Source organism: Enhydra lutris, unplaced genomic scaffold (assembly GCF_002288905.1).
Source record: "Enhydra lutris kenyoni isolate GAN:26980312 unplaced genomic scaffold, ASM228890v2 scaffoldscaffold19, whole genome shotgun sequence".
NCBI lineage: Eukaryota > Metazoa > Chordata > Mammalia > Carnivora > Mustelidae > Enhydra > Enhydra lutris.
Genome location: NW_019154103.1, coordinates 9,264,031 through 9,320,124, shown reverse-complemented (window position 1 = coordinate 9,320,124; position 56,094 = coordinate 9,264,031). Strand labels below are relative to the sequence as shown.

The 56,094-nt window shown below is 39.0% G+C and overlaps 1 protein-coding gene across 1 annotated transcript; it reads left to right on the top strand.

The window, feature by feature from the left end:
• Window positions 1-22,988: 22,988 nt before the first annotated feature.
• On the top strand, window positions 22,989-55,526 carry LOC111148410 (hyaluronan and proteoglycan link protein 1). The gene is made up of 4 exons (XM_022504931.1): window positions 22,989-23,110; window positions 44,444-44,815; window positions 52,818-53,120; window positions 55,191-55,526. The coding sequence occupies exons 1-4, from the start codon at window positions 23,011-23,013 to the stop codon at window positions 55,478-55,480; spliced, it is 1,065 nt and encodes a 354-aa protein (XP_022360639.1). The 5' UTR covers window positions 22,989-23,010; the 3' UTR covers window positions 55,481-55,526.
• Window positions 55,527-56,094: the final 568 nt, after the last annotated feature.

Sequence of the window (56,094 nt, the reverse complement as noted above, 5' to 3'; positions counted from 1 at the left end):
ATATATATATATATATATATATATATATATATATATATATCTGCTTATGTCCATCAGCAGATGAATGGATAAAGAAGTTGTGGTGTATATACCATACACCATACCATACACCACAACTTCTTTATCCATTCATCTGCTGATGGACATCTAGGCTCTTTCCATAGTTTGGCTATTGTGGACATTGCTGCTATAAACATTTGGTGTGGGACGCCTGGGTGGCTCAGTTGGTTGGACAACTGCCTTCGGCTCAGATCATGATCCTGGAGTCCCAGGATCGAGTCCCGCATCAGGCTCCCAGCTCCACGGGGAGTCTGCTTCTCTCTCTGACCTTCTCCTCGCTCATGCTCTCTCTCACTCTCTCTCAAATAAATAAATAAAATCTTAAAAAAAATAAAAAAATAAAAACATTTGGTGCATGTGCTCCTTTAGATCACTACCTTTGTATTTTTAGGGTAAATACTCAGTAGTGCAATTGCTGGATAGTAGGGTACCTCTATTTTCAACTTTTTGAGGAACCTCCATACTGTTTTCCAGAGTGGCTGCACCAGCTTGCATTCCCACGAACAATGTAGGAGGGCTCCCCTTTCTCCACATCCTTGCCAACACCTGTCATCTCCTAACTGGTTTATTTTAGCCATTCTGACTGGTGTGAGGTGGTATCTCACTGTGGTTTTGATTTGTATTTCTAAAAATCACTCTTTGAAATACCATACAATTTGGTTTTATTTCAGTAAAAATAAAAGGAGCATTTGTATTTGGCTAAAACATTTGGATAGGAATCCAATAAATATCCTGGTTATTGTAAATAATGCCTCAATATGTGGTGGTATTCATTTTGGGTTAGTATTTTTGTTTTCTTTGGGTAAACACTGACTAGTGGAATTACTGGATTATAGAGTAGTTTTATTTTTAATTTTTGGAGGAGTGTCCATACTGTTTTCCACAGTGGATGCAATAATTTACATTACCACCAACAGCACACAAGTGTTCCCTTTTCTCCACATCCTTATGAAAACTTTTATTTCTGGTCTTTTTGATACTAGCCATTCTGACCAGTATGAGATGGTATCTCATTGTTGTTCTGATTTACATTTTCCTGATGATTAGTGATGTTGAGCATCTGTATGTCTTCTTTGGAAAACGGTCTATTCCAGATCATCTGCCCACTTTTAATCAGGTTATTTGGGGTTTTTTGGTGTTATGCTGTATAAGTTCTTCATCTATTTTGGATATCAGCCCCTCATCAGATATATCATTTGCAAATCTCTCTGCGTATTCAGTAGGTTGCATTTTCATTTTATTGATAGTTTCTTTTGCTTTGCAAAAGCTTTTAACTTTGATGTAGTCCCAATCAATTTTTTTTTCTATTGTTTCCCTTCACTGGGGAGATATACCCATAAATATGTTGCTAAGGGTAATGTCCAAGAGCTTACTGCCCATACTTTCTTTTAGAAATTTTATGTTTTCAGGTCTAACATTTAGGTCATTAATTCATTTTGAATGAATTCATACATATTTTATAAGAAAGTGATCCAGTTTCTTTCCTTCTTTCTTCCTTCTTCCTGCCTTCCTTTCTTCACATGTAGATGTCCAGGTTTCCCTATACATTTAATTGAAAAGACTGTCTTTTCTCCATTATATATTCTTACATCATTTGTTATAAATTAATTAACCATATAAGTTTGGGTTTATTTCTGGACTCTCTATCCTGTTCCATTGATCTATGTATCCATCTCTCCTTTTGCTATTGATTTCTAACTTAATTCTACTATGGTCAGGAGTATATTTTGCATGAGTTGGATCCTTCTACATTTATGGAGAATTATTTTATGGCCTAGAATGTAATATCTTGTAGAATCCTGGTACATGCCTGATATACACTTGAAAGGAATGTATATTCTGCTGTTATTGAAAGAATGTTGTACACTATCAATGAGATCAAGTTGGTTTATAGTTTCCAAGTCTTTTACATGTTTACTGATTTTTCTGACTACTTATTCTACAAATTATTGATAAAGAGATATTCTAATCTCTCCTTACAGTTGTATCAGGTTAAAATCTTCATGTTATTAGGGATATACATTTTTAAGACTATAATGCTTTACTAAAGATTTTATCACTTTATCATTATGAAATGATGCTCTTTTCCTTGCTGATATTTTTTTCTGTAATCTACTTTGTTTGGTTTTCATATAGTCTCCCCACCTTCCTTTTTATTAACATTAGCATGTTATATGGTTTTGTATCTTCTTATTTTTAATGCATTTTTGTCCTTTAAAATGAATATCTTTTAGGAAATACACAGTTAAATCTTTCTTTTAAAGTCAATTGACAATCTCTGCCTTTCAATAGTTTTTCTTGGATCATTTACATTTAACATAAATATCGATATGGTTGGTTCTGAATCTGTCAGCTTGCTAATTTTTCTATTTGCCTCTTCTAGTTTTCATTCCCTCCCCCCTCTTTTCTTTTCCTTTTTGGATTAATTTTAGCATTAAAAATGTTTTCAGTGTGCCTGGTTGACTTAGCCTGTAGAGCATGTGACTCTTCTTTTTTTTTTTTTTTTTTTTAGATTTTATTTATTTATTTGACAGACAGAGAAGCAGGCAGAGAGAGGAGGAAGCAGGCTCCCTGCTGAGCAGAGAGCCCATTGTGGGGCTTGACCCCAGGACCCTGGGATCATGACCTGAGCCGAAGGCAGAGGCTTTAACTCACTGAACTACCCAGGTGCCCCCAGAAACAGCAGTTCTTTTTTTTTTTTTTTTTTAAAGATTTTATTTATTTATTTGACAGAGAGAGATCACAAGTAGACAGAGAGGCAGGCAGAGAGAGAGAGAGAGAGAGAGGGAAGCAGGCTCCCTGCTGAGCAGAGAGCCCGATGCGGGACTCGATCCCAGGACCCTGAGATCATGACCTGAGCCGAAGGCAGCGGCTTAACCCACTGAGCCACCCAGGCGCCCCCAGAAACAGAAGTTCTATATGGTTTTATTTTCATATTTTTGCTCTTCCTCATTTTTGTAGTTTTCTAAAATAATACAAACATATGTAGGAACTTGTAATAAGAAAAATATGTGACTTATTTTCATAAAGGTAACAGGATAGTATTAAAGGATTTATTTGGTAATTAATCATTTTAACATGTTTGAATATATAACAAATAATTATATAGTTTTCAACTTTTTTTACCAACATCTGAATTATATCGGATAGCTTTTCCCTGAGAGGAGAAAATTAAAGGCACACAAATATCATAATTTAAGAAAGAAAAATTGGGGAAAAAAACTATAAAAAAAGACTTGTGGCTCTTTAGATATGTAAAACTCATATGTAAAAACCCTAAAATGCTACAATGGTACTTAAAAAAATAGCATTAACTTGGTTCTAAATATAAATTACCCAACATTTTTCTTATTCTAGGTTTCAATGTGTTCCCTCAATATTTTTTCATAAAGCCTTTTAGTCCTCATTTACAGATGTTTCTCTCATGACCAAACAGCTAATGAGAATTCCATGGCCTAAATACTCTACTTTGAATAACATCTTGCACTTTCCCCCAAACTCAGATTCATCACACTACTAAAAACCTGTTTCTACATCTGTGACTTTGGCTTTTATGATCTCCTTGGGTGGCTCGTTTATTCCTGGCATTTCTAAACCTCAAATTATGAAACAATTTCTCTGAAAAAAGCATCCGAGATTCTTAACTAAGGGTGCTTTGGGGTTTTAAGGGCAAAAAGAAAAGACCAAGGTATTTTCAAAATGATTATCCTTTGCATTATATCCAAATAGATATGAGAGAGGACTAGTGCCAGGAATGTGTCCCATGCAATCTTTCCTCTTAAGTAAGCTGAAGATTGCTTCCTCAATTAGTTCAAACTTCTGGGTGGTCTTTTTAAAAAAAATAGCTCTTTGAAGAAAATAGTGAATTAATAATACTATAAATATAAAATTGTATTAGTTCTTTAACTTTGAAGCAAACAAAGAATGAATTGTAATTTAGTGGGTTTTTTTGTTTATTAATACAGAATTTCCTATCTCTATCTTTTAAAAGGGGAAAATTCTACACAAATCCAATGGAACAAAAAAATACTTTCTTAAAGATGTGTATATATTTGGGCTTAGAATTAGCTGAGTTTAATTGTGTGTGTGTGTTTGTGTAAAGTACTTGTGACAATTCAAGAAAACTTTGTCTTTTTAATTGAGAGAAAGCAGACTAAAATACCTTTCCAAAGATTTCCCTTCACAAACCTTCTACAACTTTCCTTCGTACCAAGCCATTTTTCTCCAAACAACCAGTCTCATTTAGGACAAAATTTACTTTCTTTTACTTTCATCAAAAATATATTCCCATTCCTTAGATCTTTCTTACACATACAGACTTGCTTCCCTTATTTCCATTGGACTTAATTACATTTAGCAGAATTTTGCACTCTTAGAAACCTTAGTCTCCAGTGAAAATAAGTAGTAACCAATTGTGAACTGTTACACCAGAATTCTTTAGACAGCAAATTTATGAACAAGTTAAGCACAAACATTTTTACCAATAGACCCAAATATCCTTAGTTTCTTTGCAATAGGAAGTCAAAAGCCCAAACCTATATCCACTAATCAATGCTTTAGCACTTTATCCTATTTTGGAAAGACCTAGATGTCCAATGAATTTTATCCCATTTATCACCCAAGCAAACTTAACAGTTTCAGTTTACCAAAGACTGAAAGCTTTCTTAACAATTACCCATGAAAACTCCAACACCGATGAGATTAATCATCATTTTAAGTCATCTTTTTGCTAACAAATTGCAAGAGATAACACAAGCTTATCTTTCAACAAAACTAGATAGAATGTTTGATGTTTAAAGCCGGTAACTCCAAAGATATACCCATTTCAATTACCAACAAACTTCATTTAAATACTGAATTATGTTCTACCTGAGACCACTTAAAAGTCAGTCAATTGGGGGTTGCCTGGGTGGCTCAGTCAGTTACGTGTCTGCCTTTGGCTCAGGTCATGATCCGGTCCTGGGGTCCTGGGATCAAGCCCCACAAAGGGCTCCTTGCTCAGCAGGGAGTCTGTTTCTTCTCCCTCTGCCTCTCCCCCAATCATGCTCTCTCTCTTGCTTGCTTTCTCTCAAATAAATAAATAAAATCTTAGGGTAAAAAAAAACAAAACCCAATCAATATGATCATGACCTGAGCCCGAAGCAGCCACTTAACAGACTGAGCCACCAGGCACCCAGGGATAGAGTAAATTTCTAAGGAATTTTGGAAGCAAGTTTTCCAGGAACTTGAGGGGGCCAGCTATAAAAGTTCATTTATTACTATCTAATAAAACCTTAGGCATGAAACCCAGCTGTATATCAGTGGGCCCTATGCCTAGGGGATGATTGCCAACATATACCTTGCGTGGTAGAGATACAAGAAATTTCCAAAGGAATTTTTACATGTTAAAGTAGACTTATGGGATCCTGGGGGTCAGACTAAGGTTCCTTTTTAGCCTTAGCAAAGTATTAAGGGTTTTTTGCCCTTAGCAAATTATCCTAAAGGAATGTCACACTGCCTATTTCAAGGACTTGTCATTGGGCTGTAGATAGTAAGGAAATTTAATGTTTCTGTTTCCCACATCACTTGGTTCACTTTTATATGTAAATAGATGCCTACACACACATTGCTTTCTATATGAAAGTCAATGTATAATAAATCAAAATATTAAGGATATGTAGTAAATAGAGAACTCCTTCCACTTCTGAGAAAATTGTCCATTACTTGGTCTACGTCTGCATATTTGATTCCAATTTCAAGACTGAAATCAGCCAGATATTAACCACCCTCACACCTTGCCAGTTATAGCCTTCCAGAGGCAAAATGCTAAATTAGTTAAAGTTGCTTTGGTCAGCACTCCATTCCTCCAAAGAGTCCTTTTTCCTTTTTACACTTCTTGGCTGGTCGGTGAAAAACAATTGTATTTCAGTTGCAAGGCCATTTATTGCCCGGAAAAAATAACCATTTAGGCAGCTATCCCCTCCAGAGAAACATAGGACAAGCTGACATTATTAGTTATCCTCACGACTCAAATACCCGTAACTGTGGTTGTCGTTACTATACTGGCTGTGTCTACCAAAGAGCTGGACAGTGAAACAGTCACCATTTAGGCTCAGAATGTTCAGTTTGGGTCTTGGCTAACTCCAGTGACTCCAAACCCTCCCTGCCATCCACCCCAAACAGGAAGGATGGTTAAGTTAATTTCATCAGGAAAAAAGAAAATCTACAAACAGGGACAGAATAGTTGGGATGATTGGCTAATGGACTGAGCAAATTTAAATAAAGTAGACCACGTACCCATTGTAGATTTTGCAAATCCTCCAGGCAAGCTCATTCTAAATGGCAGTTTGGACTGTACTAATGCAACGTCTGTACTAAGAATTGTACATAAGCCTGAATAAGTTCCCCACGGTGCTGCTAAGCTTCAACAGCTATTGACCAAATGGACATTGGTTGGCAAATGAATATTGCTGTGACCTTCAGCTTAGTTTTCTTGGTTTATGGCTTTATTGGTGGAATTACTAGTCCCTACTTCTCACTGTAGATAAGTAGAAAGTGATAGAAGTTTTCTGCCTCTATCCATCATTGTCCTGAATGCATCATTTTCCAGTGTTATTGTCTCCCCAGTCTATATGAATGTTTCCATTTAAATAAGCTTTCCTCAAATACTCATTAGCCAAAGTTAAAAGGAAAAAAAAAAGACTCAAAGCTACCTGCATTTGGCAAATACTATCCCAGGAAATTATCCACAATCGTGGGTGCCCACTAAAGAGGTCAACAACCATTTGTTTTTCATTTGCATTTAGTAATTGGAGAGAATTTGCTTTGCCAAATTACGGTAGTATTTTGAAGCAACTTCATTTTACAGTTGAGAGTGAGGGCTGCCTCAAGTGGGGATTCTGCCAGTGATTTCATGCCAGATCCACTGTGGATATGGAAAAGTTTAACTTGTGAAGAGAACCAAATAAAGAATGGCAGGAACTACTCTGTTACACGGGCATAAACATAGCCTGTGCCTCAGAACAGGCAGCCAAGGTGGACAATGTGACTGAGTGGTCACTGGGATGACTTCTTGAGGGAAATGTTTGTCCCATTGCCTAAAACCTTCACTATGGAAGATAAAAATCAAAGGCATTGTTAGAGAAGCAAGAGACCAACAGAAGACGAAAGATGAAACACTGGTTTCAGGGCAGAGGGGGTCAGAAAGGAGCTTTCCCCTGGGTAGGGACAGCACATCTGAAGAGAAAGCCTGGAAGGGTAGATCCATGAGTAGCTAAAATGTCCCAGACATCAGGGTATTCTAATGAGAGAAAGAAGAAAGAATGGAAACAAAAGAAGGAATAGAAGAATACAAGAGCGAAATCTTTTTTCATCCCATTTGACCTATTTTGGGATTTAGAAATTCTTGTCTCTCCAGTATTTGTACCTTAATGAAAACCAATGGGGTAAAACCAGCCTTTTGATGTGTCAGTTGAAGAGCAGGAACTGGAAATGTTCTCATAAATGCATTTCCATAATTTAGATATTGGAACACCAAAGAACACAAAGAAAAAGTTAATCAATTCTCCTGATACTTTCTTTTTTATTCCATTATCCAGATTAATGAATGAGATGTTCTAAAACATTAAAATTGACAGATAAGTTGAAAAATAGTATGAGGGCATTCTTCCAGCCTTCATGCTGGAGATTCGAGGACAGATACCCACTCTGGGCAAGGCAGTTGCATTCTAATGGGGGAGGGGAGGGATGATAATCTAATCACATTACTATGACATCAAATGCAATCCAATGGGATTTAAAGAGGTCATTCCTGTTTTGGATTCCATAATCCTGAGAGATATTTGGAGATAGGGATTGCACTTTACATACTTGCCTCTGAAATATCGTTGAATAAAAGCTTTGAATATGATGCCAGTAAGTGGAGACTTATACAGTCTATGCAGATGACTAAACAAAATTTATGCTTTTGCTGAATGTGTTATTTTGCAAAGACCTGCCTAAACTATCACTAAAAATGCAAATTTGCAGTCAAAAGTTCCTTAACTGAGGACCATGCTATTCCTCTCCCTGGGAGAAATAGCAGATGGCTCCTCAGGCCATTCACTACATACTGACAGAAGATTTGCCAATTTTACAGTTTTTAAAAATTGATTTTGACTTGACAAGATCATTGAGGTTAATGATTCAGTGAGATCATTGTCTTTGTCTCTTTTCCTGTGTTTTTTAAAAAATTCTTTTTAATAACCAGTTGCCCTTTCTATACCAGTTATGTTGTAGGCCTTTCATTGTTTTTAAGTACATTTCCTCTTTTGTATATATTTTAAAATACCTTTTACCTTAACTACCTTAACTTACAAACAACCTACTTAAGCTATTAACTTTTCCCTCCCAATGGCATTTTTACAGAATGAAATTTTTCCCTTGAAATTCAGGAATGAAAAAAAAAAACACACATACACAAAATAAAACAAACAACACACCCTTCCAGATGTGGAGAAAATAAGCCTTATCCTGCTTTGAATTTCTTGAAATGTAATGACCTTCTTTTGTTTTGTGTCGCTTTGCATCCCACCTGCTTTACTTTCTTCTCTCACCCTTTGGCCCCGGCAACATGGATTCAAAGCCTCTCCTAAGTTCATTTGCTGAGTCTCTAAAATGGCCGGGTGCGGTGGGGGATGAGGCATGTGTCTGTGTTGGCATCGGATTTGCGCTATCCCATTTTCAGTCAGCATTAGGAGAATGAAGAGGTGACATGGTGGCCTCATAATTCATTGCTAGAAATTACCATCTGAAGTCCAATGATACTGAGCCTTTTCATGTGCTTGCTGCTCTTGATCTTACCAACTCAGTTAAGAATTCAAATCTGAGGATTTCACTGTCTTTGCCTCTCATTCGAGCCAAGGGAGGTTTCTAGAAGCTGTGTAGGAAGAGACAAGCCGAGTTCAGAAAGCCTCACTGAGGTGATTATATTAGACAGACTTGTCTTGTTCCCTCTTCTACCTTTTCACCACAAGTAGCAACTGCGTCTCTGGCCTGTCACTGCCTTTCCCTTTTTAAGACAGAGGTTGGATCATCATGCAAGGAGTGGATCAAAGGGCACGATCCTTAAGTAAATATTAAATTAGCAGCTAGGAGGAAATGAGATAGATAATTTGGTCACAAATTCTTGTTCTTTCCTTCCCTTCCCCCACCCAATATTTGACTACATTTTACATCCCTAATCTTTGCTTGACACTGCCATTGGTGGTAGTACAACTTCAGACACTCCAGAGTACCAGGGTGAAGGCATACAATGGTATATACTGATGAAGTGTCAACCCACTCACGCTAAGCCTTCAGTGGCTTATGCTACACTTCTTTTCCATCAGCATGAGAATATTCTCTCAATAAGATGGGCTAGAGATTGGCTCTGGAGGTAGAGGTCATGGACAGTTAGCAACGAGAGCCCCTATTAATGCCTTAATCACCTTTATGCTTTATGTTCTCCCACAAACGGACTACAAAAACATGTGCGGACATATTTATGGGAAAGTATAGGCAGATGTATGCCCTTGGCCAAAAGCGTCTTTTTATGTTAGAGGAGATAAGGCATTTCAGATGAGCAGCAAATGTGCAAAATTTGTTCATGGCAGGCTAGGTTGGGGCAGGCTGGAAAGGATCAGATCAATCTAGTTAATTCTGGCTCTCCCTTGTATCAGCTATGCTTAGAATGGCAGAGATGCCAATCTCCTTTATTCCTTCATTGTACACTCACTGAAAACTCACTAGATACTAGGAGTATCTTTATAAAATATCATAACTCATAAAAGATGGTTTTCATCCTCAGTCAGGTGTAAACTTTTATAACATTACCATGGAATCACTTTGAGGTGTTTCATTAATCATTTGAAAATTATATGAGTGTTTCCTTCATTCGTGTGAAATGTGATGATTTGTTCAAGAGGTAAGTTTTGTGTCATATGTCAAATATGTAGAGGGCTACAGCATAGGGTTGCACAGATTGCATACTGTACAACACCGGGGGTTACCGTTCACTCTGCAGTGCACAGCACAAAACCAATTTCCTGAGCTCCTAGTGGGTCCCAGAGGATATCATGGTACATAGATTCTACCCTTTTGGAGCCTGTATTCCAGTAGTTATGCACCCACGTCAGGGCTTGGTTTCTGCTCTTGAATCCCATACAATATTCCTAGAACTACTTTAAACTAGTTGGCAGTCTTTTCATAGAGCCCAATATGAAAATGTACTCAATTTTTGGTGTGTTCTGTGATTACACTGATGCTGAACATACAGCAATATCTATTTAATCTGGCATTTCTGAAGAGTAACTGAAAATCCAAAATTAAAAGTGAGCCTGATATATTTTGAAATTTTTACATTTTACTTTTGTAAAACATTGGCTGTCTTCCTTACTAAATAGAGTATACATGACACGATTAAGACAATCCTTCTTTGTAATGGGTTCTCACAGTTATATTTTTAGGGTATTATTTTGAGATACGTGAAGATAAGGTAAACAACTGATGGTGGTGGTGATGAAGCGTTGTTTAAAAGACGGGCTAGCATCAGAAAAAGTGCAAACGAACGTGACGCGCAAGGCCTTCTGGTCCCTGGACTGGCTGCCTGTCTAACCCGGCCCCAGCTTTTCACGTCATCATCGTGAGTCTCCTCCTCCTTGGCAGTCACGTGGAGCTGTGTGCAGCCACACAGCCGCCCAGGGCCTCCGAAGCTCATTTCCTTGGCACATACTGTCCTGATAGACAGCAGTATCTCTTGCCCTCTTCTCTATCTCCTTGTCTTGCCCATCCAGCTGAGCCATCATCTCTTTTGTAAAACCATTCCTGTCTCCTCCCAGGCTGGTTGAGGTGCCTGCCAAGGCTGCTGCAATGCACAACCTCGGAGGGTACCATTCGCATGGCCTACTGGGGAGGCCCTCCCCCTTCTCCAGTGGTCTCCAGAGTATGTCTCCATGCACTTAGCATTCCACTCTGTTCTACTCCTTCGCAGCCACCCTGAAGGGTGACTGCTTTGGGATCTGAAGCCTTATTTCTACTTGCGTAAGTGGTGCTCAGTGGATAATTACTTGAGTTGTGGCTAAATGTGGTACAGGACGTAATTCGGGGGCCCTTAAGCTGCATAAGGCTGGGTTTTCCCTCCCCGAAGCCGCTCAGACTGTTCACTTAGCCTATCTGGGGTGGGTTTTTCTTTGTTGTGATTTCTGTCGTTCAAGTCATTTCTCCCATTTCCAGGGACTGTTGCTGCCGGCTGCCTTTTTAGGTGTCCATTAGCACAAAGGGACACTCCTTCTGCTCTTCCCAGCTGCCGTGTTTTCCTTCCCCCTTCTCCTCCCATCCTCCCCCCTCCTCCTACCCCTCTCTTTCCTCTTTTTCTCTCTCTCTCACCCAGTTCCCCATGCCTCTCTTGCTCCTCCTGGGCTTTGTTCTCTCCTTTTCTCTTCTGAGTGCTTCTCAGCGGTAGGGGCTTTTGCCCTTTAAACAACTGCTTACAGAAAGCACGCATGTTTTTTTAGAAGCCAGTCTCTGAATCAGCCAGTGACATTTTATTTCCCATGACGTTCGTATCTTTAGTGGCTCTCTTGGTATATGCTACAAATTATTTTCACTACAAATTATTTTTAGGTGTGCAGTTACTACCAATGTCTGACTGCAGTGTCTGAGAGCTGTGTGTGAGAGGTGTATGTGCGGTTTTTGGATAGCAGTTTCTTTTTTGAAGAGTCGTGCAATGCAACCATTTCTCTTGCTTTCTAGGTACTATACTCTCAGGATTACATTTCATCCCTAGGTATAAAAACATCTGCGTACCTGCTAAAGTTCATAAGGTGAAAGAGAATATTCAAAGGTCATTACTACACAAATCATCCTCAACTCTACCTTGCTCAGCAGTGATGAAAATTTGGATCTTTTATGTTCATGGAATAATCACTGCTTTCTATGAAAATTATGGAAGAAAAGGTAGTTTTTATTGTTGCTCCTTTCCTTTGAACTTTGACAGAACCCAACCAGGAGCAATGGTACCTCTACACTGCTCTCACTGGTATGGACTTGAGACTCTCTTGAAAATTTACAAAGCCATGGTCACATTTGAATGGAAAAGACTTTGGTGGACTTAGTGTTGGTAACTCTAGTGGTGGGAAATTGGAGCCTGGTTGAAAGGAAGGGTTTTTGGGAAGGGTGGGGGTGGTAACTTATGGTGTTCAAGGATTGGAAAACCTTTGAGATTTAGGTGTACATACTTTCTCTACTTCTTGTAAGAATACTGCCCATATTTTTAGGTTTTGTACATGTAGATGGTTATTTGGTTTTGAGTGAAAGACAAACCTAACACTTATATATCTCAAAAGTATTAAATGGCATTATTATTTATAAAAGAAAGTTACAAATTATGTAGATATCTTTGGATCTAGAGTAGTCATTTCTAAGTGATTAAGTAAATCAGAGGTTCAGTGCCTATAAAGAAGGTTGATTAAATGGTATTAGTTGTTTTCAGAATAAACAAATAGCTTAGCTAAAGAAGATGTAAATGAGGATTATTTCATTTTAAAAGCTTATAAAACACTTTCAAAGATCACTGTAACTTAAAAACCTACCAAGGTGAATTCTTGGGCTGTATCTCACTTCATAAAACCAATTTTGAAACTTAATTTAATGAGCTTAGCTGTTGATATCTGCCAAGTTAATTGGAGAGTATTATATTTTCCTTCTTTGTGCTGTGTAGACACAGCCTTTTGGACTAGAACAGGCTTTGTTACTCATAAGCCAAGGAACTGAATTCTGATGAGGATCATGCTTTGACGTAGGATGTGAACCAATCGTAAATTTGCTTCAGGGTCTTGGAAGAGACCTTAAAAGTGACAGCCAAAAGAGGTGGAGATTGCACCAAGCCCAGAAGAGACAGAAGTTTCTGCTGCTAACAAACATTAATGGATTTTTTTGTTTTTATCATGACTTAGTAGAACCAAATACCTCAGTAAATCATCGATCATAAAACTGTTCCTTGCATTTCGTTAAAAAAAAATCAGAATTGACATATGTTTAAAATCTTTCTACACCTTCTCAAGAGTCTGATCACCGTATAAAATGTATGTGAGTTGCCTGATTCTTATTGTTTGTCAACTGGTTTAGAATTACATGGCGGGGGGGGGGTCCAGTGGTGAGTTTAGAGTTGGATTTTGTGTTATGTAGAAAACTTGTTACTGTTGCATCTGTGATGCCACCAAAGCTGTCTTGTAGATGATTTGCAGTGGTATTTTTAGATCCAGTGTTAATATAATGTTTACCTGGGAGCTGTTGGAATTTTGAACTTTTTTTTATTTTTTTAAAGATTTTTTTTTTTAATTTATTTGACAGAGATCACAAGTAGACAGAGAGGCAGGCAGAGAGAGAGAGAGAGAGGGAAGCAGGCTCCCTGCTGAGCAGAGAGCCCGATGCGGGACTCGATCCCAGGACCCTGAGATCATGACCTGAGCCGAAGGCAGCGGCTTAACCCACTGAGCCACCCAGGCGCCCGGAATTTTGAACTTTTAAAGAAATGCTAAAATTGTGAATTAAAGTCTTAAAATATTGTTTTGCTAGCTCAATTAGAAATACTTTCAAAAACAGTTTAAAGTGATGTTATGAAGTTTTTTACTCAAACCCTACTTCTAAATATTTTATTTAAAAACCTTTATTTCAAATTATAATGCCTGTAGAGCTTTGCATTCGTTTAGTTGAAGGCATGTGCCCTCAACTCTAAACTCATTTTTACATAACCCACATTTAAAAGCAGTCCTCTCACTTGTCAATTTTGTTCGTATTTGCACATTAAAATATAAAGAAGAGAGTTATTTTCCATTTTATTTTATTTTTTTTTTATTCTTTTAAAGATTTTTTTTATTTAATTATTTGTCAGAGAGAGATTGGGAGAGAGAGCAAGCACAGGCAGACAGAATGGAAGGCAGAGGCAAAGGGAGAAGCAGGCTCCCTGATGAGCAAGGAGCCCGATGTGGGACTCGATCCCAGGACACTGGGATCATGACCTGAGCCGAAGGCAGCTGCTTAACCAACTGAGCCACCCAGGCGTCCCAAGAGTTATTTTCCATTTTAGAATGATGTCAATGAGTAATTTTAAAAAAATAGAAGTTTTATTTTATTTGCTGTAGTCTGTTTTGGGATTTGTTATTTGTTAGGGAAAGAATGAGTTAACAACCTAAGCTCTTAATATTCTTTTCTATGTATATATTCATTCTGTTATAGTGTTCAGAAAAACCTGTTTACTATACATTTTTGGTTGAAGGGGGCCTTTCAGTCTCTTTTAAATACATGTGCTTGGGATGCCTGGGTGGCTCAGTTGGTTAAGCAGCTGCCTTCGGCTCAGGTCATGATCCCAGCGTCCTGGGATCGAGTCCCACATTGGGCTCCTTGCTCATCAGGGAGCCTGCTTCTCCCTCTGCCTCTGCCTTCCATTCTGTCTGCCTGTGCTTGCTCTCTCTCCCTCTCTCTCTCTGACAAATAAATAAATAAAATCTTTAAAAAATAAATAAATAAATAAATAAATACATGTGCTTAAGTTCTATTTGAATTGCCATTCACTAGGGAATTCGTCTACCTTTGCAGAGTTCTTAATTTAGTACCAAATTCCTTGTTAAGTGTTCAGAAATCATTTATTATTACTGATAATGACAATAAGTCATTTGATTTTATACGTTAAGAAAAAATATTTTGAAGTTTAATTTTGTATTACTCAATATAATGCTTTGTTGTTGACACTACTGAGATTTTTGATCATGGAATCAAAGAATAAATTATAAAATAAGGAAATAAGGTCTTTCTTACACAAGTAGGCCAAGCAAGAATAGTCTTTAGAGCACGCTTATTCACTTTTAGAGGAAACTTTCTTCCCCCAGAATGATGCTAGTATACACACACACACAAACACACACACACACACATACACACACACGCTTTATTGCTGGTTTGGGAGGAAATTACTCTAGGCCAGAAGAAATGAAGAAAATTTTAGTGAAACTTTTATTTTAGTCAAAATTACTTCTACCATATGGACTTATTAGTCCCACAATCCGGTTGGTCATTGTTATAACGCCAACACACTGTGGCAGCACTGAGCATGTTAAAATATAAAGAAACTTGAGAGCCACTGAAGAAACTGAAGTGGCCACATTGATAATTTCTATTCTGACTGATTTAATTATCTTTTAAGAATTTTTCATGATGTGGTTTGATTTTTTTTAACCATTTTCTTTATGTGTAATGATAGAAAATGAATATTTTCTTCTGTATTCCATGAAGGATGCACTTAAAAGAGCATAGCAATATAATATTCATGTTGATGATAGTATAATTTTTAATGTTCTAGGGTAAAACTATGGTTTTCAGGGCAGCAAAAAGTAGGATACATTCTCCAAAGATAAATAGAAGGGAAGAAGTTGATTTTCTCTTAATATTACTGTCATCATCAAAATGCATTTATTGCTGATACATTAACAACGTATTTATCGACTTCCCCTACTAACAACTATCCGGTTAAGAAATACCCTGTTAATTGTAACACCCTGTTAATTGTAGAAGCTAGGTTCCTGCCCAACCCTGAAAACGTAGAATTCTCACGTAACTGAAAAGCTTTTTGAGTAGATGGTAAGAAGCCCTGCAGATAGTGTCTAGACAGAGCTGGTAGAAATACACCAAACTACTGGAGCGATTTCTACTATGCTTAAGAACTTTGAACATATATCTTCTCATCCACCTATTGTACCAGTTTCTGTCTCCAGTATATTGTGAATTATCCACTAGAGTTCGCATGAGAATACTGGAATATACTGAGAGCAAGTCAGTGATATCCTGAGTGACCAGAGAGGAGAGTCTTACTGACCGCCCAGGTAAATGCACAGGGAAAGAGACATTTTTGGTATGTAATGTCAGAATGTAATGTCTGCGTACACCCGCCATCCCACCTGTATGATGTGGCTACACACAAAAGTCACTAAGAACACACAATGACAAGAAAGCCCTCTTTTACTAGAATTACAACTTACATTCATTCCTTCCTGTCATAGGAGTGAATTTTGACAACTACCCGTCCAGTGGTATTATCCCCTTTTAAGAGATTCCTGGCTGAAGAGGACACACCACAAAATTGGAGAGGCCTAGTTTACTCTGCTTACTGTTTTCATAGTAGAAAAATGAGTCAAATAAGATAGAAAATAAGTATATAATACTATCTTCCTTATACCTAGAAATGCATCCCCCACCTCAGCGTGAGCTGGGGTAGAGAACACAATTCTAAGTGAAGGTATTGCAAACAAATAAATTTTGAGTGACATGTTCGCAACTTCTAAGCATCACTTTAAGGTTAGGGTTTTAGACAGTTTGCAGCCTAGAAGGGTCAGAATCCTGCTGTATGTACTCCATTCATTATTCATCCAGCAATGCTAGACTGTTCCTTGGAAACAAGGAAAGGCCCTATGCTTGTTAATATGTGTACGCACTGCTTCCCCCCCGCACACCCCAGGTGTTCAACAAAAGTTTGCAGAATTGAACACTATATGGAACACCAAACACAAGTCGTACTTTTGTTCATGTACACCTTTTTTCAATTTGTTTTGGAAAACTTATAAACTAAACCACTGCATAATCCTTTCATAAAACTGGTTTGGGGGAATTCTAACTCTCATCTCTGGAATTATTTAAAGCAGGTGCGGTTGGGTTAATGAACAAACACACTGTAATTAAATGAAGGGATGTTGAGTTTCTCCCTAACTCCATTAATATTCTCTGAGAGAGAGAAAAAGAGAGAGCTGGCAAAGAATAGCCAGCCAAAAACAGTAAGTGAATTGAATTACTATTTCAACAAACATTACTGAATATTATCCCTTTAAAATCCATGAATTTATTTGCCTAGAAGGACAGTCCTAAAATGCAATATGAGTAGAATAGAGGGTCTGAACATTTTGGTAAGAAAAAAATCACATGGGTGCCTGGGTGGCTCAGTGGGTTAAGCCTCTGCCTTCCGCTTAGGTCATGATCTCAGGGTCCTGGGATCGAGTCCCCACATCAGGCTCTCTGCTCCGCAGGGAGCCTGCTTCCTCCTCTCTCTCTCTGCCTGCCTCTCTGCCTACTTGTGATCTCTGTCTGTCAAATAAATAAATAAAATCTTTAAAAATAAATAAATTTAAAAAAAAAGAAAAAATCACATAATAACAATAGTAACTAATGAACTAATGTGTATGAGACATTGACATTTGTCATTGACTATTCCAATTGATAGCTAAAAACACATGACCCAAAAGCAGCCGAATGACTTCTGTCAGGATGACACAACTAGAAAAAAGCGAGCCAGGACTGAAATGAAATTCTCTCCTTCCTCCCTTACGCAAACACCTTATCTCCCCATCTGCCTAGGAGAGCTCCAATGCACATGCTACTGGTTTTCCATCTAGCTAGAAATAGTTCTCCTGTTCCCTCTCTGCCCTGGTTTAGATGATAAATCATAGGATTGTGTCAGATATCAAATAATGTGATAAATATTATAAAACATAGGAAGAAGAGAAAAGTGGAGAGAAAAATGGAGAGGTTGGGTAAGATTCTTATGCAATGAATGGAGAAATGGCGAGAAGCAAGAAAAGATAAAACGATGGAAAATTCAGAGGGAAAATGGAAAGAAAGTGGGTGATTCCAAAACACGGAAGAAGAAAAGAAAAAGAAATAACTCATAATTTTTAAGATGCAGATTATTCTGAGAGTCATGAGGATCCTAGAAAACAAAAGGTTGACCACGACCAGATTAGAAAGGGCCTATGGCTGGCCATCTCCTGCAGGGCATCATAAATGCTCTTCAGCTTCTTCAGTAGCTCGTGCTTTCATAGAACAACGCGAGATAACAGGGGGAAATGCTGTGTTCACCTGAAGTTTGCATAGACTCACTCCCTCCTGAGGGGCGTCCTATCACTGAACAAAGATTTTTTTTTTTCCAGTTATGGCTTCTCTCTGGAGCGCTGGGTATGTTCCAAGTAGTTCTGCATTACCTCCCTGTGCTTAGGTAAAGAACCAACTGTCCCTCCACACCCTGAACAATTCAAATGCATCGTCAGTCTGAATTCTTTAGCTATCATTTGGGTCAGAGGTGTGACCTCCAGGTTGATTGGAGACTCAAAGCAGAAAACAAAGCCAACAACAGCAGAGCCCCTGAGGAGCCAGCACAAGGCTGTCTCTTTAAAAAAAAAAATATATATATATATATATATACAGTCTGAGCAGCCTATAATTTTTAATTCCATCAAATAAAGGCCATTCTAACTGGAAAAAAGGTTAAAAAAAAGTTACTTCACAAATTCCCCAATTTTTTTAATGAATTAATGTAACGTAGTAAAGAAATGCACTTTGGCAGTCACTTCTCTTCTTTCTTTTGTATTTTTGTTTTCACTGCACCGCACCACTGACCAGTTTTTAAGAAACACTGATCATGAACCCTCTTCCACCTCTAACTAGATCAGACTTAAAAGATACCAAGGAGGAAAAGATTCAGTCTATTTCAAAGTAATTCTGTTAACTGAGATTCTTACTCAATCTTGGGCAACCTGTGCATTGATTCTTATAATTTTTAAACTACATTTCAAGTGCTAAGTTGAAACATGGTTTCGTTCATTATGTCCTCAGTGGAGGAAAAAAGTAAGTCTCACCATCCTCCATATAATAATAGGGGTAACTCTTGAAACAGTGTTAAACTCTCCTCAGTCTTGGCTGCTTTAGTCCTTACATCTGTTTCTCTCCCAGGTCCAGATTTCCATTCATTCTTCCTATTGGCCCAGGGAGGTCCTGGGTCCTGGGCACACAGTGAGGAAAGCATTGACACTTTGAATTCAAACATGTCTCGTGCAAACGGCGCTGTAATAAGTGCTACTACTTATAACCCAGTGAGAGAGGCATGAGGGACAGCATTCTGACGTGGGTGAACTGTAAGAGATCTGACAGAATCAGCTAGGACAGCCGAAGGCGATCCTCAGGGCACACGGGACACCCCATGAATGGTGCTGGGGAGCGCAAGCTCTGGGGTCAGACTGCCCAGATCCCCAGGACCTCGCTTTACATCCTTGGAATGCCACCATACTGACTCTATTTCTGGAATTATAAAATGTGTATAATAACATACTTCTTCGGGGCACCTGGGTGGCTCGGTCAGCTGGGCATCTGCCTTCAGCTCCAGTCATGACACCGGGGTCCAGGGATGGAGTCCCACATCTGGTTCCCTGCTCAGTGGGGAGTCTGCTTCTCCCTCTGCCCCTCCCCCTGCTTGTGCTCTCCCCCCTTAAAAAAATAAATAAAATCTTTTAAAAAATAATATACTTCTTGGGGCACCTGGGTGGCTCAGTGGGTTAATGCCTCTGCCTTCAGCTCAGGTCATGATCCCAGGGTCCTGGGATGGAGCCCCGCATCAGGCTCTCTGCTCAGCTTCCCCCCCAACCTCTGCCTGCCTCTCTGCGTGCCTCTCTGCTTACTTGTGATCTGTCTGTCAAATAAATAAAATCTTTAAAAAAAAAAAAAAATACTTCTTCAATTGGGTTGTTTTGAGAAATAGTAATTAAATGGGTGAAGCTCCCAGGGCAGTGCCTAGCCATGTAGAAGCTGTTCAGGAAATATATGGCATAGCTCTCACGGTACAGAAAATAGCACACATGCCTTCTGCTTGGCTTAGTTCCCCATTACCTAAAACCGTAATGTTATTATTCTTATTTTTTAGTTGAAGTATAGTTGACACACGCTACATTAGTTTCGGGTGTACAATATGATTTGACAAGTCTACATGTTACCTTGTGCTCACAAGTGTTGCTGCCATCTTAACACTAATTATAACACAGTAGGTGTTTAAGGAATAGCAATTGGCCACTTTGCCATTAGACTGTTGGTATGAGCATATCTTTGTTTCTATCAAACTATTAGACTTCTATGTTGGCCCCAGTATCTTGCTTCTGAATAGTGGTTTCATTATGGCCAAAGCAGAAATGTAATATTACAGTCCTATCATAGGTCTTTGACCAAGAACACGGCCATTTCCACGTGAACTGCTCATGACCCTGGCTGTGGCCTCAGGCGGCAAGGCTCGGGAGGCTGGCAAAAGGGACCATCTGCGTCTGAGTTGCAGTTCAACTGAGCACTAGTTCAAGGCTGATAGTAACTGGTAATATGAAAGTCCCCCAAATTCCCCAGATTTTTACTCATATCAAAAACTAAAAAATTTTTACCTAACGTAGATGGATACACAGAGAAAACGTTACAAAATGCAAATAAACAGGACTCCATTCATTCGCTCCCATGACCACCCGCAAAGCCTGAGGCATCCCTCACTGAGGCCCAGCGCGCAGACCGCGGGCACAGCCCTTGTCCTCGAACCTCCATCCAAGTGCAATACCTCCATTGTCCTGCTGTTTGCTTAAACAATGAAGATTGTGTCCCCAGGGTTTGTTTGTCTAGTTTTACCTCTTTTGGTAAGACAGTCGTTCCACTGCCAGGGTAGCAAAGATAACTCCCAGTCTTGCGTATCATGGGATATGATATCCCACACCACCTGGGATATTTGCAATTAAAAACTGAGTCCTTGGACAGTTAATACATTAATTCAATGGGATGAACCCTTGGTGATATCACTTTTCATACTACATATGGCATGGGGGCGCCTAGGTGGCTCAGTGTGTTAAAGCCTCTGCCTTCGGCTCAGGTCATGATCTCAGGGTCCTGGGATCGAGTCCCACATTGGGCTCTCTGCTCAGTGGGGAGCCTGCTTCCCCCCCACCAACTCCCACCCCTGCCTGCCTCTCTGCCTACTTGTGATCTTTGTCTATCAAATAAATAAAATCTTAAAAAAAAATACTACATATGGTATGGAATTAAAGGAGATATATAAATTTGTGAATAATATATTTTGAGTAAAAGTGAATAAAAATCAGGATGACTGTAGTGGTAGAATGCACAAGTCTAAAAGTGGGCGTGTGTGTGTGTATGGGTGTATATGTAAATTATGTGTATGTAAATTATGCTGTAAATGACCATACAAATAGTAAAATTAACATAGCAACTTCTCCACCTCTGTTCTTCAGATCCCTCACTTAGAATTTCTCCTTTAACTGCTGAAATCGTATGCTCTCCTCACACTCTCTTCCACATTTCCCTTTCCTTTGATTCCTGCGACAAGCAGAGAGCGCCATACCCAACCTCTTGCTCCGGTTTGCCCATTGCTTTCTGTTTGTGTATATAATTGCCCCCAATTACACCCCAAATTCCAGAAGATCACCTTTATTATGTTTATTCACCCAAAGTGCAATTCTGGGCTAAAAACTGGTAATATTTATAAGTAATATTTCTATGGACAAACATCTATAACTTCAAAAAAAATCATTTCCCAAAAGCCCTCGAAGGAACAAGCAAGTGAACTTCACAACATAAGATTAGCCAGTCAGGTAGGACTTTGAAGGTGACACTCTCAGTTTCCCAGAAAAGTGAGTTTCTTAATTTGCAAAGAAACATGTTCTTTCTGTGACACAAGGAAGAGAAAAAAAGGAGTAATGCTAACATGAATGACTGAAGCCATAGGCATCCCAACAATGCCAAATTTTAGTGGGGTGAATGCAGGGAGGTGCCTCTGTCCCCCAAGAGACAGGGGACGCCCGTGACTCGTGTTATCATCGGGCTCCCGAGTCTAGGCGGGCCTGCAAGGACCTCCAGGAACAGACTCAGAGCTCTTTAATAAGTATTCCAGAGAGTCAGGCTTTCCTGGAAAAAACAAATTAGTGTGAGAAGCCAGTACTGTGCAATTTCAGTTTTAAAAATAGCCAAGTGTTGTTAAGGCTGCTATGTGCATGAGAGAAAAAGAAAACCCTTGTTAATATTTGCCTCAGCTTTCACGGTAAAACAGAGGAGCGACCCTGAGATTCTTGCCTGATAAATACGGCCAAGGTCATGGGGTTCCCATCACTTGGAGTCCTTCAGATGACAAAATTTGGGGGGACCAGGTCTCCTTTTCTCAAATTGGTCTTGCGATAAAGGACAGCCAAACGAGGGCTCTGCCTCTTTGACTCAGGACTGGAGCTGTGCTTTGCTGTCCGGTTCTGGTCTTCATCTGCCTCATTCCCCCGGAGTCTGGCAGGGACGTGCCCTGCAGCCAGCCGTGCCTCCGCCGGCTGCAGAGACCCTACCTGGCACTCGAAGTTGGTGCGTCAGCATTTTAGGTAGAAATGAATGAAAAATCAATCAGGATGACTGCAGTGGTAGCATGCACAACTCTAACCTAGTTGGTCCCTCATTTTCAACACTTCACCATCGACCCAAGTCAGGTTTAAGATGGTAAGTGAATCTCGAATAAATGTGCTGCTTTTGCTTCACACGAGGGATTTCTTTTTTTGTCTTCTTTTTTTTTTTTTTTATTCAGAACGAGCAAATCTAACCTGCTTAGGAAGCCACATGTAAAATGAATGAGGATGTCAACTTCCAAGCAAATATTATTTGCCCCAGTTTAAGATTCAGTTCCTAATTAGACTGGGGATTACTCCTATATACATATATCAAATGGTTGTTTTGTTAAGTAATACTTCCAATTCAGAGATTTAAATATTTTCAAAGTCCTTCTGTATCATTGCCATATCTTTTTGTAACCAACTATAATTCTTCATACCAGAACAATACTGATGTAAATTTCTAGATTTAGAATTCTGCAAAGATAGAGTTAAACATGATTTGGACTCTGGCTACATAAGGGAAACTGGAATTGTTCAAAGCTGCAGTCTTCAGCTCCCAAAGACAGCTACAGTAACTTTCTGAACAGATTGGGTTAAATATTTTTACAGACCCATTCTCTGATGATAAGGCGGTAATAAGAAGTGCAGTGCAACACTCCCAAGGGTTCCAAATCTCACAAGCCTCTTTGTATGTGATGCTCTCGCAGTGAAGAAGATTCCCTGGGTTATAAAGATGAAGAGGCTACTTCTTCTGGTGCTGATTTCAATCTGCTGGGCTGATCATCATTCAGACAACTACACTCTAGATCATGACAGAGTGATTCACATCCAAGGTAAGAAAACACACGTTCTCTTATGAAAGTCAAATTAATTGCAAGTTCCTTGGAGTTGGGATGCTTGGTTGGTGCTTCTGAATTTTAGTTCTGCTGCATTGACTTTTTCTTTTCCTTTCTGTTAATTGGTGAACACGCTCTCCGCGGGCGTTTGACTGCCGTTTCATTTCAGTAGGGCTAAGAATTGAGGACGATCAAAGTGGAATGGCTTAAGAATGTCCAGCTGCAGGGGGTCGATGCCATTGTTCAAGGCTTTTTAGTACAGTGGCTGTCTTCGAAGTAGAATGCAGGGCATAAAGTTTATTTAAATGTAAGCAAGAGCGGGGAGAAAGAGGAAGTGAAACTTAGGATGTAGGGTCATTTCTGTGAGAGTAAGCATTAAGAAACACAGTGTGAAAATGAAAGACAGACAAGCTAAGGTTCAGGAGAGTAACTCACCTTGTGACCATCTCCTCTGGTAAAGCTTCCGTTTCCCACGGACCAATATATTGCTCCTGCATATTTCTATCCAGCTCAGCTGAATCCTAAGGCTGAGAGCTGTAGCAAGATTGGAGACTGCATGCAGTATAATGCAGCTGTTTCCTCAGTCCCAGCTTCAGATGAGGGACATCCTGCATTAGGAAAGCTGAGAGACTTATGCAATAAGAAGAGAGTTTTAAAGGAGCTGCAGCATCTCTCTTTGCCCTTGGAGGCTGAATAATTAAAATAAGAATTATTTTAGACCTGAACAGCTTAAACATATGATGATATTCATTTTAGATGAACTCAGTTTGGGGACAAGAGGCATTATAAGTTTGCCAAGAGGCAGAAAACATGAAGTTGCATCTTCAAGGTCAAAAGCATAGTCTCAGAAAACTGCCATCCTCTGTTGGAAAGTATGGTTAGTGAAGGTCAAATGATAGTCTAAGTCTTGCTAGAAGTATTTCCCTGCATATATTACGACTACACAAATAGGATTCTGAATTTGACAGTGTCTAGCTATTTTAGACATCTCTCTTTCAGTTCTCTTTGCTTCCCACAGATTTAATGTTTTCCAATGTTGGACCGTGAAAAGGAATTATATAATCATAAATTTTACTATGCAAGCTGCTGACTCAGCTATTTCTTTAACGTGTATAGTAGAATCAAAGCTGTCTCCCAAAGGCTGTACGGCATTTATACACAGAGATTTCTCGAGGAAGGAGAACATCCTTGAACATCTAATCACAGAATTCAATTCAGCCAAAATAGTAATAACTCGTCATTAACAGTAGCAGTTTTAAATCCTATGTAAAATAAATTTTGGCTGTGGTTTCACGTAATTATTAAATTTGTTACATTATTAACTATGTACAAAACATTTAGTCCAAATTGCACCCAGAGTATGAAAATATTATTTTTAAAATACTCCTGAGGAGTCTATAAGTCAGACTCAAGTTTTTGTTTTTTTTTTTTTTTTTTTTTTAGACTCAAGTTTTTTTAGCGAGGAAAACTTTTGTTGCTCCAGCCTTTCCAACCCCAAATACTCTGCTGAGATTTAGTGCAAAGGAATTTTTGACACAAGTGATCAGAATTATCCAGATCATTTGCATACAATACCCATTTTTTTTTTAAAGTGACTGGATACTCCACTTCATTTTAATTGTAAATTCATATTCTTAGAAAGTTACTCACAGCTTTCAAGTAATAAAACTACAAAGCCTATACTTTGTTTGGGGAAGTTGATACTGAAATGTGACTTGAGACATGATCCTAAGTCCGGAATTTATTTTAAAATTGCTCTAAATACCCATCATTGTTATTTTTATTTAATAAAAAGTTTTCTTTTTCCTTTATGATTGCACTCAGATTGAACTTTCTTTTTCTTCAGTCCTTCAGAGAAACGCCTCCAAGTGGTCTTGCCATAATTTCAGTTTTCTTTTACAACACAAAAGTAAACCATAGAGCACAGTAGATAATCATTGAAGCAGACGACCTTTACTACTTGCGGAAATCCTATATTATTTTCTCACATTTAAAACTGTTATTTTTCAAACTTGGCCCAGAAGGAATTTAAGGGAGCTGAAATCCTCCTAAAATTTGATATGAATTTTACAGTCAGAAGATTAAATTAGTAATCTAAATCTCAAATTCCTGAATTGGACTGATAAGCAGTATTAGCTTCTCTCAGTGATAGAAAATTATTCAAAATTCATGTTACTACAGAAACACCTTTTCTATCTCCCATTTTTCGTTAAATTTCTATTTTTGTACTCTAAGTTCTCCAGGCCTAAATAATAGTGGAGGAATAATGCACATCAACCGTGAATTCTCCTTGGCCGCCATGGTAGAGATGTTCAACGCTTTAATACATTCTTGAGTCTCATGCATAAGAGTCACCTAATTACTTTTCTGAAGACTTCCTCCCAATTTTGTCATGGAAGTTTCCATAGAGATATAGGCACAAAAAAACACTCTGGGTTAAAAAAAAAAAAAAAAAAAAGTCAGGTTACCTGGGGGAAAAAAAACAGCAAGTGTAGGCCCCTGTGCAAAGCGTTTCTAGTAAAAAGTATTTTCTTGTGATGAAAACTCTTCCAACTTCCTATGGGAAAAAACACAGCTTTAAATAAAATTGTATGAGTACCAATTCATTCCCATTATTTTTGTTGTTGTTGTTGTTTAACCAGTTTGTTTACACAAGAAAGAAATTTCTCTTGTCCATGAAGTCTGCTGAAAATGCACAGTCAGAATATTCGCTTGTATAGCATATACTGTCCTCAATGTAGGGAAGGGTAATTTCCTCAGTTACTTCTATCAGAAGAGATAGCTTTTGTTAATGTCTTTTCCATAACACTCTCAACTAATGAATTATACTCCTTATTTCATAAAGTGCCTCATCAAACAACTTACAAATCCTTTGAAACTTGAGGTCATTAAGAATTTGGGGGCGCCTGGGTGGCTCAGTCAGTTAGGCATCTGCCTTCAGCTTGGGTCGTGATCTCAGCTTGGGTCGTGATCTCAGCTTGGGTGGTCCTGGGATTGAGGCTCTCATTGGCTCCCTGCTCAGTGGGGAGCCTGCTTCTCCCTCTCCCTCTGCCTGCTGCTCTGCCTACTCGTGCTCTCTCTCTACCTCTCTCAAATAGTCTTAAAAAAAATTTTCTTTTAAAGAAGAATAATTTTGTATGGTGTACCAAATCACACTGAAGCACAATTTTTAAAATATTTAGATCGGGTCCAAAAACACTCTGTGTAGACTTTCAATTTCTAGAAGAAATTCAGAGATGATGAATATACTTTATAAAATACAAGTCTTAAGACAGCAGAGAAATGTTTTGACCATTTGCCCATTAACCAATGTGAAAAGCAATTATAGTTACACTGAATATTTAAGTGCTTGACCTTACACAGGTCAGAGAGTCAGCATTTTCTGCCTCTGGTGTTCAAGAAAGGGTCTTCTAATGGCAAGTTCAAGAATGTTAGACTTACTGCTACTTACTGGTTTTAGACCTTGGACAACTAACTTCATCTTTTCAGGGCTCAGTTACCACATCTAGAAAACTGGGGATGATCACAGATTCCATAGAGCTTTGTGAGAATTAAATTAGATAATACATGGAAAACTGCCTAGTACTGAGCCTGGCACACAATAAGCTTCCAATAGATAACAGTTATTATTGTCATGGTTATTGCTTCCTAACCATCATAGAAAACTGACTTTTATGGGCTTGGGGGGGATGGGTTAAATGGGTGATGGGGATTAAGGATGGCATTTGTGATGAGTACTGGGTGTTATGTGGAAGTGTTGACTCACTAAATTTCACACCTGAAACTAATGTTGCACTATATTTTAACTAACTAGAATTTAAATAAAAACATGGGAAAATATCAATAAAAGTAATGACAGCAACAAAAAAAATGACTTTTAAATATAAAGGGGAGCACAAATACTGGTGGGAAAAGGTCAACATTTCAAATTCATTTGTTAACAGAACCACGTCATTACCTTAGTTCTACGGAAGTAAATATTTTCTAAGTTGCCTACTTTGTCCTCTTTAATTTCACAATTTAAGATTTCCCCAATAGTATTAAATGTCATCTGATCATTTTTACTTTCCTTGTGGGAACTGAAGCTTTCCAAACTTAAGTAATATTTAAGGTGAACACATAAAAGCTATTTTAAATTTTTTGAAATAATATTAAAAGGAGGGGCGCCTGGGTGGCTCAGTGGGTTAAAGCCTCTGCCTTCAGCTCAGGTCATGGTCTCAAGGTCCTGGGATCGAGCCCCACATCGGGCTCTCTGCTCAGCAGGGAGCCTCCTTCCTCCCTCTCTCTCTACCTGCCTCTCTGCCTCCTTGTGATCTCTCTGTCAAATAAATAAATAAAATCTTTAAAAAATAATAATAATATTAAGAGGAAAAAATAATGTATATCTGGAACCCTCACTGAAAGTGGATACTCCCACTCTGTGTGGTTGGCCCCTCCATCTTGTGTGTGCCCCATCTTGTGTATACCCTTCTGTTCCAGTATAACATGTGTTCCTTTGTGCTAATATGCCTCCCTGGCCTCATCACACTGTGAGCTTTGGAATACCTCAACTATTCAGTACTGCTTGGCACATAGTAGGTGCTTAACATGTTTGTTGAATAATGAATGAGTGTAATGAGATATTTCCAAATGACTACTCTCATAGTGAGAACTTCTGAAATCCTGTGGCAGTCACAGCATTTAGCGACACAGGACACACGGTGTGGGCAAGATGAACATTATTTGACTGCTTCCATTCTGTAATGGTTGGCATAAGTTAAATCATCACGTATGGGATTTAAGAACTTAAAAGAACAAGCATAGATCATCTAGATCAATATCCCATCATAGCAATGAAGAAATAAAGACCCACAGCTTTTGCGTTGCTTGTCCCAGGTGACACGGCTTTGAGGGGAAGTTTCTCTCCGCTAATCTCTTCTCCTTCTTCAAATCTGGGATCATTTCCCACTTTCTTAATGAATTCTCCCTGCCAACTACATTCTGCCCCTCCTCTGGCACCCCAGTCTCTCTCGCCTTCCTTTACTTTTCTCTATAACACTGGTTACCTAGTCTACTTATTTTATGTAATTGTATCCATTTCTGCCATCTGTGCCCTTCAGCTCCACAAGGGTAGGTAGGGAATCTTGGTCTGATGTATCTCAGTCACCTAAACCATGACTTGGCACATAGTAGGTGATCAATTCACATTTGTGGAATAAATCCAGGACCCAAATCCAGGCACTTTTCCTAATCAAGTCCCAGTCGGTCTTTCCAGAGCTCAGAGATGTCTTTCTAGTTCATGGAACAAGGAATGGCAGATGAGGAAGATGATTATGAATTTGGGAGCAAATTCGGTCATATGCATGGCTCCCAAACTGCACACAGCACCTTACACGCCACAAGAGTGCACCCAGAGCAGGGGGCAGCAATCTGCCTGATGTGTACGTGAAGCTTTGAAGAGTATTCAGATTACAAATGGCCACTGCAATGCTATCCTGCTCCTTATGTAATATCTGCAGAGTCGGGATCTGGTGGTGCAGAGTGGATCAAGGGGAGGGGGAGTGAATTTAATAATGTATGATCACAAACCATCCACAGAGCCAAAATTTCATGTGAGAACTAGATAAGTGTTCCTCCAGCTTAATTTCCTCTCTTCCACTTAAAACTTATCTGTACTCTGAGTCTGTTTTCAAAGTTAAATTAATTCATTTTTGTATTTCTGAGGCAGGGTAATGCTATCTGCCACAATTGCAAAATCCACAACTATCAAGCATATTTTCCAAATTGCATTTAGATAAACATATACACTATTAATAATTAATAATTCTATCTAGAAAGTATTGGTTATAAAATATCGGCTAGCTTAATCATGACATTATAAAAATTAGCAACATCATGAGTATTGGATGACCTTTCTAAAATCTACTAGTTTTTGACAGGACATAAAGCCAAATATGATAATAAGAACCAATTACATTAAACACAGGCTTATCATTTGATCAAACTAAGACTGCCACCATATGAATATAATAGATGAGTCCCCCCATGAAGGAAATGTGTATAAAGGCACACACATACATACATAAAAATACTCATGTACTCCATACATACATATGTACACTTATTTGGGCTGCTGTAAGACAATACCATAGACGGGGTGGCTTATAAACATCAGGAACTTATTTCTCACAGTTCTGGAGGCTGATAAGTCTAAATCATAGCAGTGACAGATTTGGTGTCTGATGAGAGCTAGCTTCCTGGTTCATAGATGACTGTCTTTTCTCTGAGAACTCACAGGATGAAAAAGAACACGGGACCCCTCCTGGGTCTTTTTTTTATAAGGGCATTAATCCCATTCATGAGGGTTCTACCCTCGTGACTTTATTACATACCAAAGGCTCTACCTCTAAAATCCATTACATGGGGATCACTGTTTAACATATGAATTTTGATTCATATTAACCTTCAGGCTATAGCGAGCTCCTATTCCATTGGGCACTGGGGATAAAATGATGAACAAAACACAGGGTCTTTGTCTTCATGCAATTTTAATCTAGTGAGAGACAGACATTGCTAGGAATATGGAACTACTACTGCCTATGGTAACTGATGTAAAGTTATGGCGTACTACAGACAGAAGACAGCATTATCTGTTATTGATTTTATTTAAACAGAAACATACCCAAAAAAGCAGTTGCTTTGAACTACAGATCTTAGTCAAACATGGCAATCCTTTTCTTCAACTACATGGTTGCTATCCATGTAGAGTTACATGCATGTATAGTACATGCACACCCATGTATAGTGAAACATATATATGCATACATAGGGGTTATAAATAGAAAAGGCAAGGACTGAAATGACTATACATTAATATGTAATTTCTATAAATTCCTTCATCCGGGTTCAGAAATATATATGTTTTCATACCAACTTTACATCTGATAGCCCTGCCCTAGTCTTCTCAGCATTTGTGTGTCCTTTTGAGAAAATCTTCGGTCACTTAATAAACACTGGCCTCTTTCATGCAAAGAATTGGGTTATTCTCTGAGGAAGGACAGACCATCTCCTCAGTGAGCTTGCTGACAAGAGTACTGGGCAAGAAAAAGGTGACAAAAAAAATAATAAAATAAGTATTAAACAAAGGAGGAAATATGGAGAAAAGAGTAATAAGCTATTTTAAAAAAAAAAAAAACTCTTACTATTTAGAACTTTGTATCCATACTCATTGAACTTATTATCACATAGTAGATTTAAATCCATAAAATACATCTTAAGAATATTTCTAAACTAATAACACCTAGAATGCTGATTCTATGTTATGCTATAAGGCATAAAAAGCAATACATTTTAGACTGTTTCCAGGTATAAAAATCTACATATAATAATCTCTTTAGGTAACAACAAATTCACACTACCAGCTACGGCTTTCTCTGAAATGGGCAAATCATGCCGGAAGCCAATAATTATTTGGAAACTTTCCCAAGTATCCAGAAAATCCATTAAATAAAGAAGCCTTTCCCTTTGGTTGCAACTTTGCAAGAACCAATGTTGACTCAGCTAAAGCACTGACTTATAACTTAATGGCTTAATGTTAAAGTAATTTTAACATGCTGTTTCTCTGGCTTTACTAGATATCAAGAAAAAATAGATTTAGATTTCTTTATTGCCTTGGCTTTTTATTTTAAACATAAAGTGGAAAATTCCTGTTTCAGGAAAGTCTTCTGGCAGAGAAAAATCTACCAAAATGCTAAGAAGTTAATATATTCAATTAAGAGGTTATCAAAGTGATAATACCCAGGGGAGATAAATCTTTGTTATAGAAATATTTTTATTTCAAAATGAGGACATTAAAAGCATAAGAAATCTAAAAGTTCTATGAAATTTCTTCAAACATATTTTGTGTATGTTATAGCAATAACCATGTGTGCCCCCCAAATGACTATCAAGTAGTTAATACAAATAGTAGCCATTTTAATCTTGTTTTCATTATACATGTTGTTACTTGACTTCAGCGTTTACTCAGTGACTAGTTACCACATGTGTAAGTTCTGAGCAGATGTTTCCAGCCACTTTTGGATTACTCTGTGAAGTATATTGAACAACTTAAGTTAAACAAGAGTTCTCCCTACCTTTTCCAAACACTGTCCACTCAAAAGGGACAGGGACATTACAGGTAAAAACCCAGAAAGTCCATAGTTCATCACGCATGAAATTAACAAGGCATGTTAGAACAGGGAGCATTCACTACAGTCAAGTGTGTCAATTAGGTGAAGAAAGTGGGAAAAAGGAGTATCTTACCTTGTTTCTGAAAGAGATTATAAATTTAAAATAAGAACACCATTGAAAACATATCTTTGAAGCGAGGAGACTCCCATCTCTAGATGATTCTATTTGTAATGGTGCTCGCTTTGCCTCCTTGCTTTGCCTTGTTCCTAGAAAGCACTGGGAATGATGTTTGTGTATTTTGCTCAGAGTTACTGAATGGTAGTGAAGGCACAGGTGAACGAGAGGTGGGGCAGTTAAAGTTAGGTAGGTTTCCTTATAAGTCGCAATAGGCATTACATAAATTTCTTATGTTCTTAGTTATATGACTATATTTTTTCACTATGGGTTTATGATTATCTGTGGCTAATAATTTTACTAGGAAAAAATAATATTTCACACAAGGATCTTTTTTTTTGTTTGTTTGGTTTTTGTTTTTTAGAGTAGAGGGGTAAATTTCAAAATTTGGTTCCCTAGTGTAATGTGGGTTATGAGTAATTCTTACTTTCTCTTGAAAGGTGTCATAAATTATGCTGATAGGCTTTAAATCTCCAAAACCTGCACAGGATTATTTTGAATTCTCACTTTGCTTTGTCTTTTATGGCACAATAATTAACAAATGGTCTTAAGGCTTAAAGTACTGAAAAGCTGATTAGAGGGTTAGTACTGTACTTCTCTGAGATCATTTTCAGGTAAAAAGAATACTAAAAGATGAATAAAGTTACAAGTTTTTATAGACTGCCCACAACATATTAAGATCAACATCGCCTCAAGACCAGGCTTTTTGAACTTTAGCTCCTGCATATGTAGTTAAATCAGTGAAACAAATGAACTCACAAACAATAAATATAAGGTGTTTTTAAGGGAAAAAATGTTATGAGGGGGCCCCCACAGGGTCATGGGATGAATCGCTTTAGAGGGGAGTCAGAGTCAGGAGGGGTTCTATGAGCTGAGATCTGAATAGTAAGCAGGAACGTGTCACATCAAAAGTCGGGGATGGAGCTCTCCAGGTGAGTGAGTAACGAGAATTCTCTAAGAGGGCAGTAAACACAGCGCTTTCAAGCTCGAAAGAAGCTGGGGGGACTGCAGCCTCACCGTGAAGAGAGTAGGGTTTTAGATGAGGTGGACAGAATAAGCAGGAGTGAGGCCATAATGCTTTATATTTGGTCTAGAGTACAGAGTTCAGATTTTATTCTGAAAACATTGAAAAATGGCTAAAGATTTTGAGCAAGAGAGTGATGTAATATGACTTACAAATACAAAAGACCCATGAGTACTGGATTATGGTGTTGCAAGAAGAAAGGTGAGATCCTTGGGGGGGTCTTGGGGTAGCTTAGGTGAGAAATCTTAGTGGTGTGGATGCTAGGTGCTAGGACACAGTGGAAATGGGTGGTAGAGAGATATCAACCAATTAGGGGAAAAAGTAAAAAGAAGATAGAGATGGCAACACTTGCTGATAGACTGGATATAGAGATTAAGGGAAAAGAGTATATCAAACACACCTTCTAGATTGTGACTTGAACAAACAAATGGATGGTGAGGCATAAAGAAATTGAGGAAGATGGTGGAAAGGACAGGTGTGGGCAGGGGAAGAGGGACTCAAATTGTCCCTTGGCATCCAGTATATGCCCAGCAGGTAGATGGATTTATTCATTTGGTACTCAGGGAAAAGTACACTGCTAGAAAGTTTTGGAATCATCAGTACATAGTGCTGTTTTTAGCCACGGGCCTGCTGAGAACATCTGGAGAAGGGGGAAATGCAGGTAGAGATGAGGAGCTAGCCTGGTCTGGGCTTTGGAGATGTTCAGCTCCAATAGGTAAGGTGAAAAGAGGATGCAGAGGTCACATATTTATTTTTTTTTCTCATGTAATTTTTAAAAAATCTAAATTAATTGCAAGGATTTAAAAATAGGAGACATTTGCATGAAAATCCACATTTCTGGCATCTGTTGAAAAGTCCAAATAACCTGCTATTTTTCAACCGGCATTTGCATTGGGCATCATCAGCGGGAACCAGTACCCTGCTCCCGTTCAGAATGGAGCATGCGTACACAGCAGTGGCACGGTCCATTCCACTCCCTGGTGTTCTCAGCACCATGGTGCTCCCATCAGTTCCCTCAGCCCTGCCCACCTGGGTATTTGCGTTCGACTTAGCTTTCATTTATTTCGGCACTCATTACGTTATAGGTTATCAGTTTGATTGTTCATTAAGAAGCAAAAGATTTCTTTTGCCTCCAGGATTGACTCTGTGATAGTATTATCTTGAGGTCTTGCATACTAAGTGAAGACATTAACCATACCAGTGTATAAAACCAACAATGTCTTTTCTGCAAATTATGGATAACTGGACCTTACATCTCACCACAAAGTGGAAGTGGTCTGAGCAGAGTCAAGTAGATTTGAGCTCTAGCCCTTTACCACATAAAGACACATTTCCAATAATTAAAGAGTGTGTGGTTAATTACAGCCAAATGAAGAAGAATGACTCATGCTAATGTTTTGGTTTCCCCGTACCCTTTGAAAGAAACCTGTATTACAAGTAAAATCTTGGAAAGTGTGTTTATATTAAGAATGTCATTGACCATATTAGTGAAATATTCAAATGTTATTTTTCATTTTTTCCTTAATCTATCACTGTGATAACCCAATTTGGTTTTTTAGTCTAAAATTATAGGAATCAATTACTATTTTTGTGCATAAGTCTTTGATATCATAGATAAATTTAAACTCTGAAAATTATTAACCAGAGCAGATAACCCTAAAATGACAACAATATTAAGATTGTCTCTATTTCTGGGGCAAGTTATATTGGACTTAGCAATGGCAATAATATTAATTAGTGAATATTTACATTTAAAACCACTATGTGTGATGCACAAGAGAAAATGGACTACCTAGGTCATCTCATATAGCACTGTATGAAGGTGGTTATCCCCACTGAAGCTAAGAGAGGTTCAAAGCTTGTCCCTACTCATATGGTTATTAAGTGAAAGCTGAGATTCAAACTCAGGCAGGCTGATTCTCATGCTCCTAATACAGCTTCTATCTAAAGCTTTTCTTAGAGATTGTTGAGTCTGTCAGTGTGTAAAGATTGGCTGTCATCTTCTATTCAATTGCTATAACTATGTCTCAGAAGAAATCAAATCACTATGAAAAAAAGTTTGATCATGGACCTTGAAGAAACTATTCTTACGAGTATTCCTATTTTTTTTTAAGACTTTATTTATTTGAGAGGGAGAGAGAGAGCAAGAGTGAGTACACAAGCAGTGGGGAGAGGCAGAGGGAGAAGCAGACTCAGTGCTGAGCAGGGAGCCTGACACAGGACTTAATACCAGGACCCTGGGATCATGACCTTAGTCAAAGGCAGATGCTTAACCAGCTGAACCACCCAGGCGCCCCCAAATTCTGTTGTCTCTTAGTGTTCCATACAGTACCTTCCTTCCACTACTTTGTAAGTAGTCTGTCTTACAATTCAAGTGAGTCAGTTAGCCTGGATTTTGTGTCATGTGTGAAGATACATGGCCGGAGGCAGACCCTTAACTGACTGAGCCAGCCAGGTGATCCAAGAATTGTTCCTGTTTCCTGGAGAAACCTGGCAACCGTGGGGATTCTTACAAGAAGGTAGAAGAGCTAGGTGGGCCAGCAGCTGTAAATGAATATAGGCCGTCCCTATCCCCAAATGAAGACCGTCCGGAATCATCAGGGAAATGGAGGAGACAGGAAGAAGTTGGATTATATAGATACAGATTTGGGTTTTTTCGAAAAGGCTTCAAGGTGGTGCTCCTGAATGAGCTCCTGTCCTGGTAGATTAAAAGAATCATCCAAAGTTGATGAGATACGGATTTCTCAGAAACCAAAGCCTTCCAGAAACTGTCTTCAGAAAGAGCACAGGAGAGAAGTCAATGTCAAAGATAAAAGGCAGTTTGCATACCTAGTACACTCTGGACCTCAGTAAGTGTTGGGCAGTAAAAGCCACTGGGCACTCACCATATGCCAGGCATAAAGTTAAGTTCTCAGTGAATCACCTCATTTAACTCTCATAAGAAACCTAGGAAAATGGTGGCTTAACTCCATTTTACTCATGAGGAAAATGAGTCACAGAAAGGTTAAATGACACAGTGCAGGAGTCCATAAGCTTAACCAGTAAATTATGACTAACAAAAAAACAAACAAACAAAAAAACCCCCCACCAGACCAAAAGGATAAGGAAAAACAAAGCCCACAAAGAACTTAGTCATCGGACAGAATTAAACACCCTCCTCACACCTTACTTCTTCCTGCTAGAAAAAAAGATGAAGACAGACTATTTTTCAGGATACTAACACAGCTTTCAGGTTTACCTCCGAGAAAAGAGATTTTTAAAGAGCATTCAGTGGATTGCCTACAGCTGCTTGGAGGCTCCAGATGCCTGTTTCAAGCAAAGAAGCTCACCTTTGATCAGATTTATGTGGCAGACTTTTGTCTAAGACATCCTGTAGGAAGAAAAAGTTCCACCGTCCCAGAAAACAAAAACAAAACAAGCAAACACCAAAAAACCCACCTTAAAAAAAAAAACAGTGTCATAGATCAACCTGTAGGCTCTAAAACGATGATAACATTTATTCTTATTTTTTACTATGAATTATGGATAAGAGAACAACACGGTACCCATTCATGATAAACATCACTGAGAACAATACTGTATGCTGGTGTTGGGCAGTTTTCTGTTACAGAAGCAAGTTAGCTCTAAGGCAAGGAAGGCAGACGGATACTGTCAATCCCCGAGAGCACGCACCACAGCACATCACATGCTTGACAGGAAGGACACTTGCCATTTAAGGACATTGTGAAAGCCCATTTTTTCCCCAAGATTTTATTTATTTATTTGACAGATCACAAGTAGGCAGAGAGGCAGGCAGAGAGAGAGGGGAGGACGCAGGCTCCCTGCTGGGCAGAGAGCCCGATGCGGGGCTTGATCCCAGGACCCTGGGATCATGACCTGAGCTGAAGGCAGAGGCTTAACCCACTGAGCCACCCAGGCGCCCCGAAAGCCCGTTTCTAAGCACTTGGGTTCAGCTGCAGATTGATAGCAGCGAGCGGGGCACAGATGATACCATAGTCAGAAGGTAAGCCCCAGCAGGGGGCGGGAGCAGTGTGGGGAGGGGTGTGTCCTTAGAGCCTCGGAGTCCAAAAGGCAAGGTCACCGATGGTGAGAAAGAGCAGTGACTTTACAACAAAGGCAGCCTTCACTTACTCATTTTTAGCGCAGGACTTTTCTTTTACAGTCAAAGCTAGACAGCAATCAGTTCCTTGGTCAATGGTTTCTTAAAAGAGGGAAAATGAAGCGAAATTGGCATGTTTGAAGACATGTTAAAAGAAGCTTTTTATTAGCAGAGCCATAGGTGATTGTGATCCTGAAATCACAACAGTATACTGGGTTGTGGCTACTGGTTTCTTGTGTATCTCTCCCGAGACACTTTCGTCAAGGCTTTGTGTTTACTTGTCAGTTAAAGTCCCTCAACTATTTCATTTATTGTGAGCGTAGGTGATATATTTGCATAGTTCACATTTTTTCTAAATATCTAAGTATACACAGTGAAAATCTCCAGGAGTCCTCTGCCAGATACCCACCTCACCTTCCCACAGGCTACCAAAGTCATTAGTTTCTTGTCAATCCTTTCTCATACAGTTTAAGTAAATGTAACTGTTTCTTTTGAATTGATACAAACAGTAAGCAGCACACACACACCCTTATGCGTCTTCAGGTCAGACTTTAAACTCCAGATGAGAGCAAAGGTGGTCTGAAATCCAAGCTGATCTGTACACCAGATCAATAGGTCTTGACAGAAAGGACATGTGGGAAAGGGGCAAGAGGACAGGGGGCAAGAAGGGATTCTCGCTAGAGCTCAGGTCCACTCTTCCCGAGCTACTGAGTCCCAGAGAAGAGGCTCAGGGTCCTCCGCAGCTCAGGAACAGCTGGGAAAGGAACAGCAGCAGCTCAGTCTCTGACAGACTAAAAGCAACCAGCCCTCCGAAAGGACACTAAAGGCTGTGTGGGGAGAAAGGGCGATAGCCAGGGACAGCGGAAAGGGCCCTCATAAAAGTGTCTGATGCACAGCTGACTAGACCCAGCAGAATCATGGCCAAACAATGGGACCTTTGGACAACTGTTGAACAGCTTCAGGAAAAAACTAGATTCATTCCTGTCTGAAGGAAACAAAATCATGATTCAGAGTTAAAGGTTAATGAGTAAGATGCTCCTTAATTTTTTCCTGAAGTATGTATTCTAGTCTAGTGTAACAAGTTACAGTTAGAAACACATGTCTATGTTTCATTGTTCCTTTAAAACGTTTTCGTCTTTGAGCTACAGTATGATATAAAGTAAATGCAGCCACACCCACATCTGGTGCCGTAGGTAGCTCAGGCTCCAGGCAGCCTGACCCTGTGTCACACACAGAGACCTTGCATGCCAAGCACTACCCTGGAGTGGGAGGAACGGTGTTAACAAGGCATGGCCCAGAGACACAGGGATCATTTTCAGAAGATTAGGGTAAGCAAAGCCATAAGGATATAAACCCATCTTGGTTGCTCATCCTCCAGCAGGTTTGGCTCCTATCTGATATTTTTGCCGTGTCTTTGCCACAAGCATTTTTGCCGCATTTTCATGGTATGATTAGTGGTAAGGCAATTGTGCCAAAGAAGATAAAATTATAGGGCACCTGGGTGGCTCAGTGGGTTAAAGCCTCTAACTTTGGCTCAGGTCATGATCTCAGGGTCCTGGGATCAAGCCCCGCATCGGGTCCTCTGCTCAGCAGGGAGCCTGCTTCCCCCTCTCTCTGCCTGCCTCTCTGCCTGCTTGTGATCTCTGTCAAATAAACAAAATCTTAAAAAAAAAAAAAAGAAGATAAAATTATAAAAAAAAATTTTAGAAAGGGGCATTCATGGGGCACCTGGGTCACTCAGTCAGCTAAGCATCAGCCTTCGGCTCAGTTCATGATCCCAGAGTCCTGGGATGGAGCCCCACATAGTGCTCCATGCTCAGTGGGGAGTCTGCTTCTCCCTCTACCCCCACCTGTGCGCAATCTCTACCCCCCCCCCCCCCCCCATCAAGTAAATAAATAAAATGCTTTTAAAAAAGGACATTCATTTTAAAAGATATAATGAAACATGAAATATGAGTAACAAAATTAAAAATATTTTATTATGAAATACAAAATATTTGAATATGTTTAAAATGTGTGTAAAGTCATGGCAAATCTGAGCAAAGAACTAATTTTATTTTGTGGATTATACCTAAGTACTTGTCTTCAAAGTCTTTCATTCATGATATTATGCCTTTGTGTGTGTGTGGATTTTATTTATGTATTTATTTATTTTGGCCTTGGTTCATTTCCTTGTTCAGCAGCTTATTTTTTCTTTCTTTGATAAAATTTCCTCCTTCATTGAGAGACTTACCAGTTTCCAAATACTTGGATGCATATTTATAATTAAGCTTTTTTAAAAAGTCTTATTTATCTTTTATATATATAGGTAGAGTACATGAGTAGACTCCCTGCTGAACAGAGTGCCCCACAAGGGGCTCCATCCCAGGACCCTGGGATAATGACCCGAGCCAAAATCAAGAGTCAGCTGCTTAGCCAACTGAGCCACCCAGGCACACTTGTAACTGAGCTTTGTGTTGCATTGTCGAAGACTGCTACATTGTTGTTTGTTCTTGGTTTACCGTGGATAGACATTCCAAAGTTCTATGGAAAACATGGGTTCAAACTCTGTGTCACTGTATGAAGGCTAAGATTTACACAACAGAAACTGGGAGTATTGCATCAATGGAGAAATGAAACCAAACTGTCACCACCAATTGATGAAAGCAACAAACTGTCAAACCAAATGGGCAACCAGTTGTTTTGTTGTGTTCTGTCTTATCTTTTACGGCAAAATTGTGTACGGCCAATGACTTATGCAGCTGAAGGTTTGCAGCAAAAATGCCTGCCAGAAGCAGGCCTCCGCTGTAACTACCTAGCACCAGTCTGTTTACCTGCAGGAAACTAACACCTTCCACACTGTGAGTCTTACACATCCAAACCCACCAAGTGACAACAAATACCACAAAAATAAGGAACCAATTTTAAACCTTGTACAGTTTTCTCAAATGACTCATCATGGAGCTGACAACTGAGCCAACCAGGTTGGAGTGTCAGGAAGGAATTAGCTTTTTCTTCAGAGTGATAAAAATTCTGGTAGTTGCACAACACTGTGAAGGCAATTAATACCACTGAATTCTACACTTAAAATTGGTTAAAATGGCAAATTTTACATTACATACATTTTCACCACAATAAAAAGAATTCAAATGATGTTGGTAGAGTTTTTTTTTCTTGGGAGAGTAATATTTTTTAATGTCCTTGTTTAGTCATCTTAAATATATTGCCCACTTTTGTCTTGTTTTGTGTTTTACATTTTATTAGTCTAGGAAATCCAAAGTCATGACCCTACTTCATCTATACCCCAATGAGAAAGTAACCAATGCTAAGACTGGTTATTTTGCACAATCCACAATTCACTGTAAAAAGACAAACTTCAATCTGTAACACCTCTTTTTTTCTGTCATATGTATTCCTTCAGCAATGAACTGCCATAAAAAAAATGATTATACTTTTAAAAGAACTAAGAAAAATAGGTAATAATCCAATCCATGGGGTGCCTGGGTGGTTCAGTCGGTTAAGCCGCTGCCTTTGGCTCAGGTCATGATCCCAGAGTCCAGGGATCAAGTCCTGCATTGGGCTCCTTGCTTGGCAGGGAGCCTGCTTCTCCGCCTCTGCCTGCTGCTCTGCCTGCTTGTGTGTGCGCTCACTCACGCTCTCCCTCTCTCTCTCTCTCTCTGACTAATAAATAAATAAATAAAATCTTTGGAAAAAATAAAATCCAATACCATATTTCTACATTGTATTTCTGCAACTAATTAATTGCTTGTGATCTCTTGTTTGCAAGAGATCATCTAAATGACACAGCAATAAGAAGATGAGTTGTTTGGTCATGGAGTTGCTTTCATAATTTGGTGAAATTGAATGATGTCCCCTGGATTTCACAGCAGAATTCGTAAAATAATAATGAGGCCCTGCTGTTTCCCCTGGAGACAACTGTGGTCTTTGAAGGGCATCAAATCTTTCAAGTCACTGTCATTGATACTCACTAGTAGAAATATGACATTTCAAAAAAAAAAAAAAAGAAATATGAAATTTCTGTGACTTACAAATTAAACTTTCCCAGTCCTTCCGAAATAAGCATATGTATGCTGCCTAGTTTTATGTATTCTTTCATATTTTTTATTAAAATTTTAAAAAACATAAGAGTGCTTATTCTGATGATCAAGGTTTATTTTTAGCTCTTGCATTTTATTTGCTTTGCAACTGCCTGTTGATCAAACAGTTTGATTTAAATGTTAATTTCAAACCACTTAGGTTTTTGCAGTCAAGGATGAAATTCAAGACTTACTAGGCAAGCCAGGTGCAAAGTTGGACAATTGGGTGCAAAGTTGGTCGGTCGAGCACTCATGCTCCATCCCCTTTCCTGCTCTTTGTCCCTGCCCTCTCACCTCTTCAGCTGATGTGTTTCCTGGCTCACCCCCATCATGACTACTTGCCATGATGAGCCTGACAAAAGTCCCAAAGTCAATATTTTCATGAGGCAGACCAGTCAGTGAAACACCCTGACTCACAGGCCAGTGCTTCCTCCTATATCTTTTTTGTTCTGCAACAGGTCACTCTCACCAAAATGCTCAGTGATTTATGATCTGAAGCGCTGATCTTCTAAAAACAAGCAAACTAACAAAAAGCATTGTTCTCAATGCCATGCTGGTGGTTTAGATTAATGAACACTGATGACCCTCAATCACCCGATGTGTTACACATTACACGTCTTTCTTAACCTTCCAGCCATGGACTTCTGGCATTGATTACCTCCATGCCCAGCCTCCCCACACCCCGCCGCCCCCAAAAAATAAGAATTACAGAATTTTAGACATTCTGGCAGGCTTGTTAGAAAAATTATTTTGTGGGAGATCAGTAGATTTTTGTATCTGCTCTATTCTCAGTATTATACCACATAAGTCATCATCTACTCACAATGTTGGATTATAAGCAAATAGTACCTAAAAAAATTAGAAGCTTACACTTCTAAAATACTACAAGATGATGTGTAGTTAACCACAGGGGAAAAAAAAATTAGAAGTCTCAGTCCCTTGTACAAGAGTTTTGATCTTTGCTTTGACTCTTTAATTTATGAAGCACTCAGACCTTGTATTCATTCTAGAACACCTGATGATTATGTGAAACCACAGAATAATTTCTACGTCTCCTTTATCATACAGTTGGCATTTTATGTATTTTTTCAACCCACATGGTTCAAAGTTTTATAAGTAAGTGGAGTTAATGAGGGCCAAAATTATGCTCAGTGTCAGGTAGTACCATATTTGAGAAAAACTGGGAGATCTACGCAGTAGGAACAGTTAACGGTGAGTGCACACTTACTTTTGATCAGACCTCCACATGTCTAAGAGGTCAGCTAGACAAGCTAGATATTACTATTCCTAATTCACAGGTAAAGAAATGAGAGCTTAGGGGGCGCCTGGGTGGTTCAGTGGGTTAAAGCCTCTGCCTTCGGCTCAGGTCATGACCCCAGGGTCCTGGGATGGAGCCCTCCATTGGGCTCTCTGCTCAGCAGGGAGCCTTCCCCCACCCCTGCCTGCCTCTCTGCCTACCTGTGATCTCTGTCAAATAAATAAATAAATAAAATCTTTAAAAAAAAAAAAAAAGAAAGAAAGAAATGGTAGCTTAGAGCTTACACAGCTTGCTCAAGGCTACAGAGCTATTAATCGAGGAGGTGAGGTTATAACAAGGTATAACATTGCAACCCTTGTTCCTAACTACTGTAATATCCTTGTCCCTGTGGATTTGGACATTAGCTTTGACTTGAAAGTAAAAATCTTGTGAGAGTCATGAAACTGCAGCCTCCTATAGCCCTGTGTCAGGTTTTAGCTCAAGCCTTGGCAGGGGAAGCTCACCGCCCAAGTGTCCTTCCAGGCACCCGGGTAGGAGATGTTCCCTACAACCCTCAGGCATTACTGAGCAGTCTACAGCACTTTCCTCGCCCCTGGAAAGAGGACACGTGCGGATGCAACAGTTGGGATATTGTAGGGGGAAGATAACAGGTAGGGGAGCTACCTATGTCTCTACCAATATAGAACTAATCTATATTGGAGAGATTTACCTTTCATCCCTTATGATTCTATGATCCTAAATAAAAAGATAATAAAATCTAAAGGAAATGCTTAATGAACTGGATTTAGGATTCATTTTAATTAAGCCATTATCCTCTTATTTATTATCTATTCCAAGACGGGGTATTAATGGCTTTGTTAAACTTTTCAGTTTCTGTGGATTGGGGCTGACTTATAAATGAAATATGGTCATTTTAAAATAATCATTCTGGGGCACCTGGGTGGCTCAGTTGGTTAAGCGACTGTCTTCAGCTCGGGTTGTGATCCGGCGTCCCGGGATCCAGTCCCGCATCGGGCTCCCTGCTCAGTGGGGAATCTGCTTCTCCCCCTAACCCTCCTACGTCTTGTGCCCTCTCTCTCTCTCTCTCTCGCTCGCTCTCTCATAAATAAATAAATAAATATTTAAATACGATCATTCTGATCGTATATGTTAAAAATATAACCACTGTGTCTCTCTTTGGGCACTTTTTATTTTGAAATCTGAATTCTGTGTATGCCATTAAATAAGTAAGTTATGGGATCTGTCTGGAGGTGAGTGGGTGCTCTTCCTGACCTGTGCATCCTAAATGATTCACAGCTGAGATTTACGCAGTCCCTACTTGCCTCAGGCAGGAAAGGCAGCAGAGGTTCATGCAAAGCAGTTTTTGGCAAGCTCCAAAAGCTGTGTGTAGATGAGAAGGTATGTCCGTGTCCAAGAGTTTTTATATTGCTTTCTCATTTTCCAATCTTGCATGCCCTCAAGAGACCTTGTCAAGGTCAAAGGCACAATAAGCTCACCGGGTGGTGGGGGGAACCCCAGAGAAAGCCAAGATGTGAAAAGCACAGCTGGCTCCCTGGGGAAGGGCAGCCCCAAAGACTTGGCAGGCAGGGACGATTGCAGTGCTCTCCGGAAGGCTACCTCGGTCTTGGAGTCGGGAGGAGGGAAACCAAAGGGCAAGGAAAAGAAAGGTGGGAATGAGATTTACTAGAAAACAAGGTGTATCGGAAAGCAAAGACAGGGGGTAGAAGGAGATTTAAGGGAACAAAGAAACAATTATTTGGTTAATCAGGAAATAAATACAACTTTGGATATACTTTCAGCATATCAGTTTTGAGGACTATATTTCAAAACCTGGAGGGATTCTTTGGTTTTTTGTGTTTTGTTTTGTTTTGTTTTTTTAAGCATTGGCTAAAAATACCTTTCTGATGTCTAGTCTTTGTGTGAAAGTAAAATACATACATCGTGTGTGAAATCCTTGAGAATAGCATATCACAAGTGTATATTTGAATAGAAACCACAATGTGAGTATATTTTCTTTGGCCAGAATAGTATAGTGAAAATTGATCACATTGCTTTATAATTTTGCTACAATTAAAATAAATATTTATTGTATTAGAAAGCTCAGGTGGGAAGAGAAATTTGCCTACCTTGAAAATTTTCATTTGTATTGATAAAATTCATCATAAGATTATATCATTTCACTTGGTCTTATTTCTGTATTTTTGATATTTAAATAGAGGAAAAAATAGAATTTGTTGTTAAATTATCAAACTTTGGTGACTGTGGAGTTTTATATTCAGTAATTTTCAACTATTATAACTAACATCCTTCTTTTTTTCAGTGGTTTAAAAGACATGACTACCTTGTAAGTGCCCTCTAGGTATTGAAGATATCTTTCTATGTGGTTCAAAAAATATTACTGTTCAAGAATGCAAAGAAGCTTGTCACCCAATGCTAATCGTTGTCAGATACTCTGTGTAGATAGCATATTTTATTTTAAAAAGAAAGCCTAAAAGCATATTTATGTTTCTTCTTTTTTAATTTTTTAATTTTTATTTTTTTTTTATTTTAGCAGAAAATGGCCCCCATCTACTCGTGGAAGCAGAACAAGCCAGGGTGTTCTCACATCGAGGTGGCAATGTTACACTGCCATGTAAATTTTATCGAGACCCTACAGCATTTGGCTCAGGAACCCACAAGATCCGAATTAAGTGGACCAAGCTAACTTCAGATTACCTCAAGGAAGTGGACGTTTTTGTTTCCATGGGATATCACAAGAAAGCCTATGGAGGCTACCAGGGTAGAGTGTTTCTGAAGGGAGGCAGTGATAATGATGCTTCTCTGGTGATCGCAGACCTCACCCTGGAGGATTATGGGAAATATAAGTGTGAGGTGATTGAAGGATTGGAAGATGATACTGCTGTGGTAGCATTAGATTTACAAGGTAGGTATCTATAAATCATTTTAAACTTGGAAATGATAATTAATCATTTTCTGTGACGAGTAATGTCTAGTGGTAACCATAGCGATTAACGTGAGAAATCAGAAGTCCATGCATAGCAGGCTTCTTTTCTTTTGTATTTTGCAGTCTGTCACTGATTCCAGCTTTCGTATTTGAAATGTACACAAAATAGTTATACACAAAATTGAAGCTATTTGCAAGTAGGAGAGACGTGCAGTGGAATTGAATTAATAATATTTGGAAACTGCCTTATGCTATTCAAAATTGAAATCTTATGACATGGTTATTGAGAAATCAGATTGGATGCATTTTTATTATGCTTCTAACATTATCTCAGTTTCAAAATAATGGCAACTTTTGTGAAGGACATCTGCTAACTAAAATACCTGTTATTGTATTCTATAAAGTAACTGCGAAATCTTAATTTAACAAAAAAGCGCCCTCCAGGTTTATTTAAATAAATAAGTAAAGAAGTAAACTTTCTTTAATGATCCAGAGTCTTTTAAACACCAAATACCAAACAATATAGGCATTCTGGGGGAATTTTTTCCCCTGAAATATGTAATCTACCCAGTAGGTTCAAAAACCAAAATGTAGAGAAATAAACAATAAAAAGTGTCCTCGCTGCCCAAAGTCCACCCTCTATAGACCCCACCAGTGGGGAAACTCCTCTGTTTCTCATGCATCTCAGAACATCTTATATTCATGAATTTCAGTGTTTCTTTACACTGAAGGATGAATTTTTGGCTGCTTTGGTAGAATACTTTCCTTCCTTCTGCGCGTAAACTAGAGGTGTGTGTTTGTTAGAAGTCCCTTTTATAACCTAGGACAGATTTGTGCTTTTGGAAAAGCATCTGTTTGCCCCACTAGCGTATCCCTGAAGAGGTGACCTCCTGAATCCCACAGAATCCCATCACACACATGGAGACTTCTCAGCTTTAGGTATCTAATAAATTGCATGATATCATAAAGTACATTTTTGGGATCTTCTCTTGTCTCTCCTTTTTCCTCTTGTCTCTCTTAGTCATAGTTCTTGGCTCCTGATTCCATATCACCTTGTACTTTCAGTTTTTATTGAGTCACATGAATATCCATAAACATTGGCATTATTCAAGATGAAAGAAGTGATTGGTTTAGGGAAAACAGTTAATCATCAAATATGAACGACAACCAATTTTCTTTATCGAAGGGGCAGCAGGCAGTGGACAGACCCTCGAGCTAGTAGTACCAACCAAAACTTTCAGGTTAGTCCCAGTTCTACCAGTATGAGTTTTGAAACTGGGGCAAATTATTTAATTCTTGTACCTGGCTTCCTCATCTATGAAAAACAGGTTGAACTACATTATCTGTTCAGTTACTTTTTCTTCTAAAATTCTGTTTCTATACCATGCCATATTTACTATCTCCCTACATTTATTTTAAAATGAAATTTTAAGTGACTAGAAAGCAGTAGAACTTGCCAGAAAGAGAAGGAAACCATAAAAATAAATACAATGAATATAAGATATCCATATTCCACCTGGATCCCTGCTTGCTAAGAGCTTTGAGCATGGAGCCTGCTATACTTTTGTTTAAAAAGGAACTTTACAATGTGTCAGAGGATGATGCACTCCAAGGTCAAACTGAGACTGTATTCAAGACATACTTAGAGGTGTTGAAAAGGAAATGTAAAAAGAGTAATTTTTCCTGCCCAGGCCCTTCCCCATCCCAAATCACCACATTTTCCATGCTATTGGAACACTTCTCTACCATATAACCCATTAACATATGAGCCAAGTAAATGTGTCCAAGAAACCAATTTAACTGATAAATATTTTTGTAAGTGCTATTTCGGTGCCAGGAGATGTGAAGATTTCCAAATCTTGGTTCTTTTCATTCAACGGTCTGACAGGCTATTAAAGATTCTAATACACTTTCAAAAGTAAGTATTTTAAAATAAGCAGAAATTATTACATTGTAGGTCAACTACCCTTCAAATATAATAAATAAATAAAGGAAATAAGGTAGACTTGGGTTATAGAGTAAGCAAGTACAAAGCCATTGCTCTACTCCCGTGCACCCTGTTTGGTTCACCTCAGTAATCCCCCTTGACAGAGGAGACTTAGGGAGAACTCCTTTTCTATGGTAACATGGCCAGTAGTAAGAGCTAGAACTGGAATTTGCCAGCAAGAACACTGGAAGAAGCCTCTGCTTTTATCCACTCTGATCCAAGGAGGAGAAATTCTCTGTTGGAGAGAAGACCAGAGACTTCCAAAAGGCAGCAGTCTTTGGCAGTTTCTGGCTGCAGAGGATTCTTAAAGCGCCCAGAGTGACTCGGGTGATTATCTACCGGCTGTCTTTGGTCACAGTGCATTAATTGGTGTGCTCATGGTGGCTCATGGTGGTTCCGTTCCCCTCCCTGCAGGTAGCGTTTTTCTGCCTTTCTTGTGTGCTGCAGAAAGGGTAGAAGCAGTCATTAACCAGAGCACCTGCCTTGAAACAGCTAACATTTTAACCTTTGGCATTATACACATGAATCCATTTCTGAACAACTGAAGAACATACACATCTCCCAAGAGTAAGATTCGAGTTTCACCCTGTCCCCTCCGCTCCATAGCTGCGAAGCTCTCGCACCTTACAGAGGGTTCCATTATAACTCTCATCACACTTTGTTTTGCAAAGTTTGCCGACTTGCCTTCTCCACCCAATACGTACAATCTAGTTGACGGCATCAGGTACCAAGAACAAAGTTGTTCTTGTAAACTACTTGTTTACAAGTAGTTCGTACTTATAAACTCCAGTTTGCAAGTGACTGAATGTTGGATACAGTGGGTTTAAGCTTTCAAAGACATAAACAAAACATGCACACCATGGACGGACGCCATGGAAAGTACTGCAAAGCAAGGAACGCTTGATTGGGACCGCAGAAGGCGAACCTGGTCCTTCCAAAGGCAGAGAGCGTAAAAAAGCAAGGGAGAGGACATCACGGGTGTGAGAGAGAAATTCCTCAAGGGGAAAAATGTGAGCAGCAGGTGCTATAGACAGTCTGCCTCCACATGGGTTGGTTTAAGGTTCTCAGCTTGGCAATAGGATAAGATAAAAAAAAATTTTTATCACAGCCAATTTCAAACATTTAGAAAAATGGAAAGACTCGTATACTGAATCCCTGTATACCATTGTCCAGCTTCAAAAATTACCATGATAAAGACACCTTATTTATTTTTTTAAATTTATTTAACAGACAGAGATCACAAGTAGGCAGAAAGGCAGGCAGAGAGAGGAGGGGGGAAAGCAGGCTTCCCGCCAAGCAGAGAGCCCTATGCGGGGCTCGATCCCAGGACCCTGAGATCATGGACCTGAGCTGAAGGCAGAGGCTTTAACCCACTGAGCCACCCAGACACCCTAAAGACACCTTATTTTATCTCGCTTTGGATAATCCCATTTGCACTGAATAATTTTCAAGAACAACTCAGATAGCATATTATTCTATTTATGTATGCTGCAATATGAGGCAAGGACTCGTATTTTAAAATGAAATTACAAAAATAAATTTAAGATGGTTACTGTAGAATAACATTTGAAGAAGCTTGGTTGCTAACCTGAAGGTAGACATTGAGAGTGACTTGGTAATTTCCACATAGTCTGGGACAGATGAGCAAGGTGCCATGATTATATACTTAAGAGTTTAAGGACTATGTGGCAAAGAGATTTTGTGGTTAGCCCATAATAGCTCCAACCCAGTTTTTGACTTTTTTTCATTATCAGTTACATTCTTACATGTGACCATCAGGCAAGTTTCAGTCAAAGTCCTCATCAATCTGCTAATGTATGTAAATAAGGCCAAGGAAGCATATCATTTTAAATGTCATGATGATGCTTTTTCAGCTGTACTTGTACAATGTTTTAAATTACATTGGTCCTTTAATACATGCTAAATGCTATGTTCTCCAAAGAATTTCTCCAATTAGGACAAAAATCATTCTTCTTTAAGATGTCCAAATTATATGGTTTGTATTTATAGTACAAGATTTTATTCTGTCTTGGATTCAAACTAAACTAAACTAAACTAAAAATGTGGCACTTTTTTTTTTTTTCCAATCTCCCATTGTATTGGTTTTCTGGTAGTGACAATGGGGCTAGCTACAAAAAAATATAGTCTGAGAACTTTTAGAAATAGAAAAAAATAATTCAGATATGTGTATAGCACTGAGAGGCACTAGAAAGGGCACTGAGGAAGGGAAAATTATACTCATGGTGTCTATTACTCAAGTTACTGGAATTGACGTTAGCTTTCATATGGGCTATGGAATGAACATCCTTCAGATGTCTGACAAATTGATATTTGCCAACAACTAGGATGAACTGGACTGTGCAATTATAAATATTAAAGAGTATGTTTTCAAAATGTATTTCTACTGACTAAACCACTCACATTCTTCTCCATACGTAGATCATCTTTATTAATTACCTTTGTCATGATGCATACCAGCCGTTCATGGGAAAAGAGACAACTTCTGATTACATTTTGACATATGAGGATAAAATAATCATACTTGGAAAATAATCACACGCCCTTCATTTTCACTGATGGAAGTTTACTTTGTATTTTTGTAATGCTGGATGAAAGCAATATCCATTCCCTCTATAATTCAGCTACAGGAAGTGCACATTTTTTCCACAGAGAAAGATTTCTGCAATTACAGTCTTGGATGTTGAAATCTTAATTTGGGGGAAGTAAAACAAGTAAATAAATAAAACACTAACAAACATGCAGTTTCAGAAATGTCCCTGCTTGTAAGAAACATCTGATTATTGAAATGTGTACACCAAATGAGCACAGTATGGTGAAACTTTTACAACTTTGGCTGAGACACAGAAATAGACCTTGATTTACTTGGGATGCATTCTTTTCCATAATCATAAACATTAATTAAAATTCAACTAAATGTTTTGAATTAATATAACAATAAGTTGGCCATTCATTCCTACAGTTGCAAAATAATGAAGTTTCAGTATTGGGTTTCATTATGACTTTTTTTTTTTTTAAGATTTTATTTATTTATTTGACAGACAGAGATCACAAGTAGGCAGAGAGCAGGCAGGGAGAGGGGGGAAGCAGGCTCCCCACTGAGTGGAGAGCCCGATGATACAGGGCTCGATCCCAGAACCCTGGGATTATGACCTGAGCTGAAGGTAGAGGTTTAACCCACTGAGCCACTCAGGAGCCCCTCATTATGACTTTTTTTTTTTTTTTCATCATGACTTTAAGAAATGTTTGCATGAAGTTATGTTAAATTTGAAAGGAACTTAAATAAAAATACATTACACTGAATTTGGAACTGAATCAATCATGGTAACATTCAACGGTTAATCAAGAACCAACTACTCAAGAAAATTTTTTCCTAATTCCCACGAGAGTCCACCAAATACCACCACAGTGAATTTAAAACCAGAAAGGCTCTCTAAGTCTTAAAAATCATTGTAAATTAAAATATCCTATAGTCTCCACTATTCCCTTCTTGAGACATTTGGGAAACGGACTCCAATCCAAATGGTTTCTCCCTCCAGACTGAAACACTTTGAGATTTTTCTCTCACTTGGGGTCTAGCTGCCAAGGAAATCTTTCTTGGATAAATTAAAATTTTTTCTTTTCGTTGGCATTGCTGGGGTTCTGAGGAAAGAGGATGAAAGGCATGAGGGGACAGGGAGAGCTATAGCAGTTCCTTCCCAGCCCTAACTGGGTTCTTAGCTGGATGCCTGGAAATAGCTCTTCTTCGATAGAACCATCTCAGGCTCCCCCCCAACCCCCATCACTGCAGGGGGCAGTGGCAACTGAGAGAGTCTTTTCCTCCTTCCTTTTGGCTCTGATTCAACTTACAGATCCCTCAGCCAAGAACCTGAGAAGGCAGGATGAGATCAGGAAGCCTTCCTGGATCGCTGCCTCTAGGGAACATTGCCAGCTGGACCATCCTAGAGGGACAAACGTGTCCTGCAGAGGCCTTGGGTGGACACGACTGGATTTAGGCTATTGAAATTTCTTCTTGTAGAGTCTTCCAGGACAATTTATAAAAGAAAACACTTCCTGTGTCCTGGTTACATCATTAGTGAATCGTACATTCATCTTGAACAGGGTCTGCGGTCTCATAAAACAGCACTTGTGATATAACTCACCAATTACTGTGTCAGTGGGACAATTTATTATATTCCACAAGCTAAAGCATTAATTATTTCTAATTATAACCAAAAATCCAAGGCAAGGCCTTAAATAACCACTCTGAATTAATTGTCTTTTATGGGGAGACATTTTGAGGCAGGGGTCCTTCTGAAAGTCCAGCAAATGATACAAGTTTGCTTTCTGATGCTGTAATTCTTATCTTTGAAAGAAAATGCGCAGAAAGTTAGGAGATGGTTCAATCACCTCCAGTGATTATCTGACCCAAAAGAAGGCTTTGGGGAAGCCATTGTATCTTCCCAGGCAAAGTCAAGTCACACTGTTCATATTTGTTAAGGGTTTTGCCCTCTCAAATATTTAACTTAATTCTTTGGCATTAACTCAACTGATATTTATTCTGTATCTGCCTTGTACAGGACAAGCTTTGAGAAGGGTTTGTGGTTGTTTTTTTTTTCCCCTATTTGCAAGAAAAATGTTTTTAAAAGCTCATTTCAATTTACAACATATGAATATGGACACTGAAGAATTATTTTAAACAAAAGTTCTCATTTTTGTTGTGCATACAAGAACAGAAAAAAAAATAAGATCAAGGGCTACAATTTAAAGTTGAAATGGATAACCAAGCCAGGATACCCTCAATGGAGTATGGAGTGAGGTATGCTCCACTGTAAAGAATTGGCTTATTAATATGAAATAAGGCTGCTTAATTAGGTTTTTCTTAAATATGTGTAAAATGATTTTTGAGTTTCTCCAAGTAAGAAACCCCCTAAGTGAAAGTTACTTAGGTAAGTAAGTTTCTAGGAGCAGATATAAAATAATGTATCTAATTTGAATCACTTGTTACCATGTTTGTTTACACATTTAAAAGGCTGTCCTGGGCACCCGCGTGCCTTAGTTCTTAAGTGGCTGCCTTCCCTCAGGTCATGATCCCCAGGGTCCTCTCTCTGCTCAGCAGGAAGCCTGCTTCTCCCTCTCCTCCCTGCTTGTGTTCCCTCTCTCGCTGTGACTCTCTCTGTCAAATAAATAAATAAAATCTTAAAAAAATAAAAGAAAATGAAGAATGAATCTATCATAAATAAATAAAAATAAAAGGCTGTTTAAGTGGGGCACCTGGGTGGCTCATTTGGTTAAGCATCCAACTCTTGATTTCAGCTCAGGTCATGATCTCAGGGTCTGGGATCAAGCCCTGAGTCTGCTCTACACTCTGTGCCATGGAATCTGCTTGAGATTCCCTCTCTCCCTCTCCTTTTGCTCCCCCTCACTCCAAGGCGCTCTCTCCCCGAATAAATAAATAAATGAAATCTTTTTAAAAATAAGTAAAAAAATAAAAGACTATCCTAAGCTAATTACTAATTATATAACTACTAACAAAAAACATGCAAATTCTGATAAATTCCTTCTCTCTGAGCACTATTTCTATTCCTTCCCCATTATTAGTATTCAATATTGACTTTTTCCTAGCTGAAAAGGACTCAGTAGTAATCCATTTTAAAGTTATTAACAGAAGCAGCAGAAGGTAAATTCTCAAGGAGGCTATTTGAAAAATATAACCCATGGATGAATCATTCCAAAAAGGTGAATGTTAAAGCTTAAATTGAACTCTTAGTGAAAGGGTAATTCACTGAAGTCATCAAACCGCATATCTTAACTGTGAAATGCTCAGAGCTGAGAGGCTGTTTGTAGGGGAAAGGGACCACGAGAAACCCCTGCAAGCTGACCAAAAACCGTAACTTCATCTGATGGAGACTGTATTCTGTTTTCACCATTCAAGCGACATTTGCTCACGGTTGTTACTTTCTGTCCCACTAATCCCTTGGTCTCTTCTTTGGACAGGTGTGGTATTCCCTTACTTCCCACGACTCGGGCGCTACAATCTCAATTTCCACGAGGCACAGCAGGCGTGTCTGGACCAGGATGCTGTGATTGCCTCCTTCGACCAGCTGTACGATGCCTGGCGGGGCGGGCTAGACTGGTGCAACGCCGGCTGGCTCAGTGACGGGTCTGTGCAGTACCCCATCACGAAGCCCAGAGAGCCTTGCGGGGGCCAGAACACGGTGCCCGGTGTCAGGAACTACGGGTTTTGGGATAAAGACAAAAGCAGATATGATGTTTTCTGTTTTACATCTAACTTCAATGGTAAGCTATTAAGCTCTTCGGTAATAGTAAGATATTACTGCCTTCTTTCCTGTCCTGGGGACCAATGTGTACTATAACACCACACTCAATTTTTAATCTTACATGCTTTGATGTATTGCCCTGAGTTAGAAAAGATGAAAAGTTCTTTAACATCATAATTTAAAAAAATATTCACAGGAGCAAAAATGTCCATTTCCACTATTCCTAGGTATTATTGCATCTGATTGTAATTATAAAATGGTTTAAGTTGAGATATTCTACAGGGTCTGTTTGTTATTGACATAGATGATGCTGTCACTGTGTGTCATAGAGATGTGTGCCATGGGATACAGGTCTCTAATTGAAGGGAGAGTAGCCTCTATGTCATACTCTAAATTACAAAGGCAATTATGTTCATAGTTGATCAGTAAAACTCATAATAATGAGACAGCTCAGAGTAAAGAGGACTTTGCAAAACAAAAACAAAAACAAAAGCCCGACAACAACAAGAAACAAAAAAGTAGCAATGACACTGGAGACGAAAGCAGAAGAAAAGAGATATAGGTTGTCTCCGTGTTGATGGTAGGTCTGTTGTCTTCAACTCCCAACCCAGTCTTCCCCATCCAGAACCAGCTACACAATTTGTGGGACCTAGTGCAGAATGAAAATGTGGGTTCAAAATTTATGTTCAAAATTCATGTTCATAATTATTTTCAAAATTTATGGTCACAATTATGTTCAAAAATTATGCATTTTAAGATGGTGACAGAAGTACATTCAACACACATGGAGCCCTGTGTAACTGCACAGGTCACACGCCCATAAAGCAAACCCTGGCCCCATCATTTTCTATGTTAGTTCCCTGGCAACATGCTTTGGGAAAAACAGGAAGGGATCAGGGATGAACCAACTTTCTGTAAAGGGCCAGATGATAAATATTTTTGGCTTTTGTGGGCCGCACAGTCTCTGTTGTAGCTACTCAGTGTAGTTTTATACGTTGTAATACAAAACAGCCACAGAGAGTATGAAAAGGATGGGTATGCCTGTGTTTCAACACAACTTCTGGCGACCCGTGTGCAGTAGTGTGCGGACCTCTGGTATGGATGACAGAGCCAACCTTCTAACTCATGCTCTGGTGGCCTCCACCTTTCCTCCAAATCACACTGTCTTAGTCTCACCCGAAAGAATAGGCAAGCATTCATTTATACTGCAGGAAGCTATATGTAATGGAGGGCAAGGAGACGTCCCACTACAATGTGTAATCAGGTAATAGAGTCTGATTATATTCCACTGAGACTCAAAGTCTGAGAAAATCTTCCACGTAGCATTTCAGCCAGTTGATGTCCTACTTTATACATTGTATGCATATTTAATATACACTGAAGGTATTTCAGTAATTAACTTTATTCAATGAGTGGCTAAGATTAATCCACTCTTTCTTGTGCAATCAAGAAATGGTTAGGTGTCAGAGCTCCCACTGAATACATAAATTTATCCTCTTTGCTAGTAACTGAACAGACTCGGTTCACATTCTGAGTCCGCATTATTTATGGCAAGTGACTTCCTGTATTTTTTGCATTTTCATACTGTAGTCTTTGAATCAGAATAATGTCTTATTGATACCTGTAATGAAAAGGACTTGAGGGCTTTTGATTTTTTTTTAAATGGACTTTTATGCCAGGAATGTTTTTTGATCTTTTCACATTCAAATTTTGCCTCTCCAGAAACTTGTGCTAGGGTTCAGTCTTGTACAGCTAGAATTTAAATAGCTCTTCCTTTTAACATGGAATTCTGTCTTCTGTGGTGCTACAGAAGGGCCCTTTTAGTCACTAATTAGCTAACAGAAAGTGCATCTGTCATTTCCCTTCTCGGTTTCAAAGCTCTAAAAGGGCACGTCTGAACTTATATTAAGGGACAAGGAAAAAACTAATTTAATGGCGAATGACCGGGGGGGGGGGCGCTACGTTTAACCCACAACCCTGCATTGCTCTATCTCCCCCTTCCATGGGGAACACTTCCGTTTGGGCTGCTTCCATCTCTGGGCGGCTCAGCAGCAGACGGGCGCATAACTCTCTCCCCTTCTCTCCGCAGGCCGGTTTTACTACCTGATCCACCCCACCAAGCTGACCTACGACGAAGCGGTGCAAGCTTGTCTCAACGATGGTGCTCAGATCGCAAAAGTGGGCCAGATCTTCGCAGCCTGGAAACTTCTGGGATATGACCGCTGCGATGCGGGCTGGCTGGCGGATGGCAGCGTCCGCTACCCCATCTCTCGGCCGAGGAGGCGCTGCAGTCCCACGGAGGCTGCCGTGCGCTTCGTGGGGTTCCCAGATAAAAAGCATAAGCTGTATGGTGTCTACTGCTTCAGACCATACAACTGAGCGTGCCCCTAGAGCACATCAGTTTTAAAGTCATTAAGAACATGTGAAAGGTTTTTTGTTTTTTTTTGTTTTGTTTTGGGGTTTTTTTGTTTGTTTGTTTGTTTTTTTCAATACGAACTCGTGCAAGTTACCAAAACTGTGATAACCCTTTTTTACTTACTGGAAAGAGTCATTTTCATAAAGATCAATTCATGAATTTGTTTTTGTAAAGCTATCATTCAATATATATTATAAATTAATATAATTTTAAGGGAAGCGCTAGATAAGGAGGCTTTAGAGCCAAATTGTTTAGGCTACATCATCCCAGTGAAGTATCCTTTCATGAACGGGGCATGCAATAGCTTGAGGGTTGCGAGGGTGACATTAAGGAAAGTGTGGCTACTCAGAGCAGCAGCTTCCACAAGCACAAATTTTACACATTTGTACAATTTTAAAATGCACTGCAATTAGAGCAACGGATTTGAAATACAGGCTTCTTTACATAAACTGAGATTCCGAGAGGTTGCACAAAACAGTTTCACAAGGGAACAATCTACACTTTTCTAAAATATATTATTTCAAGTCTCCAATAAACAGAACATTTTAGTCTTTAAAATCCTGCCTTTTTGACCAAA

Coding starts and splice junctions, on each gene's coding strand:
- LOC111148410 (XM_022504931.1), top strand. CDS start 23,011: ATGAAGAGGCTACTTCTTCTGGTGCTGATTTCAATCTGCTGGGCTGAT. Junction 44,816..52,817: donor GGTAGCATTAGATTTACAAG/GTAGGTATCTAT, acceptor TTCTTTGGACAG/GTGTGGTATTCCCTTACTTC. Junction 53,121..55,190: donor TTTTACATCTAACTTCAATG/GTAAGCTATTAA, acceptor TTCTCTCCGCAG/GCCGGTTTTACTACCTGATC.